Consider the following 72089-nt stretch of genomic DNA (forward strand, 5'->3'; position numbering starts at 1 on the left):
CTAAAACAATTTAGAACTTTTTCTGTATTTCCTTGCTACTCACTACACTAAAAGCTCCTTGAATAACCCATATAATAAATTATTTTGAAATTCCCGCAGCCTCACTATATAATTTTAACAAATATGTTAACATGAAATAGTTAAGAGATTAGTGATATTTGCTAATTTTCCAAAAGAATAAAATAAAATCAATGTCTAAGATCTGAGATGAGAGGTCTATTTGTATTGAAAGTAGATGATATGACATGTCTTATGAATCGCAAAAAAATTTTTTTAACACTAATGGGTTATAAACACAAAATACAGTGTACAGATGATGTGTTCTAGAGTCATGCACCTGAAACCTGTATAATTTTGTTACTAAGTGTCACCCCAATAAATTCAATAAAAAAAAACTAATGAGTTCGAAGTGTTAGCTCTCTCCAATATTTAAGGAAATGTGTGTGAAAGGATAGCAAGTGACAGATTGTGATAGGCTTTGAATGTTAAACTAAGGATTTAGATTTTATCTCACAAGCAATAGGGGACCATGGAAGGTTTTTGAACCATTGGGAAAGCGCGAGCAGAGTGAGAGAGAGAGCACTCTCAGCAGCATGCAGTATCCGTCTAACTGGGGGAAAGGCGTAATTGGGGGGCTAACTAAAAGGCTGCAGAAAAAGCACCTGCATTAGCACAAGCCTGCAGGAGGAACCATTTTTGTTGTTGTTTTAACTATTTGTGAGGCGCTTGAATATAAAACTGGCAGGACTCAGTGACAGTGTTTAAGTAATGAAAGAGAAAAGAGCCTCAAAGACAATAGGTATAAGGTTTCAGAGGTTTCAAACTGGTGTCATTTTAGACAAAAGGTCCTTGAAAAGAGGAGAGGACAATATTGAATTGAAGAATGAGGTCCTATAAAACACACACACACACACATACATTAACAGAAATAACTACCAAAATGTTGTTGTAGTCAATAACTATTATATCATGATATCATTAACTATTTCAGACATCAGTGAATGAAATTCCTGAAGTCCTACAAATAGTAAGCTAAAGAATATAAAAGGTTAATTATTGGTACTTAAATTTCGGTGACAGAACTAAAATTGAATTGGAAATTTAAGACCCAAGGTGCTTTTTCAATATACCATCAGCTGAATGGGATTTTCCAGAAAGTTTGTGGGTTGATTTTAGTTAGTTTTGAAGACTGAATCAGAGTCAATAAAGTCTGACCATTATAGCCTCCACTGTTATTTTCATAGCCATAAAGATTGGCCACAACAAACGGGACAGAAAAAAATCTATCAGCTAGGTTACTGTAAAAAATGAATTCACTCCCCATCTCTGGTCAGAATTTTGGAATCTGAAGATGATTCACCTTTTACCTGTAGTTAAATCAAAAAGTTATACTGAAAAAGATAAATAAGGGTTGAAGTTACCTACTACCCAAATTTAATTTTGAAGACTAGTTTAAAATGTGGAACTTAGATCCTCAGAATGAAAAATATATCATTTATGAATCGTTTACTTGAGCAAGTTTTTATTAACAAAGTCAGTATGGCCTTTGTATATTAATGTCTTCATTATTATATTCTCTTAAATATACACTATACTTTCTACCTTATCTACCTTAGAAATTATAGATAAAACAGATTTCAGAGACAGGTGTTTTGAGGATACAACCAGGATGAGATACCTATGTTATTAAAAGTGCAGCCTATATTACCTGAAACAGAAGAACTTTCTATTTCAATATACTTTTTTTAACAGACTATTTTTTAGATCGCTTGTAGGCTCACAGCAAAACTGAGCAGAAGGTACAGAAATTTCCCATATACTTCCTGCTTCCACAAATGCATAGCCTCCCACACTACCAACATCCCCCACCAGACTGATCCAGTTGCTACAACTGATGAACATACATCGATACAACATTATCACCCAAATTCCATAGTTTACATTAGGGTTCACTTGATACTGTACCACATTTGGGTTTGAAAAAGTGTATAATGGCATGTATCCACAATTACAGTATCATACAGAGTAGTTTCACGGCCCTAAACATCCTCTGTGTTCCACTTACTCTAATATGCTTTTGTTCCCCTAGGAATTTTTGTGGGAACTAGAGGATTATGTTATGTGAGCCCACCATTACTTTTTTTTTTTTAATACTGTTAAAAGGCTTTCTAGTGTGCTGGATACTAAAGGATCTCATGGAAAACAGTCAGCTTCCCTGTCCCCACCCCTCGTCTCTGAAGCCGTCTAAAAATAAAATGGCTTCTCAGGACGCAAATTAGTAAACAAAGCACTTGAAAATATATATCATGTGCTAAAAATCTATGGGACCTGAAGTGGTTATCACATTAAAGGCCCAAAGTGAACTATGAAATTTGAATAAATAATGCTAAAGCTTATAAAATTGATACATAAACCTGTTAAAACCAAGGGAAAACAGATTTTCAATTTGAGATTACTTAATATTTCTGCATGAGTACATGTTGGAATCCGGTCATCTGGGAAACAGTAATTGCTTTGATTTGTATATTGCTTTAAATATAATGGTGTCAGATTAACAAGATTTTAGTGTACTGACATGAAAATTAAGATATGCCCCTGATTATGGCCTTCATGGATAAATCTGTGTAGCTAAAATAAATCCCTGCTTTAATTCCATACATTTAGAGGTAAGTTTATGGCAAAATAACCAACACTACTTCTTCATATGTGCCATTGAGCACATAAGAAAAATCTCACATAAATAATGCAGTTTTTTCATTTGTGCAGTTCAATTGCTTTGGATCACTTTGTTTCGGCACATACAAGATGAGTTTCAGAGTTGAAGCCACAGGAATGTGCTTGCAACGGATTTGTGACTTCATGACAAGTCTAGCAATCAGTGGAAGTCAGCAAAACTTAATGTCTGGGGACATGTGTGGTTGTCACAGGGTTGAGGAAGAGGGAAAGGAAGGGTTATCTAGTTGATAGACACCAGAAATGCTGATAAACATCTTATAATACACAGAATCTGCCAGAACAAAAAAGAATCATCCAATCCCCAAAATCCATAACGCCGAGGTTCAGGAACCACAGGCCCCCCGGATTCTTTTCCAGGTCAGCAGCCAGTGCTCCACAGAGCAGGGAGCACAGCGGGCTTCTCTGTCCCATGGAAAAGGCTTGCCCACCACTGCTCAGATAAACAGGACACTTGGAGTAGTGGTTTCCTTTTCTAAATTTAGGGTGAACTATAAATCACATTAAAGATATTGCAGCCTCATCCAATAAAATTTTCCTTTACAAAAAGTTAAAGCAGAGCTTCTTATTTGCTACTTTCTTTACTGAAGAAAAATCCATATAAGAGTATGGTTTATAAAGACCCAAGAACTTTCATTTCTACCTCACTGGATAGCCAGATGAAGGCTTATTCTCATTATCTATCACGTTTCTTCGTTATGATAACCAATGTCACGTTCTTCACAGGCACTGAGTGGAAGGTCCATCCTTCTTCAGGGTGATTTCCATGAGATAATAATTTCAACTCATGTTTTTGTCTTAAACAAAACAGCACATTTTTTTGTTTTGTTTTTTTAGAGATTTTATTTATTTACTTAACTAGAAAGAGGCGAAGGTATGGAGAAAGAGAGGGAGAGAAACATCCATCTGTTGCCTCTTGCATGTGCTCCAACTGCAACCCAGGCCTGCACCCCAGGCATGTATGTGCCTTAAGCAGGAATCAAACTGGTAACCTTCTGCTTTGCAGGACAATGCCCAACCAACTGAGCCACACCAGCCAGGGAGCCTATTTCGTTTTGAATGATCACCATAATATAAACAATATTAAAACAATATTTTAATAAGTGTAGATGCAAATTATCATTTCTTTTTCTATCTTCCTAATCTTCATTTGCTGTTACGCGTTGGTTTAAAGTCAGGATTTAAAATATAAAAACCTGGGGTAAAAATTATCCTCTGGCACCTTCTATGCCCCATTAGTCAAGATACTTCCTGAAACTCAGCTTCTCTTATGTGAAAGGGTAATAATAACAGCACCTTCCTTATGAACGACTATGAGTGTGCAATGAGATAATGCATATAAAGGTCTTAGTATAATGCTGGTGGTGAAAAAGCTATAAATAAATGCTAACTGATACTGTTATGACTGCTGCTATTTTTGTCATCATTATTTTATCATCAAAGTTTAACAATGAATAGAAATCTAAGGACTATTTGTAGCTATGTCCATATTGGATACCAGGCTCCTGAAGTCCAGAATTAACTCTTTTATCTCAACTTCCAGCAAAATGCCTGGCACATAACCAGATCTGTCCAAATTCAAATGAATAATCAAAAGGCAGAATGAATAAGCACCTGTAAGCTAAGAGCAGGAGAAGTTTAAAAAGCCTCACCTGTACTATAAGAAACATTTTAAGATTTCTTTCATTAGCATACAAGGTATTCTAATAAAGTCTCATTTCTAGAAAATTTCTGGGAAAGAGAAAATGTCTACATAATTGGATGTCCCATGAATACCGTACTCTTTAGACATTCAATCTACAACATGCCTATTTGTGTGTGTGTATACACACATGTAATCCATTTAGTATATACTCATACAGTATAATAATTCCTGATGTTTAAATTTCCCTTACAATCTTTATTTGTAGGTGTTCTGAGAAGCCATTTTACTGTTTCATGCAGGTAGTACCACCACAAGAATAAGTTTCACAAAGATCCCTTTGGCTACGCGGAAGAAGAGGCAGTGAGAGCAACAAGAAGAGACATGAGGAGACCAGTCACAAGGTGTTTTTGGCAGCCAGAGAAAAAGAGATGGTGGTTAGGACTCGAGAATTTAGTTAAAACAGAAAGATGGGTCTAAAGACAAGCGGTAACAAATGCTAGTAAGGATGTGGAGAAAAGGAAGCCCTTGTGCACTGTTGGTGGGAACTTACATTGGGGTGGCCACTATGGAAAACAGTGTGGAAGTTCCTTAAAAATTAAAAATAGAACTACTTTGTGATCCAGCAATTCCACTTCTGGGAATATATCCAAAGGAAACAAAACACTAACTTGATAAGATATCTGCACCCCCGTGCTTATTGCAGCATTATTTACAATAGCCAAGACATAAAAACAACCTAAGTGTTCATTGATAGATGAATGGATATGGAAGTTGTGTACAGACACACACAATGGAATATGATTCAACCGTAATATATGAGGAAACCCTGCCATTTAGAATAACACGGATGAGCCTTCAAGGCATTATGCTAAAAGTGAAATAAGTCAGACAGAGAAAGACAAATACGGTAATCTGTAATCTGAAAAACAAAAAAAAACATAAAAACACCCCACCAAGCCCATAGAAAAAGAGATCAGACTTTTGGTTACCAGAGGCGAGAGGCGCAGGAAGGGGGATTTGCAGGAAGGTGGTCTAGAGGTACAAACTTCCAGTTACTGGATAAATAAGTATGAGGGATGTAGTGCGCAGCACGCTGGCATGCTGAATACGGTTAACACTGCTGAATGATACATAGAAAACTTGTTAAGAAAGTAGATCCTAACCATTCCCAAAAGAAGGAGAAATTCTTCTTTCTTTTTTCCTCTTTATTGCATCTACATGAGACGACTAATATTAACTAAACCTACTGTGGTAATGATTTCACAATATACGTAAATCAAACCATCATGCTGTATACTATAAACTTATACATTGATGTGTGTCAATTATTTCACAACAAAATTGGTGGGGGTGGGGGGGGGAACATAGGTGAAATATAGTTTGAAAGTCAATGGACTGGAAATGCCCGGCAGCATGGATGGGAGAGGAAGAGAAAGGGTAGGAGCAGGTGGGAGGGTGGAAGGAAAGATCATAGCCACGGCGGAGACCAGGGTTTGGGCCAAGGCAACCGTGCTCATGGGGGCATCATGCACTGTGGCGCAGTGGGGTATGGAGGGACAATCGGGATTCTTGTGATACCTAAAAAATTCTGATTCTAATTTCCCCCCAAAAGAGAAAAGCCATCTTCTAGAGACATTCACTTGGTAAAAGCATTCTTGATTCTCTCTCTCCTCCGCTCCTCCTCCTCCTCCTCTCTCCGTCCCTTATTCCTCACTCCCTCTCTCCCTGCCCTCCCTGCTCCCTTTCTCCTTTTTTTTTCCTTGTTTTACTCCCTCTTGTCTCCTCTGCTCCTAGTTAGTGAGCGGAAGGTTTGGAAGAATATAAAAGAGACATGTAGATTTCCCATAAATATCTCTCTCTCGGGGAAAAGGTCATTGAGCCCACAAAGAAGAAGGAGGAACAAACTACCTTGTAAAACTCATCATTAAAGTCAGCTTACTTAGTCCCACTGCACTATTTATGGCAAGTCACTAAAATGTCAGCCTATTCCTCAGTGAAATGAGTCATTCTGTTTTACAGTCAAGCTTTTCCTTAAAATGTTTTGGTGAATAATGTATACAGGATACATAACTTTATTTTCTCAGTACCCAAAGCATTTACAAAAAACCACAGATTATGCAAATGACAGGTAAACAAAGATACTTTCTAAACACTCTCTCAGGGCTTCACTTCAAAGCATGTCGCTGTGAAGGCAACAGGGCAGGGAGCACGGAGTTCACCTCGTGAGCAGTCACTCCAGGGCGCCCATTGGTGGGCGACAGCAGTGCCGAGGTAACGAGCCTCCGAGTCGCCTCTGGAACCAGACTGGCTAACTTAACCAGATGATTTCTCAGCATCACTTCCAAAAAACACCTTCACACCACACATCAATAATAACGTCAAGAAAAAAATAATGGAAACGCCTTATAATAAATCGTCGAAGACACATCTGCTAGGCAAATGTTCTCAGCTAATCTATGACAAAAATAAATAAATAAATAAAAGGAAACACAGCCAAATAAAATAAAAAGAGAGGAAAGGAGAAACCCTCAGTGCTGTGTTTCTAGAATACGTGTTCACTTAGAATATGCCGAAGTGTCCTGCCGCCGCGCTGGCTTGTCTGGCCGGGTTAGCAGGAGTTTTAGGTACCAGATGCTTCGAAAAGTCACGATCTATGAAATGCTAAGCAAGTGAAGTCTCTAGCCCAGAAAACTGCTCTAGGGCGAGACAGGTGACAGCGCACAGTGGGGCAAAAAGGTGAAAATCAATTTCCCATTTCAGCTGAAATAAGCAGCCATAGAAACCCAGTCTCATTTTAACATGTACCTTTGGGACTCCCTGTTACCCTGATGTAAGCGTGGATGGAACCCTTTTACTGCATTCGCTCCCTGGTGACGACATACCAATTTTCATCTTACCTGGAAGATGAGGTTTTCACAGCCCCTGGAAACTCATTATAGGGCAAACATTTTTTTCAGTTAAAGTTGTTAAATTAACTACAGGCACAAATTCTAACTCAGAGGGAAAACATAAGTTTGGGAATCAGATAACGTGACAACACTGAGCTTTTCACACCCGAACCCATATATCATCCAAATTATTAACACAATGGAGGCCCTGAGATGTGGCAGCCTAAAACGGCACCCCGGGAAGCACCAAATGCACCTCAGCTGTGCCGAATCAAGTGGAGGCTAAGTCTATCTCTTGTGAATCTCTGTTTCCCAAAATCTAAATAAAGCTTTGCTCAAGAGACAAATCAGAGAGTAAATGTGCGTGTCAGCAGAGTGATTTTGTTCTAGCTTCGTGTCTACTGACTCATTAACTTTATGGTATTTCATAGATTTTTTTTACTCTCCCTCAAAACTTTGAAGTCACAATGTTGCACTACTACATCTCATTAAAATTCAACGTGAAATATAAGAAAGTTCTTCAGTCAAAGTTTTATCCTTCTTCCTTGCGAATCCCGCACTGCTCTACAGCACTTACTAGTAACATTTTCTGTCTTACTTGAGTTCAGGGATTCCGCTGGTATCCTCGCTCTTCTTCGCCCTTCTCTTTTCTTTGTCAGCATCCTGAGACTTTACCCAGACATGCCAACTTTGGAGATGGTCCAAAGGTGAGCAATAAATATGATTAAGTGCTTAGGAAATAGGATATATAAAGATGAAAAGTAATATTTTAGATAAAACAGAAAGCTGCTACAACAGAATATATTCAGTAGCAGTTTTCCAGAGCAAGGTCTTGAATTTCAATGAGGCTTACTTAGGTTTAATTCAAAAGAAGATGTAAGTAAAAATTCTAAAAGCCAATCCTCTAACATTCACTTGCCTGCCGTGTCAACTTTGCTCACAGCCTCTATCACACCTCTTGTGTCTTCCCTTCCTCAGGCTGCCCATCTTTCACACAGATGGCTGGGTGCTTCTGTTTCCTATGCTACAGTCCAGGAGACACCGGTATAATAAGGAACATATATTCTAGAAAGTGTTGCTCTACCGAAGGTGATTTTGCCATGTCTGGAGACCATTTTAGTTGTCACAGCTAGGGGTGGGTATGCTGGTGACATAGAGGCCAGGGATGCTGCTAAACATCTAATAAAGTACAGAACAGTTCCCAACAACAGACTCATTCAGTCGAAAATGCCAACAGTGTTCTGTTCCACAGGAATTGGCACAAAATATAAGTGCTGGCTGTGCTTTATGTCACCCAAGCAAGCTACAACTCTCAAGGCAGGAAATTTTAAATGCCCCCTGATGAGGATAAAAACGGGAATGCTTTGGTGGAGGCTAACCGGTCACAGTTTAACTGTCCACCCAGGCTCTTCTTGCCGGTTCTTCTCACACCCTTCTCTGTACAACTCCTCTCCTCCAAGGTGGGAACTGACTTCATGAATGACTACATGAGGGAGGAAGAGATTTTCATCTACCCTCAAGGTTGTTTCAGCTGGTCTAATAGTTAACTCTACATGAGACAGATTAGCAACACAAAATAACCAAATGTAACACATACCTGTGCATGGGAACCCCACTTACATGAATCAGAGACCCCACATATGTGAGGTACAGGAAAGGATACATGAGGTGCATATGACATTCAGAGCTAAGGATCACTCTGGGCTTCAGGGAAAGTAAGATCATTGCAAGAAGATCATGAGAGCAGATGTTCACTAATCAGAAGTCTGCCCTGCCCTATAAACAGGTCATAAAAAGTTATTTCTTGCGATAACTCGTACTACAGGCAAGGCCCCTGATTTAAATTCTTTAAGGGAGGAGTAAAAGTTTCTCATGAGCCTGCGGGGTCTTGCTTGCCCTCAGCTCAAAATAATTCTCACACCATAGTGGCCCGTTTCCTGGAGGCCCATTCTGCACACCTACAAACACATCCCTGTTTTTGTTGTCTGCAATGTAGTGCATGTGCACAAATGTGTGTTTTTCTGTGTGTGCACGTGTGTTCTCAATCCACAAAGCTCAGATGTGTGAATCTGCAATTTGATTTTTTATAACTAAATTGTAGTTTCAATTTCAAGGTGCTATTATCGCTAGTTGCAGAATGCTTTGTCTTGCTAAGAAAAGGAAAATTCATTCAATACAGGGTTGTTTCAGTCAGTCTACTTAAACACATACATGGTTCGTTTCCTCACCTCTTTACTCTGAGGCTTACAGAGAAGCACACTGGCATCAGGGGAGGCAAATGGCCCTTGGACAGCTTCAGCCATGACTCGTGTTAACTGATCCATCTTTCCTCTCAGCTCAAGTTGATCATAGAGTCCATTCCCCAGAGCCTGGGATCCCTTCTCCTTCCATTCACCAGATTCCCTCAGGTCTACTTGTGTGCTCTCCCCCACGCTCTGCCCTACCCCTTCTCTCCGGCTTTCTCATTCTCTTTCTCACCTTACTGCCATCCCTTTCTCGGGAGCACAGAGTTCAGCGACACAGCTGTAGGAATTCTGGTGAAGGTGTCTCAAGACAAGACTTCCATGATATCCCTCTGGGTCATCCTGAGTTAACTGCCAACAGACAGTAGAAGCAGAGACCCCTCCTTACCTTCCCACACACTTCCTCTCTGGGCCCATGTGCCTGGACCCCTCTGCAGCAATGGAGACATTTATGAACCCTCCAACTTCCTTCCTACCTCCTCAACAGCAGTTTTGCAAGCATATTGTTTAGGCCAGGCCCTTGGCCACTGAAAGTAGAAAGGCTTTTGTTCCTCCTTGCATTACTGTCATGCTTTCTCCTTCCAGTGATAGTGGAAGCTAAGTTCCCATCTTCGTGTGTGTGTGTGTGTGTGTGTGTGTGTGTGTGTGTGTGTGTGTGTCTGTAAAGGTGATAATGTAAACAAAGAGATGCTAGAGACCAAACACTTTGTTGATATTTTATAATGTCATCTTGCTACTGGTAGCTAGAAGTAGAGTTATAACACATAATTAAGTTACTAATATTATTTCTAGCTCTTTTCAACTTATATTTTCCCAATATATAATTTTTCAAAGATTAACATGGAAATTTAAACTATAATTTCTCTCATATACTTAAAATCATTTATTTTTTTCTACTACTTAACATAATATTAGTAAATGTGTCTCTAAGTTATGTGAGCCAGTCTAGTAAATTAATCAAACCTGAGAGGGGAGGGTCATAGGAAACTCCAATGTATAGCTGGTAAATCACAAGCACAGTGGACAACCTGGACTTGTGACTGGAGTCTGAAGTAGCAGCAGTCTTATAGGACTGAGCTCTTAACCTGAGGGGTCTGATATCTCTCCAGGGTGACAGGGTTAGAATTGAAGTACGTTTGTAGACTACACAGTCAATATCTTCATAGAATTGAAGAATTGCTTGGTAGAATTGGGAAAAAAAAACATACATCAGAACTATAAGCTCACCACATGTCTAAAAGTTCTCTAAAAGCAGGTGTTTTAGTTCTTGGCACCTCCTGGCACTTCCTGCAGGCACTTCCCAAGCAGTCACTAAATTCTTGCCAGTTCCAGAAACCCTGTAGATCCTGGGTAGGTGTGGCGCGGAGGCAAAGCAGCCCTGAGCCAGAGCCCTCGCACCTGGAGAGAGCCTCTCACCTTCCTCCTTCCTGTAGTCAGGACATAAGAAGCTGTCTTAAGTGTTCATAGATATGTCGACTGGGTGAGTTTCCTCTCTTCCCGATAGAATGTCTTGACAGAAAATACAGTCAAAAATTTAAGTTTATCTACTGAACAGAATGGACTCCATAAATCCTATTTTGTTATATTGGCAACAAAGCCCACTTTCCTGGAACAATAAACACTACAGACTTCTTTTGTGCCTTTTTAAAATTGGAAGCACAATAAAAATTTCACATTCGGGGTACCCATTGCCTTCCTCAGTCAAAGGCTTTGAGTTTAATAAAAATTCTTCCACTATCTGTATTTCATTCATTTCTTTTCTTTTTTTTCCTAGGCCCCATAAACTTAAGAGAGAACACTTTTGCCTGGTATTTATATTCTTTGTCTTTCTGTGAGAATCTCTACTGATTGCCAAATATACGGGCTCCCCTCTGATGCCTTTCGTAAGGGACAAGCACTTATAGCAGCAAGAAGGCAAACAACAGTAGCAGCTTCTCGGGCACTGCAGCAGCAGACAGCAGGTGGAAGAATATGACTTGATTTGGACTGAACAGCACAGCAAAACTTCTGTGCCAAAAGCGGAGCCTGCGGTCACTGAAATAGATTTTTCATAGAAACAGATATAAAACTTCAAGTAAAAAATGCACTAAAGATTCTTTATGTGAAAAGTGACATCATGTTAAGGCTATAAAATCTGGGAACATAAGGACTGAAATTAATTTACCTGATTTTACAAAAACAACTGTCCCCTCTAGGGGACTCCTCTACGATCGTTATTGGTTTTATACACCCCACAGAGGCCCAAGTCTTAGTCGGAAGAAAAATATTCTGGCATTTTATTTAGAATAAAGAACATGGAGCTTCCAAAGTAACTCTACCAGGAGCCAGAACATTGTGGCACACTCCATAATGCAGTTTCTTAAAAGATTTTGCTCTGTTTGGCCAGGTAATTTCCAGAGCTCACTGTTGTCCTCATTAGTGTTATATTTATAATTTCCATATGAACTATACCTATGTGCATACACCATTGTCTGGAAGGAAAGCTGCTGTAAACTGAGTGTTTGGGTCCTCCCAAAGTTCTTATGTTTAAATCTAATCCCTAAATGTAATGGTGTCTGGAAGTGGAGCCTTTGGCAGGTGATTATGAGAGTAGGGGTTAGTGCCCTTATGAAAAAGGCCCCAGAGAGCTCCCTCACCCCTCCTTCCAGGTGAGGACATGGTGAGAAGACGGCTCTAGAACCAGGAAGCTGGCTCTCAGCCGACTCCAAATTTGCCTGCCCCTTGATCTTGGACTTCCCACCCTCCAGATCTGTGAGAAATAAATGTTTGTCGTTTAAGCCACCCAGTCTATGGCGGAGTGTTACAGCAGCCTGAATGGACTAAGAGGCACTGGAGAAAGGCCGGCACTACTTCAGAACAACCTGCCCTCAACAGGGAACTGCACACTCCTTTCTTTGCATTGAGAAACCCATGCAAACTACCGTTTGTTATACTAGTTCTGTTGCAGGGTTAACAAGGACACTGTTAGGCAGTATGTGGCAAAGTTTCATTAGAATCGTCCTTTGTTCCTCAACTACTGGACCTGTTAACCCATTATGTGCAATTTCTGACTTGCTAATTTATACAGTTGCTTCAGGAAATTTATTAAGTCACAAGTTCCTTCTCTGTAACAGAAGAAAAGCCAATATATATCCTCAGCAACCCGGGAATGGGGATATAAAGGAAAATAAATGGGAAGAAGGAGGTAGGAGACTTGAGTCCCTCTAAAAGATACAACTAAAGAATAAAGAACAATTTCAGGCATACTCTACTAGGAAATGGTCAACACTCACAATGATCTAGCTAAATATAAGCCCCCCGAATCTGTCACTGTGTAAAATCTCTAGCACTGAGTAGATCAAGCTAAATTCTGCTAAGTACAGCTTTATCCTCTGACATAGCCTTCATCTATTGACAACACAGTCATCCCCAAATATCAATATCTATGATATATGCTTCACAGAGTTCTGGGACATTTTTTAAATTCCTTCCATCCTTGGACAAGCCTTATCAAATCGTCCTTGCTATCTTTTGAGCCACTGTGACCTCACCACAGCCATCTTCAGGGACATGCTCAATTCCAGAATATTTCTTACTGAAATGAGTATTATTGTTGTGAGCTCTCAAAAGAAAACAGCAGCTTGACAAAGATAAATACCTATTAATAAAAATTAAAATAAATTAAACATTATCCCCAGCTCTCAGTCGATGCTATATGTAAAACCATGAAACATGGTGAGAATCAGGATGAAGGTATTATAATCGCAATAAAGGCAGCAAAGTCCACACAGTTTATAATAGCCTGATGCCCGGTTCTGCCTAATAATCCTCATTCACCTTCAAAACACAATGAAGGAGCCACACTTTCCACTTGAAAAAAACAAAAAACAAAAGATGTATACTTAGGTTTTGAATTAATTTGTCATATTTATGCTGCTATTTTCAAATTTGTATTGTCACATGGTCTAGCAAAGGCTTTTCTCTTAGAGTTTGATTTTAAAATAGCAGGATATTTGAAAGCTGACTTAGTAATATATTACAAAACCACCTTTCCTGATAAGTTCCTAGTGTGGGGGTTCAGAACAAGTCATCCCAAGATGTGCCTCTCTGGTATGCAGATTGATTTAAGCTAAAGGCAACCAAGACCCTTCAGGCTCAAGAGAAACTTAGGCCCACCACCCCCATTTTAACTATCTAGAGAAATTTAAAATAGGGGCCTTGCCCATAATACAAGGAGATTGTGGAAGATAACCTCTTTTGACTTACCTATAGGTCAGGGTAAACTTTTTTATATACTCACTAAAGGATATTTTTTTCATTGCTTTTAGAGAGAAAGGAAGGCAAGGAAAGAGAGGGAATGAAACATTGATGTGAGAGAAAAACATCAATCATTTGCCTTCAATACATTCCCTGACAGGGGATCGAACCCACAACCTGGGTATGTCCTGGCCAGAGATTGAACCCATGATATTTCAGTTTACAGGATGATCCTCCAACCAACTGAGCCACACTGGCCAGGGCTGGACCAACTATTAATTACTAAACAGATGCTCTCCCTGCAATGACATTCTGAAGCCCCAAGGTACCTTACTTCATTGTTAGCTCCAAATCTTATATGCACACTTTCCCTTTCTGTCTTTGAACATCTCATGTATGTGGGATCTCTGACTCTCTCAGGCATGCAGGGTACCCATACATATGTAGGTAAATTAGGTTTTTTTTCTCTTGTTAATTTGTCTCATGTCTGTTTGATTATTAGACCAGCAGGAAAAAACCTTGAAAATAGAGAAAAGTTTCTTCCTCTGCCACACTAGACAGCAACTAAAGAATACAGAACAATACTAAAATACCATTTGAGAAGGTATTTGAAGGACAGAAGAATTAGAAAGATTGGTGTTGTCCATTATTTCTTTCTTGCAATGATATCCAACACTCCTCTCCACGTGAAAGTATTTCTGCCTTTCTTCGGAGATCTATGAAGACATTCTTCTAATAAGTTTTCTCTCACTGACTTCCAAGACAACAATGGCTTCTTTTCTTAAAGCCACAATTCAGTATTTTGGCACAATACATAAATCTTTATAATTCTATTAATTTAGTTTTATATTAACAGTTTTTCAATTTTATGTCATTTTTAAATCTTAAATTCCAACTTAAACTTCCAGCTACCTACAATTTTAAAGTCATCTGTATCCATAGAACACTTGAACATTTGCTGAGACATGAGTCCCAATCTCCACTGGGAAAATTAAAGGCAAATATAAATACAAAGAAACATGTTCTGATTTAATCATATTTCTCCCCTTCCTTAACTCCAGAGAAGGAAACATCAGAAGGCATGGGAAAAGCTTGTGGTTGTTTGAAGATCATGTGACATGCCCTGGCTGGGTGGCTCAGCTGGTTGGAATGTCTTCCCATATACCAAGAGGTTGCCAGTTCAACCTCCAATCAGGGTGCACATAGGAGGCAACTGATCAATGTTTCTCTCTCACACCTCTCTCTCTCTCTCTCTCTCTCCCTCCCTTCCTTATTTCTCTTTAAAATCAATAAACATATCCCAGGTAAGGGGGGAAAAAAGATCACATGACCATAGTGTAGAAAAGTGTGGAATAACTTGTAGAAAGAGCAATAATCAGTTGATGCATGTAATTGATCCTACCATCAACAAAATAAAATTTTTATCCTAGTTAGGCTTCTAACTATGACCCTGGAAGGAAATGAAGATGTACTCTGAACAGTAAGAAAAACAGTGATTCCAAATTTAGTCAATTCACATCAATTTATAGGAGAGGTCAGAAGCTCCCTCCATCTATTATTAAAAAAGTGTGTCCTAAGTAGGAGAAATGGATTGGGATCATCAGTCTTGAGTAGAAGGCAAAGTCAGATAGATGTGATCAAGATGATGTACACCTCAGAGAGGGCTTAAGTCAGAACATGGTGATATTTCCATTAGGATTGAGGTAGATGGCCTCATAAATAGGAGTCAGTGTAAGACCAACAGACAAGGCAGAAGGAAAGTTAGTCCACTGGCATAAGTTAGAAGATAAAGAGCATTTAAGAAAGACTCTAGGGCCTGGGCCTAAGATAAATGACAGAGATTTCTCCCACCAAGAGAGGCTGACCCATGAGAATTAAAGTAACTACTCTCCTCTCACTTTGGATTGCTAAGGAATTCCTGGTCAGACCAGGTGTAGACACATATCATACAAATGATTTCTATTGGCCTATAAAGGCATGTTGTAGCCACTGAAGATGTATGTTGCTCTGTCTACTAAGGAGTCTTTTGTGACAGAGCTGAAATCTGCATGTCTATGTGTATGGAGGTGTGTGTACGGTGTGCATGGCAGAAGGTAATCCAATGGGATAAACTTTTGGAGTTGGGCAATACCTTTTCCAATAATTCCTACTGACTCTCGTTTTTTGTGCTATCAAATTTGCTGCTGTTTTTTCATTTTTTAATCAGGGATATCTTGTCTTCCAAATTTGATTAAGAAATTCTACTTTATTCACTAGCTCTGACCCTCCGTGACAGAACTTCATCCTTAAAATACATCAGGTATTACCCTCTCCCTCTCTTCCCTTCCCTCCCGTTGACTTGGTTCCCAGACTCTCCTGTCTGGATGCCGCCACTGCTGCCCACCTAGGAAGACCGAGAGAGGAATGGGCCTCAGATATATAAGGATGTGAGACCTAAACATAGCAAATCGATGGCTGATAGCAAAGGAAAGGCTACAGTAGCCATGTGACACCAACGGTCACCAAGCAGCCTGGGGCACCTGAGTGCCAGGGGAAGCAGCCTGAAAAACCGAAATGTCCCGTGTGAGCCTCATTATATTATAAATATGTTCTGTTTTAAAAGTCCTGTTAAAAAGTACTTTAACAGCTTCTCAGGGAAATAGGTCAAAAGTAAGTTTTGTGCTTCATCCCCCACAATCCCTGACACATGTAAAAACTCAACAATGAATTTTGATCAAATGAACAATATACTAATTAATTAATGCCAGATAAGCTAGGTGTTAAACATAATAAATAATTCTTACTTCAAGTGTCTACACAAAAACATCAGTATACTCATTAAAAATCTTATCTATTTGAATGTTTCCAAATATTACTTTCTGTAAAGAGGTATAATCACATTAAAAGAAGACTATCTTTATCCAATGCAGAATAATCTCGTGTGTGCTCTTTGTAAAGGAGGCTATTTAAATAAATGGAAGAAGGAAACTTCAAGAATATTAATGACAGCTATAAAAGTCCTTTGTGTGTTTTAAGGTAAGTCAGTGTATCTTGCCATGCTGTATTTTTTTTCCCCTTTGTTTGCTAGACCATGTCAAGAAAGAATCCAAAGGCAGAGAGTAAAGAAATGGGAAGATAAAATGGACATATTTCTCCAAGATGTAGTAAGTAGTCATTACTTTCTTGCTAATATAAATGAAACCTCATAATGAAAGAAAAGCACAATGTAGAGATGAATTGAGAACAAGAATGACCTTAAACAAGACTGGAATTTTTGTCCTAAGAGTCCAGTTAAAGAAATATCTCAAAGGGCAGTGAAGAAATGGGGAGATAGTGGCCAAAGTGTACAGTTTCCATTCTGCGGGATGCATGAGCTCTGGAGATCTCTGTACAGCATGGTGGCTAAGCTAACAATGCTGTATTATACACTTGGAATGAGCTACGGGGGTGATCCTACATGTTTTCATCACACACACACAAAAAAAACAGTAACTATGTGAAATGACAGCTATATTAATTAGCTTGATTGTGGTCACCATTTCACAATGTATATGTATATCAAATCATCACATTGTACAACCTAAAGATATACAAGTTTTATTTGTCAACTGTACCTAAATAATGCTGAAAAAACTAAACAAAAACAAACAAAATAAAAGGAGGAAAAACACAAAGAAATAGAAACCCTGAGATCCAGGAAAACAAATGTGCAGATAACAGGAGTTTCAGACGACTGATTTCAGCCCTACACCCACCACACCCACACATTTCTCAACTCATTTAATGGCAATTTTCTCCTTCCTGTTATTCAGAACAAAACATTAGAATCTTACCTGACTCTTCTATTTATCACATGCCACAGGCATTCCTCAGCAAGTCCCATCTACCTTCAAAATTATTTAAGTTCATACCCTGACCACTTGTCAGCAGCTCTACCACTGCCATTATCTACTCACTATTATCTCTTACCTGGGTATCCACGATAGCCGGCCATCTCTCTCCTTGCACCTTGACTGTTGGCAGCCTACAGTCTATTCTCAATCCATCAGCCAGTGTTATCTTCTTAAAATCAGTTCATGGCAACTGGTCGTTCAAAACATTGAATCACTCAGAGTAAAAGCCTAAGATGTTACAGTGACCCGTAAGACCCTAAATAAACTGGCAGCTGTTATTTCTCTGACCTCATCCCCTACCACTCTCTGCACCACATCCCATTTGTTGTGTTCCAGAACCACTAGCCTCTTAGATATTGTTACAGATTAAATTGTGCCTTCAGAAGTTCACGTGTTGAAGTCCTAATTTTCAGATTGTAACCTAACTTGGCAATCGGGTCAGTGCAGAAGTTAAGACAAGGTCATACCGGGAGTAGGATGGAACCCTAATCCAGTACAACTGGTGTCCTTATAATATAAAGAAATTTGGACAAAGACATAGCACACAGGGAGAATGCCATGGGACCATAAAGGCAGGGATCAGATGACATATCTCCAAGCCAAGGAATGCCAAAGATTGCCAGCAAACCATAGGAAGCTAGGAGGGAGGCCTGACATAGAGCTATAGACCCACAGGCAAGGCACCTCTACCACACAGACCTGGAGTCCAAGGGCTTGCAGGACGAGAGGTGTGTTTAAATATTTTTTTAATTGTGTCTCCCATTTGTACTTAAGCACTATCTTCTTTTGCACAGGCAACTATTTGCAATTATGTTCTATGTGGGGCATCTGCTGTGAAACTTAATAAAACAGGACACAGGGAGGAAAAAAAGCTCATAGCTTCAGAAGGAATCAACCCTGCTGATACCTTCATCTAGATTTCTAGGCTCTGAACTGTGAGACAATCAGTTTCCGTTGTTACAGCAGCCTTAGGACACCTGTACACAAACACTCTAGGCACACTCCAGCTCTGGACTGTTGCCCAGGTCGTTTCTTCTGGCCAGACCCTCCTCCGAGGCCAGAAACGTACACAGAACTGCTGAGATTCAGACGCCTGACCTCCCTGCCGATATCGGAATCATTCACCCACTCAGGTGTTATCATAGATGGCTGAGGTTTCCTGCAGCATCGTGCGGGCCAGGGAACCCCTTCCCTCCAGGAGAAGCTGGCTGTGAGGCCTCCTACGTGTCTAAATTGCCATGTCAGCTTCAGTATTACCGGTCAGCAAAGGAACTTTGCATCCTTGAACTGTGTTGGCAAACTGTGAGACATGTCACTGTCCTGTTACGACACATTTCCATTAGCTTAGTCAAAGATAGTCTTTATTACCCCAGAGTTGACATAAGATTATGGCACATTACAGACTTGATTAAAGTCTGGAGAGAAATATTTAAAGGTATAGTCTCCAAAGACAGAGGAAGAAATAGGAAAATCAGAAGGAAAAAATGAACAATGAGTCCAAATTTGGAAATAGAAAACTATATATATATATACACACACATATATATACACATGTGTGTAAATATACATATATACATATATATATATTTGAAACTGAAATGATGTCACTTTATAATCATTTCATTAAGCTTTTAATCATTAAAAGTCTTTATATATTAACATTTAAGAGTCAGTATTTTGGAAATTGCATTGCCTACTGTGCTATTTGGGAGGAGTGTTTGTTATGTCTTCTGAGTTTCTTTTTAATACCAGATAATCTTAAGTATCTAAAGCCTTCTCAATCTTTTGAAACCTTCTCATTCTGTTTTTTTTTTTAAAAAAGGTTACAGTTGAATTTTATATTATAGTTTAGAGAGGACCTTCTTACAAATTAAACCAGTTAAGAATATTGTCCAGCCATAGGAGAGCTATTTCTTATTTAATACAAATTAAAATTCCTTTAACATTATATACATTATTTTTGAAATAAATGTTAAATATTTAGTACAATATTAACAAAGCTATAATACAGGTAACTAATTTCAATATAATATACAATTTTTAAGAATAGAGTTCTAAAATAATCACTTTTATTATATTAATCATCCTCAACTCTTTTAATTGTGTATATTTTTATTTTTAATATGATTGAGAGAAGTCTGGCAGATAAAAGTATATTTAATCCCTTAAAACATAATGCTTATTTAGCCATGAAAAATATTTTCATCTAGTATAAACTATAGATTCTTTTACATTTATTACTTACATTTCTTTGCATTAGAAGCAGTCATTTTTATCTGCTCCAAACAATGGGGTTGAAATAATGGACTGGATAAATAGGCTGATGTTTTCCAATAATTTCCTCCCTTAAATGTCCCAGGTACAGTACATACATCATGAGCCAAGGACCATTTCTTTTATACTCCCCCAGCGTGTTTATATATCCTTGTCAGCACCTGACAGTTCCACAAACTGAGTACAGAGCAGCATTTTTCCTGGATGCCTGCAAGCTGCATCATCATCACCCAGGCACCACCCACCCGCGTTGACCTGCTGATTGATTCAAAAAAATTTTCAGCAGGTAGGATGTTTATATTTTCTCTTCCTTTCCCTTAAGCAGCTTTTTTGCAAAGTCTTGTCTCGAACGTGTACACCAGAAAGATGGAAATGAACAGCAGGCCTCCTAACGATGGCCATGTGTGTAAGGAGAAGGGCTAAATATCATATTGATTTTTGCTTCTGGAACTGAACACACTTTCAGTTTCTGGAACCAAGTTTTGTTCCTAGAATGGAAGAAAAGACATCTGTGTCATCACCTAAGCCAGCCTGGGGCTATCCGCCACAGGGCTCTTTCCTACCGGAGGTATGACGGGTTTTGCAATTATAGTTTTTTGTCTATTTGGTTTGGTTCATGGATGGAAAGGCACTACAGTGAACTGGAAAGGAAGACGATGGTACTTGTGACAGCCCTCGTTTGTATCCATGCCTGAGTCATAAACATCCATAAATCATCAAAATACCAAAACCACCAAGCTGATGAATTTAACCTTAAAGCAGCAATCTCCCCATAGCTGACTGTGGATGATTAACTAGTAAGAATATGTCATCTAGGAAAGAAAAGAAAAATAGAGGCCAAATGGAGACGCAGTACCACGTAGGAAAGGAAACAAGGTGAGACAGAGAAGGAGACGAAGTCTCAAAGTTCTGTTTTCTCCTATAATTTAGAAAATATTAGAGACCAAATGATGTTCAGAGTAAATTGCTTTTGAAAACTTCCACTATTAATAACAAAATGGTGTAAATGAACTGTGCCTGACAGCTTACAAAGGGCCTGTCACATTCTGTGTCACTTAATACTTTGTGGTACATTAGGCTATTTTATAACATGAAAAAACTATAATAAGCAAATTTAGAAAAAAATTTAAAAGTAGTTTAATAAAATGTTAATGAGACTACCTTACAGATTTTAAGGTTTTCCTTAAAGGTTTTTTGTAAAGGTTTTTTGTAAAGGTATTTGTAAAGGTTTTCCTTTTTCTTATATAAAAAATGATTTAAATTATTGTACAAATTATTTAACACAAACTTAAACACACAGATAGAAACATAGGAGAGCATCAATGTCCATGATGGGACACGAAACATATAAAGTCAGAAAATATGTACATATAATTCAACTTTAAAGCGCCTAGAACTACAATTTTCGAGTGCCTACGAATTCTACATACCAGATTTAGATCGATGTACCCAGCCAGTCTCAGGGAGCGCTGACTATTACATGACACAAAGCACAAACAAGAATGTGTTTTCAATAAACAGAAAGCACCCAAAAATAAGGCGAGCAGAAGTACATGTGCTCACCTGTTTCCGAAACTACCCATCAGGACACATCCCTTCATCTCTCACTAGGACTTAGCAGGAGCAGAGCCCAGGAGGGTCGGACTAAAGAAAAACCTTTCATTTCAAAAGAAACCTTAGAAGTTGCTACAAAAAAAAAAGTTCCCCCACGCTCACACAAGACACACATAGGAAAACGGTGCGAGGATAGAATGGGCACCTTCACTGTCTGGGCTCCACCATGTAAAAACTGGACAGTCATTGTTTTGAGTCTAGAGCCTGTTGTTCTTACATTAGTTCATTACCTTTGATCAAACACATATACAATGTACTGTGCCATGTTCTCAGAATACCTACTGTATAAAAATATATTTTATACTGAAAATGTATAAAAAATAAATAGCATACCACATAAGAAACACCATCTGGGTTTTATGTGTGTACACAATCGTAGCAGCGCACAAATTGTCCAAACCCTGCTGCCACATCAACAGAGCTCCAATGTCAGCAGTCAGGTCGGACACGGGGCGCGGGGACCCAACCTGCCTGGAGAGATCCGAGAGGTTGCCGAGGTGGAGGTGAGCTAAAGCATGAGTATGATATCACCAGCTGCAACTGAGGCAAGGAAACATAATGCACGGAGAGGAATAATACAGGTATACACACAAATGGGGAGTGACAGGCTGGTGTGCACCGGGGACCAGAGGAGAAAGATGTGGACGCAGGCAGGAACACGGACAGAGAGTGATTAAGGTAGTTCAAGCCCGGAGGTTGTAAGGGTTTGCATTAGGATGTAGGAGCACCATGGTGGCAATAATCGAAAAACACATTATGAAGAAAGGATTAACAAGTGGATTTGGAGGAAGGAGTTTAAGAGACAAGAGGAATGAAAATAAGATTTCAAGTGTGGATAACGATGACAGCAAGAGGGAAACATCCTTTATCTACATAGTATGTAGGCTTTCTAGGTAAAATTTATTGTATATACATAGCTGGAGGGAAATGTCTTGAAAATAAAAAAGGGTAAGTCATTCTTTGGTGTAACGACTTGTAAAGAAGATACAGATGAAAAGGTTTTCATCCATATCAGAGGAGTTAAATAGCTTGTCAGCAACTAGAATAAACAAATCAGGTTCAAAACGTGCTTACACTTAATAGGAATTCAATAGCAGGTCATTCTCATGAATCCCATAGGTTCCCTATGTATTAGGTCATAAGATCTCGTTTGTCAAGCTGGGGCTGGCCGACAAGGTCACCCCACTCCCGTCTTTGATGGCTGTCAGGGTTACTTTCCCCTGGTATCAACCAGAGGAGGGAGGCTTTTTAAAAATCATGTCTAGAATCCACACTTTCTCCATTTCCCTCATTTTCCCTGCTCTGGCAACAGAAGTCTTGCCACAGTCAGTTCAATATCAGCATAATTCAAAGAAATTATCAAATACATATTATATTCTCTTAAAGTAAATCTCAAATGCATTCTTATACTCCTCAGCTGGTTTGGCAGATGTACAAGGTCTTTAACATTTCCTTCATAATCATGCACATTATTATTTCATTTTGACACAAACTCTGATCCTCAGATTATCTTTTTCTTCCTAATCTATTTATACTACATCTTCCGCCTAGCTGTTGATACCGTTATCATTATTTTTTGGAACACATTGTGTTTTTTGGAACACAGAGGTCTTTTGACTTCTAGACATAGTTTTTGCCTTTAGGGTCATTTTTCCCTCAACGACTAAGAGGGTGACCTAATAGTATCTCCTAGAACTGTTCTTTGCTCGGTTGCATTTTGTGTTTTTCATGGGTCCTGGGCAAGACTGTCAGTTTTGTTCCCTTAGATCGGGCTGTGTAAAACTGGGCTTTCCCTAACCTGGGTTTCTCTGACCTTGCCCACAAGTCTTCCTAAAGGCTATCTTTAACCTCAGTATTTAGGGTCAGAATAGCAAGGACCCTTCTTTCTATCTGATCTGGAAGGACACATAAGCAACCGCAAACAGCGGTCCCCTCTGAGAGGGGGCCTGGAGGTCAGGGGAGAACAATGGAAGGTAGATTTAATGAATATGATGTGTCTGGTTTCTTTCTAATTTTTTTACCATGCAAACAAATAAGCTAGTAAATTACAGTCTTTATAGCTGTTATGCTCCCCTCTGCCATTTTCTTTTTTCTTATTAAAAAACAGTCTTCACATATACCAAGTCAATTTCCAAACTTCATCATGAGAAAGAACTTTACGTTGATTGATCCTATATGATGTTCTAGATACTCAATCACCTCATTAATTCTAATAGAAACCCCAAGCTCACAATCTTGTAAGGCAGATGTTATCTACACTTTACAGAAGGGACCAAGGCTCAGAGAGGTTTAGTCTCCCCCCCGAGGTCAGATGGATGCCAAGTGCTGGAAATGGGAATGGGACCCACAGTGTGTGGCTTCTAAGTTCCTGTTTTGTTGTGTTGTGCTTTATTTTTCCCATTCATAACAATATCGGCAATACAAATTCAGCTTCCCTTCATATAAGCACCTTTCAAAATACTACTTTGAATAAATCTGTGATGTATTCTTACATGTGAACAATCCTCATCTTGCTCAAACAGTTTAAATACTTAAAACCCAATATTTATATATATAACAGTATTCTCTTGTTCCTCACCATCTGTTAAGAAGAGACATATTTTGCCACAGACATCAATATGTTTTTTCTTTATGTAAGACTTCTAGTGGAAACATTATTCATTCTATTCCTCTAAACCAGGGTTTCTCTAGCTCATTCCTACTGACAGTTGGGGCCAGATAAATCTTTGCTGGGGGGAGTGGAAGGAGCCATCCTGTGCAATGTAGGATGTGTTATAGCATCCTTGGCCTCTACCCATAAGATGCCGGAAGAGTACAGTTGCACTCCCCCCTCAATGACAACCAAAAATGTCTCCAGGTATTGCCAATTATACCCTCAGGCACCCCAAATTAAAAACCACTGCTCTAAACATATATTAAACTTAAAAATTTGTCCATGTTCAACAGCTGAGGAAAGTGATTTAGAGGAGGTAATTATCTTGCTCAACGTCTGAAATTATGATATACTGGTATAGAATTCTAACTCAGATGTGACCAACTTGCTCTCCCTGCTAATATAATATGAGGCAGTACATGCTACCACAGAAAGCTTCTTACCCTCATTAGAAAGAAAAAACATTTTTAGCAGTAACATGGTGAAACAAATTGTTAGAAGATACTGTCATGTGACAGACATATCAATCAATATAAAACCAAAATACTTGTGTGAGAAATTTCACTCTATTCTTTATTTTCTGAATTTTTATCTTATAATTGCTGAAATATTTTAAATAAATTCTGGAGTTTTTTGAAATTTTTTTAATTAGGATTTTTATTTATAAACCATGCTTATTCTATTACAGTTGTTTCAGTTTTTCCTCCTTTACCCCCCTCCACCCATCCCACCCCCACCCCCCACTCCCACAGTCAATTCCCACTCTGTTGTCTGTGTCCATGGGTCATTCATACATGTTCTTTCTCTAGTCCTTTCCCCTTATTTCCACCATTGTCCTCTTTCCCCATCCTCTCTGTTCACTTCCAGTCTGCTCCATGTTTCCGTGCCTGTGGTTAATTTTGTTCATTAGTTTACTTTGTTGAATAGAGTCCACTTATAGGTGAGATCATACGGTATTTGTCTTTCATCAACTGGCTTATTTCACTTAGCTTAATATTCTCCACTTCCATCCATGTTGTCACAAAAGGGAGTTCCATCTCTCTCTGTCTTTCTTTCTTAAATGCAGATTGATTTTATTTATTTTTTTAAATGTCAAAGTTAATTATAAAATATTTAAAAAATTTAAAACCATTTAAACCAACAATTAAACCAACATTACACCAGCACAGAAATAATCAATTAGATCAATGAAATAAAATGCGCATTCTAGAGGCAAATGTACATATCTGTTTAACAATGGAATATATGATTAAGTTGATATTTCAAATCAATGGGGAAAATAAGGCTTACTCAACAAATAAGGTGCATGGACCACTATTATTTGAAATAAAACAAATATAAAGCCCTATTTCACACATTATACAAGAAATATTCAGGTGAGTTAAAAATCAATATGTAGAATCTAAGGAGTTTTAGAAGAAAATAGAACTAATATTTTTCATGACCTTTGAAGTATTCAAAGCCAGAAGCTATAAAGTAAATATTGACAATATAACTATATTAAACATTTAACTATATAGTAATATACATATAAAAAAAGTTCAAACACAAGGAATAGGATAGGAAAGTATTTGCAACACACCTAAAACATGGTTAATAGGTTTTTTGTTTTTTTGTTTTTTAGGGGGAAAAGTTCTATAAACCTTTAATCAATAAATGGACAAAGAATACCAAAAAGTCATTTAAAGCTTTTTTTTTTAAATAATAGAAATAGGCAAGAAATATACTAAAACAGGTTTAGTTTCAACAAATAGTAAAGGAACAATGAAAATAACACCATTGTCACAATCAGATTAATGAGTATTAAAAATATTGGTAATATCAAGTATTGGCAATTCTGAAAGTAACTGAGTATTCATAGAAACTTTTTCTTCATCTTAAAACAGTCCCTTTAGCATATTTCGCAGTGCTGGTTTGGTGGAGGTGTATTCTTTTAGCCTTCTTTTGTCTGGGAAGCCCCTATATTTCGCCTTCCATTTTAATTGAGAGCTTTGCAGGGTAGAGGAGTCTTGGTTGCAAGCCTTTGCTTTTCATGACTTGGAGTATTTCTTGCCATTCCCTTCTGGCTTTCAGGGTTTCTGTTGAGAAGTCAGATGCTAGCTGTATTGGGGCTCCCTAATATGTTACTACCTCTTTCTCCCTTGCTTACTTTAGGATTCTCTGTTTGTCTTTGATATTTGCCATTTTAATGATGATGTGTCTTGGAGTGGGCCTCATTGGGTTCCGCTTGAATGGGACCCTCTGTGCTTCCTGGACTTGTGTGACTTTTTCTCTCCTCCAATTAGGGAAATTTTTCCATCATTACCTTTTCAAACAGGTTCTCTATCCCTTCTTCATCCTCTTCTCCTTCTGGTAACCCTATTATGCAGATATGATTACGTTTCAGGTTGTCCTGCATTTCCCTAAATGCCTCTTCATTCTTTTGAGTCTTTTTTCATTTTCTTGCCCTTTCTGGGAGCTTTTTTCTACCTTGTCCCCCAGCTCACTGATTTGGTCCTCAGCTTCATCTAGCCTGCTTTTGATTCCTTCTACTGTGTTCTTCAATTCAGAAATTGTATTCTTCGTTTCCTCTTGTCTTTTATTGATAGTTTCTATGTCCTTTTTCATGCTGATATAGTTTGCAGTAAGTTCCTCGTAGTTTCCCTGTAGTTTCTGGTAATTCTTTCTGAGCTCACTGAGCTCATTGAGCTTCCTTATAACTGTTGTTTGGAACTCAATACTTGATAGTTTCCTTGCCTCTATTTTCATTTAGTTCTCTTTGTGAGGATTCCTCCTTTCCCTTCAAGTGGGGCGTATTTCTTTGTCTTCCTATTATTTGTGAGACTCTTCTCTTTTGCTTCTGCTTCTTAAGTTGATCTGTCTTGATTTCGTGACTTTGTGGTGTGAACTTCTATGGTTAGAGACTGCTGTTTTTACTTTCTGGATCTGCCTCTGATGATGTCATATGTTGACCCTGTGTGACCTTAGACAGTCTGTTTGAGACTTCCAGTAATCTACTGTTTGTGGCTGTCTCCTTAAACTGTTAATCTAGTCACTCTGCACTCAGCAGGCAGCTTAGACAGCACAGGGCAGGGTGGAATCCCCTAAATTATGGAGTTTTAATATATAAACTGGATTTTTTTATGTGGTCATTTCCCTGTGAACTACATTTACCAACAGAAATCTGAGAGCTGGGTAATGAAACCAGGTGCCTCAGAGAGAAGCAGCATCCACCCATGCTTCTCGGAAAGAAATTATTCTTTCTTCTCAGTATGTAATACAAGAAAGCATTAAGTTGGCATTTGCCATGAGTGGTCCACATTTTCCCTTCAATGGTTCAGGCTGAGTTGGCAGAGGCTGGGAGATATCCTTGAAAACTGAGTCCTCTCCAAATTAACACTTAATATGCTCATCCCGGTGAAAGATACCGAGGGCAACGACCCCGGTGCAGGTTCTGAAGACAGCTGTTCCCCTCAGCTGCTCCTCATATTGGCAGCCACCCCACATGGCTGTTACCTGACACTTGAGGCAGCAGTGTCTGGGTCTCTAGTCCCTCACATCCTTCAGAGAAATCCTCCCCTGTGACTGACTAGTAAAGAGTCTCTCATACTTCCCCCAAGACAGCACCTAAAGACCTCTGCTGGGACCTCCAGCAACCAGTGTGCTATATCAAGAAAAAGGGTGTAAAATGTTTCAGGGTGCTTTAGATTTCATAAAGCAGTTAGTCTCTGTAACACATATAGTGGCCCCTCAGCTCCCTTCATGTCTGCCCAGATTCCATTCAGTTGTGGGAAAGCTCTCATGCAGCCTTTCACTGCTCAGAATGCAGCCTTCTGGAGCGCATCAGCTGACCCAGCTCCAGCTTCGCCTGATCTCAGGTCTCTAACAGACTTTGCAGTAACTCCATTTTCTTTAGATATCCTCTCATAAAGCACAAGAGCATACGTGCCAGTCAAGCCATAAGAACTTCCCGGATAACCCACACTTCCTTCAAGGAATAAAATTCAACTGTTAGATTTACAGGGAAGAATCAAAAGTTGCCATCAACTAATTCCATCTTTTCAGCCTTAAATCCAAGCTTACATAAAGCAAACACTTGAGGGCCACTGAACATAATAGAGAAGCTCTGGCAAGATCTCAAGTTAACTAAAGCACCACCTTGCAGTAAAAGTCAATAAAGTCAAATTTTGGCACATAACCCTAAGATAAAACAAAACCTCTAAGTATTCTAATCATTTGTTTTTGCAGAACATATAACATAAGAGTGTGGTGGAGAAGTATCTATGTGTATTGAAAATATCAGGTGAACACTATGTAAAGTACCAGTATATGATTGTCTAACTACTATGCTGTACACCCAAAACTAACACATAATAAAATTTAAAGAATAAAGTGGATGTAACATAAATTCTTAAATAAATAAAATTTGGAAAAACAGTTTGGCAATTCCTCAAAATGCTAAACAGAGACTATCCATATAACCCCAAAATTCCATTCCTAAGTATATATTCAAGAAAGAGGAAAACATATGTGCATGTAAAAACTCATATAAGTGTTCACAGCAGCTAATTCATAATAATCAAAAAACGGAAACCCCAAATCAGCTAGTGAATGAATAAACAGAAAGTGGACTTGCCATATAATGGGATATTATTCAACCCTAAAAATAAATGTAGTACCAATAAATACTACAACATGGATGAACCATGAAAATATTATGCTAAGTGATAAAAGCAAGTCACAAATGATTATGTACTGTATGATTGTATTTATTTGAAATATCTCAAATAGGAAAATCTATAAAGAAAGGAAGTAAATTAGTGGTTGCCTAGGCCCGAGGAGTGGGCAAAGGTTGGGGGAAGTGGAAGAGTGACTGCTAGTAGGTACAGGTTTCTTTTTAAGGGTGACGGAAATGATCTAAAAATTTATTGTAGTGACAGTTACATAACTCTGTGAATATCCTTTTAAAACTGAATTATGCAATTTAAATTAGTGAATTATATCTTAATAAACTGTTAAAAAAATAAATAAGCAAAACCAGAGCAAATGAATAGAAAGGCACAGAACTCTTTTGGGTCCAGAGGCAAAAAGACAGTAGTAAACTGACACATTAGTCCCATTGGCCATTTTAGAGTAAATGTCAAGAGCAACCTGGGACATACAAAAGAAAAAAAGCTCTGAATTCCTTTACCTTTGTCTGTTTTACAGCTTTTGAAAGTATAAAAAATAATAAAGAGAAATTTTTTTTTAATTAATTTATTTACTTTTTAAATACATTTGTCTCTGCCTTCCCCCCCCTCTTTCCCTTGCCCCCTCCCACCTTCCCTCCCTCAGCTCTTCCCCTTTGGTTTTGTCCATGAGTCCTTGCTATATGTTCCTTGACTTTCCCCTTCCCTTCCCTTTCCCTGCCCCCCCCTTCCCTCTTGTCTCTGTTGATTTCTTTTCCTTTCAGTGTTGCTGGTCATATTTGCCTTGCTTCTTTGCATTGTTGGTTAGGTTCCGCTTATAGGTGAGATCATATGGTATTTGTCTTTCGCCCCCTGGCTTATTTCGCTTAGCATGATGCTCTCCAGTTCCATCCATGCTGTTGCGAAGTTTAGTACTTCTTTTTTCTTTCTGCTGCATAGTATTCCATTGTGTATATGTACCATAATTTTTTGATCCAATCATCTACTGATGGGCATTTAGGTTGCTTCCAGCACTTGGCTATTGTAAATTGTGCTGCTATGAACATGGGGGTGCATAGGTTCTTTTGTATTGGCGTTTTGGTGTTCTCAGGGTATAGTCCCAGCAGGGGAATCGCTGGATCAAAAGGCAGTTCCATTTTCAGCTTTCTGAGGAAATTCCACACTGCTTTCCATAGTGGCTGCACCAGTCTGCATTCCCACCAACAGTGGACTAGAGTTCCCTTTTCTCCACAGCCTCGCCAGCACCTGTTGTTTGTGGATCTGTTTATGATGGCCATTCTGACCGGTGTGAGGTGGTACCTCATGGTGGTTTTGATCTGCATTTCTCTAATGGCTAGTGATGCAGAGCATCCTTTCAAATGCCTCTGGGCCCTCTGTATCTCCTCCTTAGAAAAGCATCTGCCCAGGTCCTTTGCCCATTTTTTGATTGGATCGTTTGTCTTCTTGGAGTCAAGTCGAGTGAGTTCTTTGTATATCTTGGAGATCAAACCTCTATCTGATGTATCATTAGCAAATATATTTTCCCAAATGGTTCGCTCCCTTTTCATTTTGCTGATGTTTTCTTTAGCCGTGCAGAAGCTTCTTATTTTGATGAGGTCCCACTTGTTTATTCTTTCCTTTATGTCCCTTGCTTTAGGAGACATATCAGTGAAAAAAATTGCTGCGTGGGATATCTGAGAGTTTCCTGCCAATGTTCTCCTCTAGGACTTTGATGGTGTTGCGACTTATATTTAAGTCTTTTATCCATCTTGAGTTTATTTTTGTGTATGGTGTCAGCTGATGATCCAATTTCAATTTTTTGCATGTAGCCATCCAGCTCTCCCAACACCATTTGTTGAAGAGGCTGTTATTGCTCCATTTTATGCTTCTGCCCCCTTTGTCAAATATTAGAGGTCCATAGAGACCTGGGCTTATTTCTGGGCTTTCTATTCTGTTCCACTGGTCTATGGGTCTGTTCTTGTGCCAGTACCAGATTGTTTTGAGTATAGTGGCTTTGTAGTAGAGTTTGATGTCCGGTATTGTGATCCCTCCTACTTTGTGTTTCTTTCTCAAAATTGCTGCAGCTATTCGAGGTCGTTTATGGTTCCATATAAATTTTTGAAATGTCTGTTCTATTTCTGTGAAATACGTCATTGGTATCTTAATAGGGATTGCGTTGAATCTATAAATTGCTTTTGGTAGTATGGACATTTTAAGGATATTAATTCTTCCAATCCATGAGCACGGTATATGCTTCCATTTATTTGTGTCTTCCTTAATTTCTTTTTTCAATGTTGTATAGTTTTCTGCATACAGGTCTTTTGTGTCTTTGGTTAAATTTATCCCTAGGTACTTTATCTTTTTTCGTGCTATATCGAATGGTATATTTTTCCTGATTTCTTCTTCTTCTATTGCATTGCTGGTGTACAAAAACGCCTTTGATTTCTGAGTGTTGACTTTGTATCCTGCTGTTTTGCCAAATTCACTTATTAGGTTGAGGAGTTTTTTGGTAGAGTCTACAGGGTTCTCTATGTACACTATCATGTCATCTGCAAACAATGATAGTTTTACTTCCTCCTTTCCTATTTGGATGCCTTTTATCTCTTTCTCTTGTCTGACCGCTGTGGCTAGGCCTTCCAATACGATGTTGAAAAGAAGCGGTGAGAGCGGACATCCTTGTCGTGTTCCCGATCTTAGTGGGAAAGCTTTCAGTTTTTGCCCGTTGAGTATGATATTGGCTGTAGGTTTTTCATATATGGCCTTTATTACGTTGAGGAATGCCCCATTGATTCCCATTTTGCTGAGTGTTTTGATCATAAATGGGTGCTGTACCTTGTCAAATGCTTTTTCTGCATCTATCGAGATGATCATGTGGTTTTTGTCTTTTCTTTGATTTATGTGGTGTATCACGTTTACTGATTTGCGTATATTGAACCATCCCTGCATCCCTGGGATGAATCCCACTTGATCGTGATGGATAATCTTTTGAATGTATTGCTGGATGCGGTTTGCCAATATTTTGTTGAGGATTTTAGCATCTATGTTCATCAGCGAAATTGGCCTGTAGTTTTCTTTCTTTGTAGGGTCTTTATCTGGTTTTGGGATCAGGGTGATGCTGGCCTCATAGAAGGAGTCTGGCAGTCTTCCCTCCTCTTGGATTTTTTGGAATAGTCTGAGAAGGACAGGGGTTAGCTCTTCCTTAAATGTTTTGTAAAATTCTCCTGGGAAACCGTCTGGCCCTGGACTTTTGTGTGCTGGGAGTTTCTTGATTACTGCTTCAATTTCCCCAACTGTTATCGGTCTGTTCAAGCTTTCTGTTTCTTCCTCCTTCAGTGTTGGAAGATTATACTTTTCTAAAAATTTGTCCATTTCATCCAGATTTTCAAATTTCTTGGCATATAATTGTTCATAATAGTTTCTGATGATCATTTGTATTTCTGTGGTATCAGTTGTTATTTCTCCTCTTTCATTTCTGATATTATTAATTTGGGTCCTCTCCCTTTTTTTCTTGATGAGTCTGCTTAAAGGTTTGTCAATTTTATTTATCTTTTCAAAGAACCAGCTTCTGGATTGGTTGATCCTCTGAATTGTTCTTTTTGTCTCTATGTCATTCAGTTCTGCTCTAATCTTGACTATTTCCTTCCTTCTACTTGCTCTGGGATTTATTTGTTGTTGTTTCTCCAGTTCTTCAAGTTGTAGTGTTAGGTCTTTTATTTGAAATGTTTCTATCTTTTTAAGGTAAGCCTGTATTGCTATGAACTTCCCTCTCAGGACCGCCTTTGCTGTGTCCCATAGGTTTTGGACAGTTGTCTGTTCATTTTCATTTGTTTCCAGAAATTTTTTTATTTCTTCTCTTATCTCATTATTGACCCATTCATTGTTTAAAAGTGTACTGTTCAGTCTCCATGAGTTTCCAAGTTTTTGAAGTTTCTCTTTGAGTTTGATTTCGAGTTTCAAGGCCTTGTGGTCTGAGAAAAAGTTTGGTATTATTTCAATTTTCCTGAATTTACTGAGGCTTGCTTTGTGTCCTATCATGTGGTCTATCTTTGAAAAACTGCCGTGAGCATTTGAAAAGAATGTGTATTTTTCTTCTTTGGGATGTAAGATTCTATATATGTCAGTTAAGTCTCTTTGATTCAGTGTTTCATTCAGTGCCACGATATGTTTATTAATGTTTTGTTTGGAAGATCTGTCCATTTTTGACAGTGGGGTGTTGAAATCCCCTACTATCAGTGTGTTGCTATCTATATCTTTTTTGAAGTCATCCAACAATTTCCTTATAAACTTGGGGGCTCCTATATTGGGAGCATATAAGTTTACAATGTTGATGTCTTCTTGATAGATTCTTCCTTTAAGTATGATAAAGTGCCCCTCTGGGTCTCTTAAAGAGAAATTTTTTTATGATCCCTGTTGTAAGTTCACCACATTGGAAATACGTTTGATCTAAACAAGACGCAAGTAGTGTTCACATAATGTTATAAATTAATGAAATGTTTATTTTTATCTAAATTCCTTCCCAGTAACTATGCCAATAACAATTAGCAAACATGCTCACAACATCTGCAGAAGTTAAAATATAGAAGTTCATGTCTCATATGACTTACATTCTGCAGAAAAGCATGAAATGATGAGGGCAAAAAGGAAGTGTTCCTTTTAAGTACCCTTGGAAAGGATGGAAATTTTGTGAAATTGGTAGTACATCCATTATTTGTGTAGTTTAAAAAAGAATATAAAATTATAATGTATAATATCACATTCTCTCATTCTGAAGTACACAGCTTACTGATGTATTATTGAAATCAATTTTAAATGGATCCAGTTATAATCAACCCCCTATAGTACATGCAAATATAAAAAAGTTATTTCCAATAAATATAGTAAATCTCTATTAAAATCCACTTGTGCATCTATGACAAACATAATTATGAGCTTGTAAGAGTTCCTTTCTAGAAGACATAAGAAAATATCCTTGCAATCTTAGATCACATATTAAAGGAATAGTTATAAACTAAAAGCTGAGAAATTGGACTTTATGGAAAATAGAAATTCAAGGAATACCCTTAATAACATGACTATACAAGTGACAGACTATGAGAAAACATCTATAGTACACATATGACATAATTTCAATGAAGAATACATAAGTAGTTCCTACAACTTGAAAAAGAAGAAAAACAAACAACCTAAGTTTTTAGAAATGAGACACTTCAAAAAGAAGAGACCCACAGGCCCAACATGAAATTGTTGCTCAATAGCACCAGTTATCAGACAAATTCACATTGAAATCACCATTGATGCCAATTCACACACACTAATACCCTTAAAATCAAAATGACTGATGATACCAAATGTTAACATTGAGGTGGAGCAACCAGAATTCCCACACATTGCTGATGAGTATAAAATGATGCAACCTCCTGGGAAAATTTTTGACACTTTGTTATAAACATAAATCTATCCTCTAATCTAGCAACTCTAAGGGATTGCTGCTATGTATTAGGAGGTCACTATTGGCCTTTGCTATTACAGTTTAAGTAGATAACCCATTTGGCAATCTGTCAACACAGGAATCCTTTCTTATTAAGCTTCCTGCCCCGAGTGCCTACTATAATGTCTGGCTTAAATTAGATGCTTTTAAAACATTTCATGAAAGAATAAATAAATGAGCAAATGAACAGATTTTTTTATGGTTAGAGCCAGGTTTTGAGATGAATGGTTGACCTGTGAGCCATTTTAAAAAAGAATCATCACCATCAAAGCTATTTAGTACATATTAGATGAGCTAAATTAGTACGGGTCCTTGCTTACTTCCCCTAGGAAAATCCAAGCATACCACAATATATATAAGACCCATCACAGTAAAGGTCTGCTTCCTTCCGCATCACCTTCCCACAACCCATCGTCCATATGCTTCACTTCCAAACCAGAGTCCCTCAATCACCTGGCCCTCTGTAAAAGTCATTTCTTCTGCCTATGGAATCATTCCCTTGTGAACCTGGAAAATTCTTCAACATCCTTCATCAAAGAATTTCTGTTAAGTCATCTCTCACCATTCTTTTCCTTCCAATCTGCAACCCCCAGCACCATTTAATACTCTTCCCTCTGCACACCCATGGCATTGCACATGTTTTCCATCATGGCTGACTCTATAATCATTTACGTGGGTCTTTTCCCTATTGGTAGAGAGCTGTTGAGTTCAGAGATCATATGTCACTCATTTTTGCCTTTGTAGGACCTGGTGAAGAGCTGGAAATACAATAGATGCTTAATAAATATCAGATGACAATTCAATAAACAAAGCAATGGTACTTTGATCGGGATATCCAGTGTTGGAGTAGATGCTTAAATCTACTTTACTTTTTTTTTTAATTTGAAGTAAATTTTATACAACTCTTTTTTTCCAGTGCCTCAAATTGGTAAAACTTGGTTCCTTGGGGAAGCTTTTTACTCTGCTATTTCGCAAATGCTTTTTGAATGTCAGCCAGTTGGAAGTCTTGTGGTGGGTGAAGGATAGAATATCATGAAAAATCTTCCCAAGTTTCCAAATAATTGTATAGGTACAAACTCTGAATGACAAATGAGGTTGCAGTATGTCATTCTAATACATTTATTACCTGGGAACAGAGAACTGCAGAGTGTAGAGGCCAGCACACGTGCAGAAGTCTTTAAATCCTTACTTCTTGTACATAGTTTTACAGAGGGAAGGCTAAAGCACAAACGGTATGACTGTTGAATCAATTTCCATTGTTTTAAGTTTTTGATCAATAAATAAGGACACTGAGGACAGAAATGCCTTCAAAACTTCTATAAATTCATCAAATATCATCACATTAGATAAAGCAAAAACATCATAAGATCTGACATGATAAATTTCAGGTGCCAATAGGCAGTCAAGAACATACCTGGAGAGCCTCAAAATATGTTGAAGCCCCTTCTTACTTTCCAGCATCAACCTAACTGCTTCAATGAAACTTTCCCCAGAAGCATTCTTAAAGCAGCGTTCCACGTGCAGTTGCTCATCAAGTGTTCTTGGGTGTCTTTACACAGACTAAACTCATCTGATTCGCTATACTCGGGAAAATACGTAAGAATTCAACAGTTGAAAAATTCAGAGGAGAAAGACTAAAACATTACAAAAAGAAGAATTAGAAAAATGTAGACATCTGTCATTTTCAAAATCTGGAGAAAATCAAAACCCGGATTTTCTTCATTCAGCTTCATCCTGTTCATTTATATATCATCCGGGAACACACGGAGCCACAGAGGTCCTGGAAGGCCTGACACTGGAAGCATCAGAAAGAAACAACTTTTGCACAGTGGGTACATTTTCTCAGGTATTACTTATCTGAGAGCTGCTCTTTTCCTGCCAAAAAAGCCAAGGCTATCTAACAACCTCTTACTGCCAGTGCAAGGAGAGGAGCCACAAAGCTAAGAGAGGACTTTCAAGAGACAGCACAGTCATATCCGGTAACTGGGACTGGGGGTGGCAGTTCCAGAGCCTGCTCTGAAGGAGAATAAACCTTCTGTAACAAATTAGGAACACAGGTAGTTAAAGCTATAAACTGTGAGTGATAAAGTCTTTACAATAATTAACAGCAGAGTAGTACATATGGGGACAATAAAAATACTCTTCTGCCGGGGTAAATGTCCTAATACAAAAACATCAAACAAAGAAGAGTAAATAATGTCAGATTCTCATCCTGGAATTACACAGCAAAGTCCAGGCTTAGTGAGGTCACTGTGCCCCACCAGGTGTGGCTAGAGTGAAACTGCCCACCTTAGGAATTTTTGAGCACAGCTCGAATGAGTGACAATTACAGGCCTTCTCCCATTTCCCAGTAAACCCATAACTTCCTGGATACATACACAATTGGTATAAAAGAGATAACAAACACTAAAAATGGATCACACCAAATTTCTCATTAATTTGAAGGTCACAGGAAGGAGGATGCTGGATATTTAGTTTATATATATGTGTGACTGTGATTTTTTTCCCCAATTAAGTTTGTGAAGTACAATTCGTAGCAAATGTGTATGTAGCTAATTATTTAGTAAATTATTTAGTAAACTAGACTGTCTACAGTATTTTTCTGATGGTATGAGCTTAACTCTTTATAAATATCTTTATAAATAACATAACCTCCTTTGAAATCATTTTAGAGGACTAACTCAACCAGGAAGACAACCCAACAGGCACCGCTAAGAGCAGACAAGCAGACCACCATTAAGAAAGGTACCCATGCGCACCCCATTCCTATGTGATTCATTCCACAAGAGGAGGGACCCAAAATAGGTCCTTGCAGAGTCTTTGGTCCCTTTGTTTTCCACCTGAACATGGCCCAGTGCCCACCACATCCTGACTTCCTTCAATTAATGCCTACTAAGGTCTGAAATATTTTAGACAATTATATTTGCTTTGTGCTTTATAATTATTTACTATGAGCAGGAACTTAAAATAGTTACTTACTATTGTTATAAAAAATAACATCCACATAATGTTTGCCACGTATCCGGCTTACCATGGGGTTTTTTTGTAACTTCTTTGAGACAACAAGGAATAGAACTCAGTGTGAACTCATGCTTAAAACAGAAATCCAGTTCTCGTTGCCATTTCAATGAATCCCAAGTATCTGTGCTCACAACAGTAGGTAATAATAAAAACCTGCTGCCTACCTTTTTTCTTTTTTATCTAAACCACAAAAATATTATATTGCTGCAGTTAGATAGTACTTCAGGTTATGGCCAAATTTCTCTATGTGTTTCTAGCACTGCATAAAAACAAGGTAAGCATACTCAGAGGACTTGAGTGACTGTTAGTTAAATCTTTGTGTTTCTCCTTGCTTTGGGCCTCACTTTGTGTTTCTCCTTGCGTTTGTGCAACACCGGTCCTGGCGTGGTCCTTCTCTGGCCCTCAGATACATTTGCTCAGGCTCCTTTGGCTTAGATTTCCTAGCCAGACACTTCTAATTAACTAAATGAAAGGGGCTTAGTAAATATTTGTCATATCTGGGATTACATTAAGACAGGGTATAGGGCTGGTGGTTGTGCTTACTATGTGAAGATAGAGTTTCAAATTCCTCTCTAATAGTGTTTGAGGACAGAACCAACATTTCTTTATGGGCCAACATTTTTTTTTCTTTTTGTCTCTGTCTACCCCCCACCACTTTCCCTTGCCCCCTCCCTCCCTCCTTCCCTCCCTCAACTCTTCCCCTTTGGTTTTGTCCATGAGTCCTTGCTATATGTTCCTTGACTTTCCCCTTCCCTTCCTTTTCCCCCACCCCACCTCCCTCCTTCCCACTTGTCTCTGTTGGTTTCTTTTCCTTTCAGTGTTGCTGGTATTATTTTCCTTGCATCTTTGTATTGTTGGTTAGGTTCCACTTATAGGTGAGATCATTTGGTATTTGTCTTTCGCCCTCTGGCTTATTTTGCTTAGCATAATGCTCTTGAGTTCCATCCATGCTGTCGCAAAGTTTAGTAGTCCTTTTTTTCTTTCTGCTGCATAGTATTCCATTGTGTAAATGTACCATAATTTTTTGATCCAATTATATACTGATGGGCATTTAGGTTGCTTCCAGCACTTGGCTATTGTAAATTGTGCTGCTATGAACATTGGGGTGCATAGGGCCAACATTTTTTTAATCTTCATCCAAGGATATGTTTATTAACTTTTAGAGAAAGAAAGGAGGGGAGAGAGAAAGAGATAGAGAGAATCATTGATGTGAGAGAGAAACATGGATCAGTTGCCTCCCGTATCTGCACTCTAGGTATGTGCCCTGACCAGGAATTAAACCCTCAACACTTTGGTGTTTGGGATGACACTCCAACCAACTGAGCCACCCAGCCAGAGCATATGGACCAAACTTAGAAAACTGAAAGTCATTACTTTTCTATGCTTTTAGAGCCCTGGTTTCACTTTAGGTATATCAAGCTTCATTTGTAATGTTCTTTGATATAATGGTAACATTAAATCAGTAATTGTCAAAAAGCTTGTGAAACAGACATAGCTTAATTATGTTACTGAGGTTACAGACTACAAAATTCCCAAGTTTATGCATCCATTTCTTTCTAGCAAAACACCTTATTTTTTTCTCCTTTTACATTTATTCAACACTGCAATGTACTAAGTACTGTTCTGAGAACTGTGTGTGTATCTCATTTAAATCTCACAACAATTCCTTAAATAGACTCTATCATTATCCCTCTATTATTGGTAGAAATCTGAGGCATAAGAAAGGTAAGAGACTTGCCAAGATTACCCAGCCTGGCATTAGAAAGCTGGGCTTACAACTTAGGTAGTCCAGGCCTAAAATCCATGCCGTGATCACTGGACTCCCACACACCCTCTATACTGTTTTTTAAATTGGCCATTAAATGAGTAACTCTCAAAATAAGGTAGCCTCTGTTAGTCCATTTTCTGTTGTGAGAACATCCTCCTTTTCTTCAGAGGAAACATGAAACCACAGGAGAAATTTGTGAGCACAAAAGACATTCCAAGGTAGGCTGAAAAGATACTATAGAAGCCACTTTATTTTAGCCCAGCCCACTAAAGTCACATCACCTGTAATCCCTGAAGCTTGGTGTCTCTCTCCCCAGTCTTTTCTAAGACCAGGATTTGTAATAGTGGCTTTGAGCAGTGGTTCTCAACCATCCCCCTACCCACTGGGAATATTTGGCAATATCCGGAAACCTTTCGATTCTCACAACTGGGTCAATCTAATGCATAGAGGTCAGGGATGCTGCTAAACATCCTGCAATATTCAGATAGCTCTCCAAAACAAAGAAGTATCCAGTCTTAAATGACCACAAATATCCATGGCAGGGGCAGTGTCTATTTTTGGTGTAATGGCTTCTCTGGATCAGATGTAGTGCACAGTACTAATGAAGTATACCTCACCTCTTCCTCACTGCCCCAGCCAGCTCATGTGCAATACCTTTATACGGCGCTGATGAGCGACCTGACTGTGGAGTCTAAGGAACTGTGGAACCTAGTCAGCGGGAACACATGCTGTAATTGTCACGTAACTATTGAATTATATAAGAAGGAAAACTTCGACAAGGAGAGGCTGTCAAATTAAGAGAAAAACAAATTTCATTTGCTCATCAGAAAAAAAAAAAAAACAGCACAGAAATTTAGCAGCCATCAAAGATGTACTATTGTCACTTTTGCCCAGCAGATCCTAAGGGGGAAAAAAAAGTCACAGGAAACACGTTTGACTCATGCTGTGATATTGGAGCAGTTACCTACAGGGAAGGAATGAAAACAAACTATATCCACCTACTCAAAGAAAGTTTCATAAAGAATTTTGACTCTGTGGAAATAAAATTATCATGTAAAAAACCCTTTCTGTAGAATATAACATGTAGAAATGTCCTTGATGACAAAAAAATTTTCTTTGGGATTTCCCATTTTTGGTACTATTTTCAACTACAAAAGGAGTCAGAAAAATGGTAGTAAATCAAAACAAAGTCCATGAAATGCTACACTTCATGCACAAAACGCTGCTACTTAAACCTTAGTATCACGATGGTTTAATACTAAAAACTGATGGTTGCATCAGTTTTCTGTACTGAAACTACCTAACAGCTAATATGTCACCGACTCAAATTTTTGTACAAAGGTATGAGTTCTCTGAGGCTGGAGTTGCAAATGAAGAAAAGTGACACCCACAGGAGAAGCTCATTTATTACCTCCTTAGTTTTATGATCTAACCAATGGTGCTGTAAGCACCATCCTCAACACAGAGCTCTAAATTCTGTTTTCCTTGTAATGTGCTAACTTCAAAAAGAAGGTAGACATTTCTGAGCTAGTGGACCAAAGGTCAATGTGACACTTAAAATCTACATAAAAATTTGTGCTTATCAACTGCTGATTACGTACAGTATAGGTAGAGTCTCTACTATGCTCTGTATAGAATATAATATTTGCAGAAAAAACAGTGCTGTCCAGAATCCTAACCAACATGTCACTAGGCCATTTTTCATACTTCAGAAAGGGAAAAGAATACAGGAAAATTAATAAAATAGACCATACTGAAGATATGTCTCTAAAACATATCAAGTCTTTTCCCTACATAAGAATAAGAAACGACACAGTCTTCTACAAAGAGGGATTTCATTACTAAAATTAACATAAGTAAAATGTTCAGGAATGTTGTCTTTAAAAAACAAATTCTGCCCTGGTAGGTGTGGCGCATTTGGTCGGGAGTTGTCCTGCAAACCAAAAAGTCTCTGGTTGATTCCCAGTCAGGGCACATGCCTGGGTTGCAGGTTTGGTCCGCAGTTGGGGGCTGTGAGACAGGCAACCAATGGATGTTTCTCTCTCATGTTGATGTTTCTCTCCCTCCCTTTCTCCCTCCCTTCCCCTCTCTATAGAATCAATAAAAGAAAAATAAACAAGTAACAGACAAATGCTTTTGGAGCTTGAAGAATAATTTTAGAAATGCAAAAAGTTACAGAATGAGAAATATTGTGATGGCTAATTTTATGTGTCAACTTGGCTGGGCCATGGTACCCAGATGTTTTGTTAGGTATTGGTCTGGATGTTGCTGTCTGGTATCTTTTAGATGAGATTAACATTTAAATTCAGTAGACTCTGAATAAAGCAGATTAGTTTTCATAATGTGGGTGAGCCTCATTACTCATCTCATCAGCTAAAGGCCTTAAGAAAAGAATGGACTCCCCTGAAGAGACAGGAAATTCTGCTGCAGTTTGTCTTTGACTTGAGCGGCACCATCAGCTTTACCCCGGTCTCCAGTTCTGCCAACCTACCCTACTGATTTTGGACTTGGTAGCCTCCAATCACATGAGACACTTCCTTAAAATAAATCCATCTCTCAATATCTCTCTCTCTCACTCACACACACTCCCCACACGTACACTTTATTGATTCTATTTCTCTTGAGAACCCTGACTAATACAATAATGACCTCAGTTCAACATTGTTAAAAGAAAAATAAAGAGCACAACTCCATAAAAATTAAGAAATTCAAAGCATTTATGGGTTATCTATTCAGTTCTTTTTCAAATCTGTTGGGTCTTTTTCACAATTCCCTGTTCCCTGAAGAGGTTTTCAATCTTGTCTGTTATTTAAACATAGTTGTCAAAAATTTTGTTCCTGCTTTAGTAATCATTCAATTTCTAATAATCTAATTAATTTAAAGAATGTTTCTTCTTTGTTTTTTCTGCAGGTCCTCACATGTGGTGTGCTTTGTGACTTGCATGATTAGTCATTTTTACAATGAGCTGCTCATTTTGTGAAAAACTATTTGTGGGAATCCTTTGGAACTAGGATGGCTCCAGAGAGAACTGCTATGGCTTCTGGAGCAGCTCAGCTTCGACCCCGCTAAGAATAAAGAGCTGACCAACCAGTTCCCAAAGCGGCAGGCCACAGTGGAGCGGACCAGGCTTATGAAGGCCAACCACATCTTCTTCCTGCCGCACCTGCTGCACATCTTGCTGCTAAATGTGGTTTCCTGGGTCACTCTTTGGGTTTTTGGGACATCCTTCGTGCCCTTCTTCCTCTGGGCAGTGCTGCTCAGAACAGTTCAGGCCTGGGTCCAAGCAGACTGCACCATGATGTTGGTCTTCAGCGTCTCTTTGTGAACCACCTGCCACTTCACTTTGTGATTATCACCCACAGGGGGCCTTTGCCAGTAAACCACGTGAAATTCCAGCACCTTGCTAAGTCCACTGTTTCCACAAAGATACACACACCGACATGTACCCCTTCCTCGCTGCCTTGAAGAAGATTCTCTCTATGGAGCTTGGAGAAAGAAAAAGAACATTCCATACAACCAGCAGCCCAAATATTTCTTCCTGATTTGACCCCGTGCCTTGCCTCTTCTCTCCTTCCAGTGGTATATTTTCTGTTTTGTTATCTGGCAGAAGTAGAGGGACTTGGAGTGGATGATCACCTTCTGCACCGGCCTCTTCCTCACTTTGTGCCATGTTGGGACTGAAAGGCTGCCTGGGCTTTTTCTTCGTGGTCAAGTTCTTGAAAAAGAGACTGGTTTGTGTGGGTGACACAGATGAACCACATCCCATGTACACTGATCATGGTGGGAACACTTTACTTGCGAAGTGACCCTAAAAATAATGATCACAATGTGGTTCTGTAAAATATGAATGAAAAAGCTAAAATTGGGCCTTTAAAAGTCACCATTAATTAAAATGCTTTGACTAAGCTTTAATATATCTTTTGTCATATGATTTCACTTTTAATATTCTTTTTCCTTTTACTTCAGATCTTCTGTTTTTTTCTTGAAATAAGAAAAGTAATTTAAAAATAAATTACATTAGGTTAAAAGGTAATCACAAAATAATTGAGTATTTCCAATGTAAAAACCCATAGTAACCTTGCTGCTGTTAGAAATCTGAGTATTTCCTCTATATTACACAGGTAGATGCCAGAAATTACGGCTTAATGTACATTTTAAACACATGTCATGGTAGTTTCGAAAACATGGTCAATGATAATGCCACAGTTGACAGTTATTGGAAAACTTGTTTCCCTACCGGATCAGCCCTGGGTGTCCAAACGACCCCAGGACTAACCTGAATCTAGTTTACAAGTGGTGTTGAAAGGGGAAGGGAGTTCTTAAAAATATTAAGAGTCTGGATGGGATGTTAAGTAGTACAGAGAAAGATGTGAACAATAGACGTTCATCAGGGGAAGAGAATCCAAGAGAGACATCAGGACTCTGAATCTAATTTAATAGATCAGAAAGGGGGATAGGAGAGGAATTCTTACAGATATCCAAAGTCTGGAAGTATAACCCAAATGGGAAGCAAGGGCTAGTGGGCTCCCAATTAGTTGCAGGGTTTTGGGACCCAGAGAAGTATAAAAACGTTAACCAACCATGGGGTTCCAGCATTAAGAAACTGGCATTAGAACCCAAGTGAAAATCTGGGCACCTGATGAAAGAGACCACGGCAAAAAAAGAGCATACTTATGCTCTGAGGCAAAGGCTCTTGGTTCCCTCCCTGGGCAACAGAGGCCACACCCTAGGCAGACTGATGCCACAGGTAGGGACAGATAGGTCTGCCTCACTAAAGTAGGTGGGCACACAGCAGCAAATGCAAGAAAATGCTGTCAGCCTATATTTCTCATGGGTTTTGATAAACCATTCATTCTAAATAAAAATCAGAATATAATTTCATATTCTACAAACTGACATATGCATTAGTAGAAGTTAAAACAATAAGTATTTTAATATATCAGGAACCTAAACAACTTGAGAGAAAAGAATATTGAAGATAGCCAAATTCAAACATTCCTTATTTGGATGATTTTATAGATTAAACGGACATGCTGAGCTATGAAACTGCTATAAAGAAGATCTTTAATACTTTGACCAAGAAATGTAGCTTCACTTCTTTCTGTTATAAGGTTTTAAACAAGATTTAGCTTAAGTTAAGGTAATAACCAACTTACTTCATTTTATTAATTTTTTTAATCTAATCTTGCCTAGAAAAATGATAGACTCTCACACTAACGTCTGATTCACTGGAATTTCTGTGCAATGAGCACACCTGGGCTAGTAAGTAAAATCAAACAACATAGTTTTTATTATCTGATGTTCTACCTGTGCTATTTGCTGACAGGCTCTTCCTAAGGCTTAGGCTGCAAGTGGGGATAAGGCAGAAGGAATGACTGCAGCTCCCTCCATTCTTACTGAAGCTATGGCAAGGAGAAGCAGTGGAGGACTATGATTCCTATACGCTCTGTCACTAAACTTGAGGAAACCAAAGGTATTGATTAACCTGTATTTTAACCCTGGCTGCACATTGGAATCAGCGGCCTCATCAAATTTAATGGATAATTTCAAGGAGTGTTACCTGCACAAGGGAATTTTCCTGAAGTGCCCCACAGGCTGCTCCTGTGCTTCCAGGTATAAAACCGCTGAGTTAAGAAAGTACTCTTAAGATTCAGAGTTTGGGATTCAATTCTGTGTTCATCTTACATTTTATCTGACTTAAAGCATGTCACTTCACCTATCTAAGTCTATTGCTTCACCTGTTTAAAAAAATCTACCTCTCAGGGTTGATATAGGGGTTAAATGAGGTCATCTATTTAGGTTCTAGAACTTGGAGCACCATAAGCTCTTAATAAATGACATTTGTGGTTTTTGCTATAGTATTATTAGTTTATTTGTTGATGACACTGAGCAGTAGTATATAGTGATTATGAAAGCAACATTGACATGCGTCCCATTCTAGAGGAGAAAAAATATCTTTTTCTTCTATCCTAGAAGAATAGAGTTCCTAACTGGGACTCCTGTAACAAAAGGTATTTGGACAGGAGAAAAGCATACATTTTTTAAATATAAGTTTAACATAACACAAGAGCCTTCATAAAGAAATGAAGAACCACAAAAGCAATTAAACCTGAGTGTTTTTATGCTAGGTTTGATGAAGATTGGAAAGGTGTGAAAAGGCAAGTTAGGACAAAGAGTATGATGAGCCAAGTGCAGTAAACTGGGAGAAACTTAACAAATCCTTTCTTTCCTATTTCTCTCTCTGTCCTTTTAGCTTATAAATAAGGATGCTTCTTTCTTCTGCATACAGTGGGTCTTAAATTTTGCTTCATGAAAGGTTGGAAAGTCCTTCCTGTACCTGCCATTTCTCAAAATCTTCCAGGTTCAAATATTCAATATAATACCAAGGTGCCATATTTTGGGATAGTGTGTCCTGAACCTTATCACCCCCTAAATAAATTTATATTCTCATTTCAATTGATCTTTTGGGTGAGAATAAGTTTACATGCTAAGGAAGTGGACAATAGTGCCTGAAAAGGAGAAAGGCATATTAAAATATATATATTTATTTATATCAGAATTTCACTGTTTATCAAAGATGAAACAAACAAATAAAACTAAGAGTCCTAAATAATAATAAAATGCCCGCCTTTGGGAAAATAAAAAAAAAAAGTACTTATAGCATCAGGTAACATGTTTTATCTTTTCAAAGGAAACTTTATCACCCATCCAGTTATAATTGATAACTTTATATATCTTAGAATACAACTGATACCGCTTTACATAGTTTTGACAATACCATCAATACATTAGAAGAGAAGAACTCTTAGCTTTCAATTGGCAAAATAAAAATTTACACAGAGATAACAGACAACAGATTTCCTTGTGCAGCACTGATACTCAGAGTCTATTTTTCTTCCTTTTGGCTATATAGCGAGATCACTGCTGTCCATAAAGGAGTCAATAATCAAGGAGATGATTGTGTTCAGGGAGAATCACCCACCATCAAAGTGTCTCCTTTTCAAACTTGAAAGACTCAACATTCCTGTGGAACAGACAATTGTTTTCCTATGAACTGTTAAAGATATCCTTCTGTGTTCCTCATTAGATCATTATTATTCAAAGACTTTGAAAAACACAAACTTAACAGTAACTGATTGCTGTTAAGTAATAAGCCTTAACAGTAACTTATTGCCAGCCCAATTAATAGGAATTTAATCCCAAAGACTTTTTTCCATGCTTCTGTCTTATTTCATGGCTTTAGCAATTTCTGAACCAAAATAATTATCCTCAGTTTGCTTTTGTTACTTATCCTTGTAAAAGTCCTCTAAGCAGATATGGCCAAAGCTAACAGTTGCTATGTTAGTTTTATAAGTTAGTTTTAAGAGAGAACCAAATTCCTTTACTATATCTTAAAACATAAACATGTGTCAATATATTGGTATAGAACAAGGCCTTTAAGAATGAATCTGCTGATTGAAATCCTAATATATCTTTCTTGCAGTAACACATGAGTCCCAGGATGCACTTTATTGAAATGGAGTGAAAACCTAAAGACACCAATAATAATCAATTTGAGTACAAAATGTTTTGGAAATTTAAGATCTCTCCAATCATTTATAGTTGTCTTGCCCATACACATTTCAAAAGGACTGTTTTTATTTACCATCTGTCCAAAATATTCAACTGAGTCTTTATAGAAACAATACCTTTTCTTAATCCATATTCAATGTCATTAGTTTCTATAATATTTACTTATAAAAATATATACAATTATCATAAGTCAGTTTGGAAACCAATAACTCATTCTTGGCATGAAAATGACTACTGGTATAGAAGAGGCATACAGGCTTGGTAAGGAATAATCTACTAGTTCTCAACACTTAGCATGTCCTAGCCATAAATTAGTATATGTTTCCAAGGAAATGGAGAATATAGAAGATTTCATTGAGTCAGTCTAACAGAGATGAATTTAAAAAACAGCAATTCCATTTTATGAGATCTTAAATTAAGTGATCACCTGCCTCTCTTGATTATGAATTCCCTGGGGACTGCGCTTCCTAAGAAACATCTAGACTCAATTATATCTCACAAATCAAACCAAACATCTAGACTAATTTTAGTAAAATTTATTTAAAAAGTGAAATAATCATTAAGTCATTCATTTAGTGAGTCTACATGCCTGCAAAGCTGCAGGTTCCTATTTTCAAAATCATTTTATATCTTTTTAAACCACAAATGATGCTATGCTTAAATATGCATTAAAATTTATGTAATAATAAGATTGGACTGTAATGAAAGGCAAGATGCAGGTTTGTAAATGATCTGGAAACCTTTTAGGACCATTACAAAGGGAGCCAGCAGAGCAACATTTAATGAGTAAGACATATCTTTATTTTTAAATTAGCAATAATACACTAACTAAGGTAAAAAAAAAAAAACATTTAAATGAAACTGCAGGGAAGCTGGTAATTGTGGTGATAAAAACTGTAAGAGAATTCACACAGAGGAACAATCTAGGCAACTGTTTCTTCCTCTTTCTACTGTATGAAAGAGAAAAGACAATGGATAAGAGCTCTCAGGAAGGTAACAGAGAGCTTCCAGGAGCTGACAGTCAGGAAGTCACTTGTGACCATAAATGGAAAGCTGCTGCTAGCTGGAAAGTTAGGACCTAAAATCTAAACAGTTTCAGAATGAGTTTGTTCTACTCAAGTCTGGATAGTGGTGGCATGAGACAGAGGACAGAGACATAAAAGGCAGAATTTGATCATTTTTCACTAATTTTTTAAAAATCCTCACTGGAGGACATATTTCCATGATTTTTAGAGAGAGAGGAAGGGAGGGAGGGATAGAGGGAGCAAGCAGGGGAGAGGGTGGAAAGCAGGACCAGTAAAATGACATTGGTCAGGATAGCATAAAACAAAGTGGAGTCACTCATGTCAACAAAGATGGCTGCCAATCAGCCATGACACTTTGGTTCAAGAGGGAAGCTACCTAAGTCATGCTAGACACATCTGGCAAGGAGATACACCTAAGATATCTGCACACCTGATCAAAACAGCCATGTTTACAGAGAGGGACCACCAATAGGTAAATTCCCCACTTGCCATCTGGGGTGCCAAGACATTTATCAAGAGACTCAGAGTGATGGAGAACACCACTTTCAAAGCATAACTGAGGCAGGCTCTAGACCACTGCTGAGAAACAGCTGAGCTTCACACACCAGAGTGCTGCTCCATGCCATGCTGACCTCCCTTGGCATCGGCTGCAGGAGGCTCTGCCCTGCTGGACTGAGGACTTCACCTGCCCCACTGCCCACCTCGCTCCAGAGATCTTCTTTGCAAGACTCTGATGACTCCCTTGTACACTCTGCTGTTCCCTGGACCTGCAGACTGAAACACCGGGACTCAGGTTAGTGTTCCCCACTGATTGCTGTGTGTGTGTTATATTTCTCTTAGATTGTTAGTGAGTAGCATATTAACATATGTTGATGTTTTACTCTGATGAACCTGAATTCAATAAAAGCTGAGTGAATAGCATAGTTACCTTGTGTGACTCTTGTTTATTCCTTGGTGCTGGGTTGCTCAGTAGACAGCTAGCTGAGCAGCTGACCAGCTGACATAGGAAAGACTATATCGAACCTATGCTCATGACAGAGAGAGAGAGAGGAGAGAGAGAAACATCAATGTGAGAGAGAAATTGCCTCCCATATATGCTCCGAGAGGGGATCAAACCTGCAACCTAGCCTTGTGCCCTGACTAGGAATTGAACTAGCAACCTTTCAGTGCGTAGAATGATGTTCCAACCAACTAAGCCATGCGGCTAGGGCTCATTAATTTTTTAAATAATGTTCACATTCCCTTAAGTCTTGAATTTTATTGTATATCAAATTTTTAAACTTTATGTTGGTATTATTGATCATTTTAATTATCCCTATTTTCATGGCAAAAATCTGAGTAAAAATGTGGGCTTTTTTCTGTATTACAGTTGAAGGTGGAAGCCTGATACTTCAAAGTCACAACTGAGCCAAGACAATTATCCAATCAAAAAATTATCCTAATTGTAGATGAGATTATGAATGTGAACAGCTTCTGGACTTGCAAGTCAAGACACAAACATGAAAGAACCATCATACACATTTTTTCATGTTTAAATTTTTACTTTCTATACACACATTTGGAATTATCTGGATACTCATATGATATCAATAACAACCATAATCTCAGAGGTTAAATGAAGCTATTAAACAAAAGACAAATGGAACTCGTAATTAAATACCTAATACTAAATATAGCCAGACAATTTTTGCAACTTTTACATAAGACATAGAGTCGACATCTCTATTTATAAAATACCATTCTTGAAACAAACTTTTGTCATCAGCTTTCTTTTTTATAGAGGCACAGAGGAGCATTTAAGAAAAGAAGCTTAAAGTAAAAAACAACATTGAATTCTTACAAAAAGAAAAAACAAAAACAAAAACATACCAACCCTAACTGGAAAGGTAAAATAGGTATCATGAGGAGGTGTGTAGATATCTCTGGTATGAGGAACTGCATTCCATCCTAAGGAAGCTCTTCAGAAACATCTTCTAGTTTTGTTTTGTTCTTTTTAATTCTCATTGGGAATTAAAATTTTTTAATCTAAATGGAATATGCAGATATTCCAATATATCCTTTTCATATTCACCCACCCCACCCCACCCCCAGCCCCACAGACAGACATAAGCACACACTTCATTTCATCAAATTATATGTCTCCAATGCCCCCTAAAGTTCTTCTCCGGGATGGAACCATTTTTCTAGTCATTCCCTTTAAATGTCCTCAACTTGTGCCCCTGTCTCCTAAACTGTGGCCCTTGGGCTAAAAGCAACCAGAAAAGTGTGGCCTGACACTCAGGAAAAAAAGAAAAGAAAAGAAAAATGCCTCTTCTTCTCTGAACTACATTTCTATTAGTTTACCCAGTGTTGTTGTAGTCTCTGTGATAACCACATCAGACAGTGGATTCGTATCAAATGTATTCCCAGGTCAAATCTCAGTTCCTTGCAAAAGCCAGCTCTCTGCCATGTCCACCCCCACCCTTACATGGTTTAAGAACACAGGTGGAGAATCTTACTTTCATTCTCAGTAAAAGATATCTTATTGGATCTAACACAATATATTGCAGTTTGATCATTTTTATATGGATCCTAATGCCACTGTTACTTTCCTTCCAGGTTGCACATCACATTTTTTAAAAAGCTTTACTATATATGCATTAAATGTGTTAATTTTTAAATAATTTAAAGGAATGAGGATACAGCTACACCTTACATAGCTAGAATTTTTTTTCTTGTTGACAATAGTTCATTAATAGGCATACTACAGATCCAGATATGTGATTACTAATCTATCTAAGAATACTGGCATGTAGCTTATATTTCAGAGATAATTTGCAAGACGTCTTAATGAAGTAAAAGACCTAAGTGTACATACTTTCTTCTGATCTACTCGTGTAGTTGTCACATCAAACAAAATAATGAGATAAGTGCATCAATTGGTATCACAAACACAAGTAATTACCATGTTCTCTCCAGGGGAGGTTGGATTACAATTAGCAGGATACTGAATACCTGAAATGAAATAGGGATGTGGTCCTTAGGAGTGGAAAAAAAAGAAAAAGAAGTAAAAGCAAATAGAAGAAATAAAAGGTAACCTCGTCTATTTTACTCTGTCATTTCATTTCAGTTAGCCCTGTTTACCTACCCACTTCCATATGGACAAACAGAATCCTGTGCATAAAGGGTGTTTTATCCTGAGATGTTAATTACATCCAAAACTTAGTAAGAATACTAAAATTTTTCATGAATTGATCATTTGTATGAATTGTAAAGATAATTTTTAACAAGGATAACGTCAACACAAAGTTTTCTTAGCTTTACCATTACACATGCAACATACATACACATTCAGAGAGTCCTCTTATCTCTAAATGCAAATACTGAAAAAAAATTGCTGCTAATCTTCCCAGAATGTTAATCAAATAACATGATATCTTTTAGTAATAGAACAACTTTCATGTAGTAAAAGTAATGAAGCCTTCCATTGGGGAGTTTATCTTTCCCTTTTTAAAACCTCCACCAATAAAAATGAAATAATAAAGAAACAAACTTTTAATGGCCTATAGATAATGACACCCCTGCTAAGATACCAGTTTGCATCCTGCAGTTTAAACAGCTGCCATTTGTCAGAGAATTGCTTATGTTATTTCCCATCTTTGCATTAAAGTAGAATGCTATATTGGCATTTTTGACCCACTTTGTTTTTGCAAGCAAAGTTGGCATATAAGAATCATTGAAACACCCTATTCAATTATCTTCACGAGTTGGAAGGCTGGGGAAAAAAGTCCAATGAAAAATCAACATCATAAAAAGAGATTTGTTGCCTACATAAGCTAGTTCTCCATCTTATCTCTGAAAAAAAATAACTCTTCTCCTTCAATGTGCAGGGGGATAATTACCTCCATCCTCATTTCAAGATTTCATATGCACTTTCCAGTTTGCCCAGCTAATCAATCATTCTGCCCCCAATAATTAATTTTCACTTTTACACCTTGTAAACATCCTTTTTTAAAGATTTTATTTATTTATCTTTAGAGAGAGGGGAAGGGAGGGAGAAAGAAAGAGACAGAAACATCAATGTGTGGTTGCCTCTCACACGCCCTGTACTGGAGGCCTGGCCGGCAAGCCAGGCACGTGCCCTTGAAACTGGAAAAGCCAGCATTTGGACTGTCACCTACCAGACCCAATACGCAGAGACAGGGATTGAATCTCTATGTGCGCTTTATTCAGACAGCCGGCAATGTGAGAGGACAGTTGCTTTGTACCCTATCAGACCGTTCTGCATTTCCTTGCAAGCCAGCCTTTTTATAACAGAGAACAACAATGTGGCGAGGGGTTTGGAATTCAGGGAAAATTAGATTAAAAAAAAACAAAACTGCTGCATTCTCACCCTGGGAGGTCTTCCCGCCCCCACTACTGAGTCATGGATATCTCCAGCTGTGCCCTAGGAGGCTGGTCTTCTTCAGTTGCCTTAGCTTTACCCCAGGTGGCCATCTTTCTCTCTCTGGAGCACAATGGCTGAGCCTCACTTGGATTGCATATGGTCTCTTGAGGAGCACAAAGATCAATCTCTGTGATTTCCTGGGTCAGGGTGGGCCATATCTGCAGCTCCTGAAACAACAGCTTTTTCACATCCATTTGCTAATTAGGTTTAACAATTTTCTGAAACTAAAATTTTCCAGTTTTTGTGTTCCCCACATCACCCTGCCTGGGAATCGAACCAGCGACCCTTCGGTTTGCAGTCCAACACTCAATCCACTGAACCACACCAGCCAGGACTGTAAACATCTTTTGACCTAGACTTCAGCTCAGTGAAAAAGTCCTCAGACTCATTCTATTCATGTAGAACTCAAGGAGAGAGAATATACTTTCTGCCTATATTTTCAAAATCTCTTATCACTGAGCGTAAACACAGAGAACTGTGGTCTATTCTGCCTTCTCCTGGACCTTCTGTTGGCTATAGTTCCATGTGGTTATCTTTTGGTGTGATTCTAAACCCACCATATATCAAAGTGTCCCAGACAAGTTAAGAGAGAAGAGTTTATTAAAGACTATTACAATGGGGGTCAGGATTATTGCAACAAGGAAGAGAGACTAAACTCCAATCCACAGAAACAAAACGGAGGAGAGATTTGCAGCCTGGGGTGACTTAGTGAAGAAGTACAGAACACTGAGGGTGGGGTCGACGCCATTAGGTCTTATGTGTTGGCGATTGGCACTTACTGAAGTTAGGCTCCTACTCTCCGCAGAACCTGAGATGGTGGGGCTAGGAGCTCTTAGTGATGACTGCATTTCAAAAGAATGATTCTCAGGTGCCTGAGAAAGACATCCTGGATTGTAACACTGGCCAGAGGACTTTTAAATAATTCACATCTCAAAGGGGCAGAGAAAGAATTTACAATTAAAGTTTTCTAAAGGAAAAAGAAATCAGAGACCTAGAGTCAGGAAGGAAGCTATCTACCTTTAGTTAAACTGAGGAAAAAACAAGCCTTTGAGTCACCTATCACAATGAGCTGTAGAGAGCTGATCTGCTCTGGAGTCAATCTAAAAATCAGGGCACAATGGGGCAACAAGATAATTATCCAAGGGCAGAAAGCCCCCATCCGCTCTCAACCATCTGCCTGGCCGTCTTTATGAAATCATGGCTAATGTCACCGCTCCATGAAAATTTAGGGTTTTTTTCTTTTTAATGACTATTACATGCAATCGTTAAATAACAAAAAATGACAACATAAAATAGAGTATGTTATTTCTCTCATGATAGAATCGTATCCTCCTCTCTGGCATAAAAATTTGAATAAAAAGTTCTATTTCCCCAGCAATTACTATAGTTTTATAAAACTCATGCAAAAAGCAAACAGGTCAAAATTTGGTTTTCCAGCAGGACACAGTCAGGGCTGATAGAAGCTGCCACCTGGGTGTCTAATGCTACACTTAAGACACATCGTGACCCAGAAAGTCACCAAGCCACACACCAGAGAAAGCTATATTAAAAAGGTAAAATTCAGAAGATTAGTTCTCAGTTCTGCTTTCCACTCACTCATATATCAAATTTACCTCTAATCACCCTATTTCAACCCTTGTTTTGTGCCCTGTCCTTCCAGCGAGGCAAATCATTTTATTGAACACTCAGCTCTCCACTTGTCTGCTTCGCTCTCCATTTTATTACTGTCCCAGCATTTCCCTGGGGCAGCAATTTCCTGGAGGGTCAGGCTGTTTGATAACTGAGCCATTCTACTACTGGAATCCTTTCATTCCTCTTCATCTAGCCAACGTGAACTCGTTCTTCCAAAATTGGAGCTCAAATCTCACATTTTTCACAGGGCATTTCCTGACCTTCCTTTCTCAATAAGTGCTCCTCCTCTCTGATCCTCCAGCAATTGGACATGCTTCTATTATAGCACCTACCTTTCTGTACTGTAATTATAGGTTCATGTCACTGGATTATGGCTCCTTATGGAATATAACAGAGTTCATTCATCTATCTTTGACCCCTTCGAGTCACTCAAACATCTATTGGAAACATATTTTTAAATACCCCCATAATATGCATGGCTTCATAAACAGTCCTACGTGCTACTCAATACCCTGGGACCTACCTATCTCCCTCCTGGCTCTGGACACAGTAGGTTAAATCTGTTTTTAGAGCTTATTACATTTTTCTTTTTTCAAGAGGTATACAATTAGTGCCCTCTTAAATATAAAAAGAGAAAATAGTGCTGTAGGTGTTTTCTATAGAATTAATAAGTCCTGCATTGTTTAACTTATCTTTCCTTTCAGAACAAATATTTTTAAATATATATACATATTTTTGGACCTATTAGGACTTATAACTAATAATCATGATAACAAATTATAAAAACCCAGGAAATCAGCAAGATAACAAATACAATAGTTTACTTTTCATGAATAGCCAATCTGGATATTTTCCTTTCTCAATTGATTTAGGCATTTGAGGCTAGTATTTATTCTGTTGGGAGCAGTATAGACTTCATCAACTCAGGAGATGTTTCCAAACACACTCTGTTTTCATTCCAAGATATATTTTTATCGACTTTATTTGGTCTCCTAGAGGGAAAGGAAAGAACAAAGAAATAGGAAGTATTTTCCCACATCTTTGTAATAGAACACATTTTATGGAATCTAAAAATTAGAAGTTTTCTCAGATGGCTTCTCCAAGTGTAGCTTATCCAGTGCCCTGGAAGGTAACCATCCAGGTCCTGTTTGAACATTCCCAGTAACACCTGCGCCTTCCTTCCGCAGGCCCTGCTGCTGCAGCTCAGATCGTTTTGTAAAGGGGCACAGCCAGGTCCCCCCTAAAAGGGTATTTGTAATGGGGTCCATGCATTGCAGTGTCCAAGAAAAATATGAGACATTCTTCACGCCCCAAGATGGCCACCATGGGGGATGGGAGACCCGGAGCAGGGCCACAGAGAGTTACTTTGTGTGACAGTAACAGGCCAGCTTCCTACCTGAAGTGGAGCAGGGCCTTTGAGGGCCATTTCGCATGTGAATAACAGGATAGCTTCAGACCTCACACGCAAAGAGAGTTATTTTGCATCTCAACAAGGCTAACCAGGAAGGTCTGAAAAACTTTTCATATGGAATGTAACTGGGAGAGGAAAGACAGGGCCTGTGGGAGCGATGAAGGGACACAGACTCGGGAACAAGAGGAAGAGCACTCGGGGAGAAAAGGGGAGAAAGGACTCTTGCTTGTGGGCCATGAGAAGGTGCCACATGGTTTTGGATTAAGAGCTGGAGATCGCGGCGACACAGGCGATGGTGCTGGGAACCGCGAGAGGCCTGCCCAGCTGGGCCCCAGGCTTCTGTTCTTTTTCTTCTGAAGGACGGTACCCTGACTGGCCTGACGGGGCAAAGCGGGGGAGGCAGGACTATGTGTGTTGGTGGGTGTTTTAAAGGGATTTTGAGATTTAAGGGCGACATTTAGCCATTAATCAGACCTGTATAACTTTTGAATAAATAGTTCCTTTCCTTTTCATCAAACTCTGCCACTGAGAGCCATAATTTCAAGGGCAGCGGGCAAAGCACCTACAACCGAGGGGCCCGGGGGAAGGGGGGGCGTTGTTTCGCTAATAGCATCTGGGCGCCCCCGCACACATACACACACCAATCCATTATTCGGTAACAGTTTGAAAGGGGCAAATTGGATCGAAGCCAGCCTGCACGGACTTCCAGGTTGAACAGACTATGTGAAGCCTGTGACATTGCAGTTCGGTCCTTTCTTTCCAGCCCCGTTTCCTACACAACGTGGATTCCAGATGCCTCTCCATTTTGTCCATCTCTTCCTGGACATTTTATATCTTTGTTTTGTTTATGTGTTTGGGTTGGTTGGTTAAAATTTGTTTTTAATCTATTACTAAGAACTAAACATTTTCTTACACAACTGGCAATTAAAAGTTTTGAATCCTCGCTTATAAATTTATAGAAAGATTTTCAGAGTAAGGGGGAAAATTAAGCAGCTTAGTCTTAACAAAACCAAAAAAAAAAAAAAAAATGAAAAACAAATATTTTAGTTTCAGAATGAAATTAGCCCATTGGTCAATAGGAAGCTACCTATTTTGTCAGGCACACAAGGAATCTGCTTTTAGAAACCTGTCAACCCTGCTAAGCCTAAGTTGCCCTTTTCCTCCCTTCCCTTTCTCACTTTCTTTTTTTATTTCTTCTTTAGTTTACTTAATTAAAATAATTAATTAGCATGGTTTTTTTAGCATGTCTCCTGCAACTAGAGACAGCTTCTGATCATTAGCAAGCAGGTATATAGTTTCCCCTCTGAGAGCTAATAGCCCCCACTGACAGCTGTTTCACTCAGCCAACATGTATTCACTGAGGACAAGAAAACCAATCTATGCAATCTTTTTGTTTATAAAGTGTTTTGCAAGAGATATGACCAGGCATCACAGAAATACAGGGCAGGAGTCTCAGAATGAGCCAGGCGATCTTGAAGACATCCTGGAACAGGTGGGTACTGATGAGCAGCGTGGAGGAAGAAGTAGGAGACAAAGACGTGGGAAGGGGGTGCTCCGGGCCTGGCACAGCTCCTTCATGGCCCACCTCCCTGAGGACGGGCTTGACTTTCAGCTGAAGCAAGCCTTCCTCTGTGTGGTTTTTGTATTTCCCAAAGCAAACAGTGACTCCACCTACTGTTGGTCAGGAATTTAAAACATGGGAATTTATCAGCCCTTCTTCATTACAACAGAGGATTTTAAGCTCATCAGAGAAATCAACCATAACATTTACAACACTGACAATTAGCTTCTACGATAACTGACATTTTGAAAATAGATAATAATGAATGTGTTTACTACTTACTGTCCTACATATCATGGTGTCTATGCTTTATATTGCTAAATCAACAGACAGAAATATACTTAGGCTTTAATATCTTCCTGCAACATAGTGTCAAATGAGTTAATATTTAATGATATAACCTTACTTTTATAGTGGGTCAAATAAGGGAAATGCAAATTGAACAATGTGTATTTAAAACAATCACTGAAGACTTGCCTGTTACACTATATATTTATTCATACAAAAATACATATTTCAAAAAGGCAAACCTCCACACACAAGGTTGAGTATTTTAAGTAAAAAGTATACAGCCCGTTATGTTTTCTTTCCCCATACCTATCATAAGCTAACAGCAATAGCCAACTGCAAGAACATACAGGATAAAATTCAACCCTTTGCTAATTTCAATAGATTTGGTGCTCCTTTTATTTTTGTTATATTATCATTTGCATTGTGGAAAGAGCACTGAACATTAGATATACCCTTTCAGCCAATTTTTACGTGTAAAATAAATTATTGTTGTCTATAGACACATTGTTGTATGCAGATCTAAAGCTTATTTATCTTTGACTGAAATTTTATGCCCATTGATTAGTAACTTCCCATTCCATTCCCTTTTACAGTACCTGTCAACCACCTTCCCGCTCTTTAAAATTTATGAATTTGACTATTTTTAGATACCTTGTATAAGTGAAATCATGAAGTATATATTTATCTTTCTATGACTGGTTTATTTCACTTAGCACATTATCTTCAAGGTTCATCCATGTTGTAACATATTGCAGAATTAGTTTTATATAAACAATTGAAGTATAGTATATGTTTAAAAGTGCACAAATTATTTTTGTAGAGCTTGATTAATTATATAATCATAAAATGAACAAAGTAATAACCACATAAACCAAAAAGCAGAATCTGACCACAACTCAGAAGTCCTCTATAAGACCTTTCCAGTCACAAACACCATCCTCTACCACAATAAAGTTGGTTACAGCTAAAAGAATTAAAATATTGCACCCCTCCTGTCTCTTCCCAATGATCACTTGCTGTAGTAAAATTCTAGGATGCTTTAATGCATAGGATGACTTCAAATGAAATTTCCAATGCTTTGAGGAAGTAATTTAAAATCTCGTTTGAATTCTTTAATTTCTTTCTACAATTTATTCTAACCTTAAATGTTGTGTCTAGGTTTCTTTATTTCATTTTTGCATTTATTTTTGCCCTTTTTGGGGATGATACACAGAAATTGAAAGCAATATTCACAGCAACATGAAAGGAGTATGAGGTTGAAAAAAAGACAAATATACTTTTAAGTGTGAAATATACTTCATGTCCTTCAACAATGGGAACTTTTCACGGAACAGGTTAATTGGATGTCCTGTGGCGCTGAGTCACTGCAGTTCACAAAAACTGCTTCACCATGAAAAGGATATAACTTGTTACCTTGATATTTCCTATCTACCTTCATCCAGCACTTCTGGGTGACTTTTCAACAACAACAGTTTTCTTTGTTATAAAATATATATACACATATATGTCAGTGACGGGACCGACATATTGCTGCAATAGATATAACAATAGCTGCATTTTGTTCTTTCTTTGCATCGCAGATATGGATTTAAATCTTCAAAGAATAAAATGATGCTTACATTGCAATATAGATCAGTACAAGAACAAAAATACTTAGCATCTATTTTAATATAGTGCTATGCTTGATTAAAGAAGTTAATGTTTGTGACCTCTATTTTCTTTTCCTTTCTTCTCTCTTTTTGCTTTGGCCAATAGATACTGAGCACTTACTATGTACCAGGCTCTGATCTGAGTATAATCATCCTTTGGTATTCAGGACCAGTAACCCCTGGTCTGTGTTCGAGCACCCTCTGTGGGCACCAAAAATTCAGATATTCAAGTCCCTTATGCAAAATAGTGTAGTATTTGCATATAACCTATGCAGTATTGTCTTATACTTTAAATAATCTCTAGATCTAGATTTTTTTATATTACGTAATACAATGTAAATGTTACTCAAAGTTCCTGTTGTGCTGTATTGTTTAAGGAATAATGACAAGAAATAAAAGTCTGTACACATTCAGTACAGATGCAGCCATCATAGGCCTAACTACACAGCACACATTAACAAGATAACTTTTTAATATTTCTGATCTGTGGTTGGTTGAATCTGCAGATGTGAAACCCACAGTTATGGAGGGCCAACAGTACTGCACAAAGATTAATTTTTTTACAACAACCCCGTAGGATATGTACTGTTACCATCATGTCTTTACAACATTATCACTAAAGACTTGCCTACTATACAATTCATTGGCTTACACAAGAATTTAATTATCCAAAAATATAAAAATCTACACATAAGCTTAGGTATACTGTTTTGCAGATTCTAATAAGTACACAATAAGTATACAAAAATAAGTATATGTTTCTTTTTCCCATAGCTATCATAAGCTTACTGCAGTATCCAACTGCAGGAACATACTGTTTCTACAGAAACAAAGAGAAGTTCAGTAACTTATCCAAGGTCACATGTTAGGAAGCAGAATAACCAAGATAAACTGAGACCCAAGAACATGTGGTTTTAAGTTCTAAACTACCTTGTCTTGTGGAAGCTTTTACTAAAAGTCACATACTCCCACCCAGTAATTTCTTAAAACACTTCCTTATGTGCATATAAATATGTTTAAAACATATGTTTTATCTCTCCAAACATGTTAAAAGTTTTACAGTTATATATAGACCCAGAAATTAATTTTGAAGCCTCAGAAATGCCTATTGGACAAATTTCAGACACGTAAACTATATAATACAAGGAGTGGTAGGAAATCCTCAAAATATCACCCAGAAGTCTGCCACAGTACATGGCATATAGTAGTTGCCTAATAAATAATTGTACATTAATTAGGAGAAATAGTGTATGTGGGAATAATTTTAAAAGTCATGTGCAAGACAACAACTAGTACATATGACTGAAGGGAAACAGTATTTAAAACACACACACACAAAAGTTTGTTGATTATTAACTTAATTTTTGTTTATATTTCTATTGTCAAGTAAAATTCTAAATATTCTGTTAAAGCCATTGGTATCTGAGAACTTATTATGTTTGACATCAGCACTAGATTTGATTAAAATATATTTTTCAAGTTGATAGCAGAGGACTCACTCAATACCTTTAAATGCTAACTTATACAAACCAAGCATAAATGAACAAATCACTTTCCTTCCAGTAAAAATATAAACTGAACACTGAACTACTATTTCTGTTTTTCATTACCAAGGCTAGTATTCAAACAATAACAAATGTAACAAGAGACTTATTATTGAAAGTGATTACAAAACAGAGAAAATAAACTATAAAACAAATATGGTTACATCACAGGTATGAAAATAATTTCTGCAAAATGGTGCATAAAAGAAGAGGGTCACATGCCCACCTAAAGAGATGTTACCACAGTCTTGAACCTGGCCCCAATTCTCCAATGTAGTCCTAGCTTTTTGGTTCACCAAATCAATGAAGGGTACAATGGGTGAGGAAAAACTTTTAGTACAAAAATCATCATATAAAACACAGAAATTATCAGTCCAGGCAAGAAGGCTGTTATTCCAGAAAGTTCCATGTGAAGTTACAGAACTAGAAGGAATTCTGCTGTTTCCCATGACAAGGAACGGGCTGCACCTGCAGTTACAACAATAATTCGAGATCTCATAATCAAGTCTTCATGGGATTACTCTAGCAGTCCCTCCGAAAATCTAAATGGCTCCCTTTTAATTAAAACTAATATTTATTAGAGAATCTTTGAAGAAAAGTGTTCCCAAGTAAACTACTAATTTTCTTCCATGACCTTCCATATATACCAACATGAGATATGCAAAATGACAGGTAGTCAGTAAATGTTTGTTGACTGCCTTACTAAATTAACTCATTTATACCCATAATAAGCAAACTGGTATAAATTTAGGAAGAGTGGCTATATTAAAAGACACAGGTTCACTAAACGAAAGAATTTAATAGGTGCAGTTATAACTCTAAGGGAATTCTAAAGAGAAGCATAAACAAAAATGACATTTTTGTTCTAGAAGTATGTTAGCAATAGTTAAATTGTACTCATTTCTTCTGATTTATATGTTAATATATAGTAATTTCATAAATCAATTAACTGAATATTCCTGTTTCCTAAATCTTAAGACAATAATTAATAGTGTCAATCTAAATTATTCACTTATAAGATCTTCTATTACTTTGGTTTTTTTGTATTATCTTTGAGTCAAATAAATGTTATAAAAATATTACCTTTTCTACTCCTGTATAAACCTATAATCCTTGCAAAAGAGGTGTCCTGTGTTTAATACTGAATTTATATAATATATTTATGCATTTAAGAAATTTCTAAACGTATTTATGTTAAAAGTTTCTGTAAACATAAAAAATTTTATTAAAAAAGACATGTTGATTTTTAAACAAAGACTCAAAACCTCAAAAATAAGTGTAGTGCATTTTATTCAGCAAAAATATATTGCATAATCACTGTGAGCTAGATCTATGCTAGGCTCAGAGGATGCAAAGTCAGAGTAAAGACCGGAGGTTCCCAAACTTTCTCAGTCCATGGCAGCCTTACTGTCTAGTCCATTTTTTTTTCATAGAGCTGCCAACAGTACTTTAACAGTTTCTTTCACTAAGTAGCTAGGTTCAAAAAAAAAACCTGAAAAATTATGTATGTCTCACAACAGAGGCTGCATTTTAAAATTTAATATATATAAATTGAAAGAAAATAATACTTTTATATCATTTTTAAATAAAATAATTAGTTACTAACAGAGTGGGCAAGCCTGTTGGGCCCCTCTCTACTTCTCAAACTTCCACAAATTTCTCAACTACTCAAGCCTTGGAATCAAACCTTAGAGACCACCCCTCCCTGATTTCCTGTTCCACAATGATTTTCACATGTACTCTCTTTCTTCATTCCAAGTGCAGAAAACAAGGTTCACAAAGACACAACATCATCAAAAGAAATGTAGTGCAATCAAATACTGAAATTGTGAACTACTTTGAGCCAATAGTTTACACAGGGTCTAACAAATGTCCTTGTGTTTTCCTCAAAAGTTTAAAATTCCCTAGAATGCTCCTATGAATTCACTGTGGCCACAGTTTCCAAACCATGGGTTAATAAGTAGTTCAGTGTTAAGGGACAAGATAAAACACAAAAAGAAATAATTACAATCCAATAAGGGAAAAGTGCATTATAACAAGACACTAATAAGAGCAATGTAGAAAATTGAACCATATTCAATAAAATATTGGATTAAATAGCACATTAAAGCCTTCTGCCTTTTCTTTATCAGTTCAAGAGATTTTTAGGCAAGGGGAATAGATAAAAATCTGTTGGAGATAAGAATGGAATTGGTTCCTAAGTGAGGGCATATACATGGACAACTATTTGGTCTTTCAACATTATTAGAGCACCCTCTGAATGGCAGCAGACATTACATGCCACCGCAAGATAAACAAGAAGCATCTGACTGTAAATGTCCTCCCACTCTTCCCATGTCCAACATGTCCCTTAGGCACAGTGATCCTATGGTAGCATTACAACGAGAATGGTGCCTGGCTTGTAGTAGGTGCCTAATAAATAATTGTATGTTAATTAGAAGAGATAGCATATACGGGAATAATTTAAGAAGTCACATGTGCAAGACGTCAACTAGTGCATATACATTCATTAATTATTTATATGCAGCATGCTTCCAATAAAGGTAGCATATAGTAAGATGCCTCACTTATCTAACTGAGGGCAGAAGATCAAAAATGATGCAGTTGGAAGAAATAAAAGAAATTTACTCAATCGAAACTTAACACAAGTATCTTGAAGGGAAGTTGAGACTGTACATTTGTGAGATTTCTTTTAAGCACAGTAAAATCCTTAATGGATCAGAATCATATCTACACTGGCCATGGGGACAACAATTTCACGGGCCACGTCACCCGTGGTATGCAGTGAGGTGAATGTGTAGCTCAAAGAAGGTAACATTGTTTTCCTCAGCTAACCCAGCCTGAATCACAGTTCTCATGGGTCAGCAGGCATGCCTGGCACTGATTTGTCAAGTTGTACTTCTCCACCCATTCATACAACTTGAGATAATTTGCTTAGCGATAGCTTTATCAGGAGGAAAAACTCTGCTCTTTCAGAGTCAGTAACAGGGGAGAGGCATTGGAATTAAACTATCAAGAGACATTATTAAGAGAAAAGATAAATCAATCATGTGCACAGGGAATTCACATAAAGATGTAACTCAAAAGCATGATTAGAATTTGGGGCTTATATACCACTTTAATACGGGGGTGGGGGGCTGGGAGGAAGAAAGGCACTTACAGGAAAAACAAATGCTGTTTTGGAAATACAAAGGGGCCCTTAGGAGAAAAGATGGGAAGTATGACAAGAGTCTCCTAAGTTAGCTGCTTTTATTTATTTTTTTAACATTTATTTTTTAGAGAGGGGAAGGGAGAGTGAAAGAAAGGGAGAGAAACACAGATGTGAGAGAGAACAATCGATTGATTGCCTCTTGCATATGCCCCATGGGGGACCATACCCACAACCCAGGCATGTGCCCTGACTGACCGGAAGTCAAACCAGGGACCCTTGGCTTTGCAGGAGGACACCCAACCAACTGAGCCACACCAGCCAGGGCATTAGTTGCTTTTATGAATCTTCTTCTTATCCTATGAATTTGAACCCTGAGCTGTATCAACTCAAAATTGAAACACCCTCCCCTATACAACACACAGACCATTTGTATGCTTAGCCGACTTTATGAAGGTCAGAGAGCTAGAGAGAATGAATAGTGGAGAAATGCAAATAATCATTAGACTTCCCTACTGAAAAAGTCCTTCTGACACCCTCACCATTGGAGATTTTTCATCTGTTAAGTCCCCTCTCAGGCATTGATTTTCTGTCTTGCTGCCCTTTCCTATCTCCATTCATCTCTATTCTCCCAGATTCCCCTGGAATTACCATTCTTTTTTATGTGTATATAATACAGATGAATCCAACATCTCTAGCCCCTAATCCCAAACTCAGATCCAAGCTCACATTTGACAACAAAGTCCACTAGCAAAATCAACTGAACCAAAAGTGACATTAAATAACTAGCAACACAAAAGATTGGCAAAAGGCCCCTTGAAAGACAGTTCATATTTTAATATTAATTTCCTCTCTCCCAATCCCACTGGATGTCAGCATACTAGATTTTTCTCAAGACCTGGTTCAGTCCAACGTGAATGTCCTCCCGCCTTTGTCTGAGAATGGTTCTTCAGACTGCCTTGTTTCCCAGACCCTACCCAACCTCCCGAGGGAGCCTCAGGAAGCCACGCTCAACGCTCAGCTTTTCTCTGCCTCATCACTCATCAAATTCTATTCCTGCCTTTGTAAAGGAAGAAGAAAAGTGAAGCATGATGAGCGAAGGAAAATAATCATGGGTTGCTAAAAACACTAACTTGTAATCTACTTTCTTTTTCATTAGTAGAGAAAGTGTTGGGTTGCCTGAGATAACATAATCAGAACTGCAATTGAAAAGATTCCATGTCAGCGTAAGAATTATTTTAACGAGAAACTGTCAGTCTCTAAAATATCCTATATGCAATTTAATTGCCTCTTTAGTTTATTTTTTAATCAGGATGCAAAAACAATTCCCATACTTCTAAATTGTAAAAAGATGCTTTTCATCTCCTAGAAAGGTCCCACAAGACAAGGTAAGTAGTAAGTGTGTGTGAGCTGATACCTGTGAACCTGACGGAAGAAAGCTGGGTCTTTTAAGTGAGAAAGGAAGGAGACTGCCATAAGACAGGAGTCCCTGAAATCCCCAGTTTGTAGACTGGTGAATTAATGGCTACTTTTGATCTCAGCAGGAACCAGGTAGTACTACTGTACTTGCAATTCATTATGCAGGCAATTACCAGTAATAAGAAGTTTCACCAAAAACACAGCAACTGTGTTCAAGACTATTTTAACTTATAGCAGCAATAGTTACCTGTCAGGAAATTACTAATAGGTGAGTGGCAACAGGAATATATTAACAAGCAGAGTTTAAAGACAAAAGAAATTTATAAAGTTCTTTCTTTGTTACATCCTTGGAAAAAATCAATACATGGTGCAGAGAGAGACAAATGGACCAGGAGTAGTGATTTTTGGGACATGCTGTTTGGACTCACATGTTATTAATCCATAGATTTATTAGTGTGATCTGAAATTCCATCCATTCCTTTTGCAAGAAATGGTTTAATTATAAAGCCAGCACAGGAAATAGTACCTCCAAGTTCTCGTGTTTTCTTTCCAATACAATGCTGCCCTCCTATGGAAACACACTCAAGCCCCCTAGTTTAGATTCTAAGTTTCTTTTCACTTCTTTTAGGTTCATCACCAGATATTTTAGGGAAACAGAGAGTTTTAAAAAGTTAGGAGAGCCCTGACCAATGTGGCTCAATTGGTTGGGCATCGTCCCACAAACCAGGAGGTTGCCAGTCCAGTTCCTGGTCGGGGCACATGCCTGGGTAGCAGGCTCTGTCCCTGGAAGGGACACTTGGGATAAGTAGCTCATCAATGTTTCTCTCTCACATCAATGTTTCTCTCCCTCCCTTCCACTCTCTCTAAAAATAAATTTAAAAAAAATTTTTTTAGAAAAAGGAAGTTATGAGAAAACAAATACCATATACTATATAGTATCATCCCTGAGATCTCTCTTGGTTTTGAACTTAGCAGAGAATGCCATTTACCCTCATTTAAAAATGTATGGTCACCTGGACAATGAAACATGCCAAGGCTATTACTGCTAGGGAGTGAGTCTATCATTAACATAAAAAAGGCTTTTTAATATGCTTCTAATGCTTACATTGTAATAAGGTGGTTTGAAATATTATGCTATTTCTGCCTGATCAATTTCAGAAAGTGTGAAGTAGAAAGCCCATGCCAGTTGACTTCTGAAACAGCAACATTTGCAGTTTGAAATATAGAAGATTGCAGGCAAGGTAGTCAGGTACATAGATCATGTGCAGTTTATGTGGATAAAAAATCATAATGAAAATCGAGTTAGATGAGTGCATTACAGGACATATCTGTTGGAGTTCTTGTTGTATGATATATGTACTTATTATCATAAGCCAAAAGATGCAATGGACAATCCCCTGAGCAGCTCAGATATCACACACAAAGTGCTGCTTATGCTATAAAGTAAAATAAAGCTATTAATTTCTTTGCCTCGGCCAATGAGCCAAAACCATGAAAATGAATTGTCATTGTAAACACTTGCTAATATCACTCCTCGAATATGTATTAAAATATGTGAGCATGGCAAGTCTAAACATATGAACTCTTGATTTTCCCTACACAGCCGTTGGCTTCAGCTGATTCCCCTTCACTGAGTTTTTTTTTCTACCTCGTAAATTCTAGCAGGAGAAGTTTAACTCCAGGAGAAAAAAAGGACAGCCAAAGTCCAGTACTGCTGCTATTTATGATGTATATAAATCTGAGCCATTTTAGCATCACTTGTTCATATAAGATGAAAAACAAGTTCTATTGATTCCCACAAGTCTAACCCAGTGCTAGTTCCACTGGGACCTAATAAAGCCCAGGCATTCTCCTGCATTATAACAAACTCTGTTGCTTCAACAGCAACACATTCATTGCTGCTTCTAAGAAGTCTACTAAAATTTATGGCTTTTAGTAATACTGCAATATTTGGTACTGCATAATAAAGTAATAATAAAATAACCTGCAAATTATCATTTTACTTCCTGATTTGCATAAATATAATCACTTCTTTTAGGAATACAGGCTAGCTTTTTGTCAATGTGCTAGTCATTATTTTCAAATGAAGCAATAAACTGATCTGAGATGAAGGATTTAAGATTTTTTAAATAACCAACATGAACTAGGTAAAAATAGCAGCAGTAACACTTAAAATATAGAAAAATACAAATGGATACTCAGATATCTGTGGTTAGAGCACTTTTTAAGAAGGTGAGTTTAGAGTATATAGATTTGTATCAAAGAGTTATTAAAAATTTCAACAACAGTAAAATCAGCTAATAGCTATTGAATTGGTCTCTTTCAGGTTATTAGGGACTCAATAACATTACCATATTTAATCCTCAAAAACTCCATGAGGCAAATACTGTTATTGTCCCCATGTCTAGAAAGAAAACTAAAACTTAGCAAGTTTGTTTTGATAACAGATTATTATTATTATAAGGGAAGGGCAACTGTAATTATCATTCTTGTTCAGTTTCCAGGGATTCACGTCTAGCCCTTAGAAAAAGAGAACCACAAAAGAATAGAAACTAACATTGAAAATATCATTTGGCCACATCTCTTTGAAGCCTCTAAAGGAAAATTACAGTCCAGTATGGGTGGGGGGCACTGTCGCAGTCTGAAAACTAAGGGATTGGACTGTACTCCAAATATCCAAAGTCTAGACTGGAGAAGAGACTGGGATAACATATGCATACATGAGCACCTCTCAAATGTACCTGCCAACTACCCCAAGCTCAGCCAGCTCCGCAGAGTCAGAATAAGAGAGGAAGAAAACGGCAGCCACCACAGGACAACCAGTAGGTCTGTTTAGGAATACATGTGACATAATTCATAGAAGGACTTCCAGAATTCAGGGGAAGAAGTTGAGAGAGTTGATTTCTTGTAAAATGGCTGGACATAAAGACAAAAAATATGAATATCCTTTCTTTTATTAAGACCTGCTCCAGCGACCACTGCTGAAAAAACAAATCACCCTAAACCTTTGGCCAAAAATCACCATCTCCTGGTAATTTGTCAAAATGACAAACAAGGAGGAAAGAGAAGAGGCACCACTACATATTCTCTAGGTCTTTTAGAAAACATGGATTTTTCCTTTGGCTTGCCTATGGATTTTTCATACATGTGAATCTCCAAGAAAGGTGATACTGTAGACATCTGGGAACGGGCGCTGCTCAAGAAGGAACAGCCCGCAACTATCAGTATGGCAAACTGAAAGAATACAATTCTACCCATACCCAGTATGCTGCTGGCATTGTTTTAGACCAATAATCTAAAGACAAGACTGTCACCAAGAGAATGTACATATTGAAAATATTACTCAGTTAATGGGTTCAGCTAAAGAGTCAGTCTGTTCCACTCAAAGAATCCCATTTTGTGAGAACCACTGAAAAGAAACTTAAGCTCCCGGAACCTGTTCCCTAGAATTCATAGCATTATAGGTGTAAATAAGTAAATAAAATACTCTGAATTTTTAAAAAATAATTCCAAAATTTACTGACTTAAAACTACAGCAATCATTTTATTACCTTTTGTGGTTCCTTCCCATGGGTCAGTAATTTGGGAATGACTGGACGGTGTGGTCCTGGCTTTGGGTCCATCAGGGAGGAGCAGTCAGACTGTGGCTAAGCTAGACGTCGGGGAGGGGCGGGAGCAGCTGGAGACAGGCTGCGCAGCTCTTTCTCTTCCATAGCCTCAGGCCTTCTCCACATTCCCCCCTCCCCGTGCCCCACCCCATCCCCCCACCCCCCCGCCTCGAACTAGTTTGGATATCCTTATTGCACGGCAGCCTCAAGCAGACATTGTTTACATGGCTGGTGAAGACTTTAAGAGCAAATACTCCAGGAAAAAAAAGTGGAAGCTGTTTCATCTTTTATGACCAAGCCTCAGAAGTCATGCAATGACATTTGTTTCACATTCGCTTGGTACAAGCCAGTTACCATCCCAACCAGATTAAAAAGAAGGGGATTCAGACTCCCTCCTGATGGGAGAGTGGCAAGGTTCTGGAAGAACCTGAAGCATAGGGTCTTTTTTTGCCACCATCTTTGGAAAATACAGGCTGCCACAGGTCATTACTATTGCCATCAAAATTATGATGACCAGAGATATGTAAGTTATGAACAAATGAATAAACCATGGCTACGTTCCTGTGATTTTTTTTCTCAATAACTCCCCTTCTTCCTGTTACCTCTCCCTTTTTCTACCATATTTTATAGTCTGCGCTTTGCAGGACATAGCTGAAAATGTATTTTCCTGATTCATCTTTAACCCAACTTTTATATCTTCCTTTATTCCGCTCATATTCTAAGTCTGGGTGTCCCCACAATCCCAGGCTTTGTCTTTGTTCTCTCCACTTCCTGCTCTATACCCTCTTATTGAAATTCTCAGACACATTTTCTCTCCCATGACTTTAAATACCATTTTTATACAGCTGACACTGAAATCCATATTACTAGTTTCAACCTTTCTCCTAAGTCCAAGATCCATATTTCAAATTCAATACTGAAAATGACTAGCCAAATGTCTCAGCAATATTTAACATTCAATACATCCCCCCAATAAGGTCCTTCTTCTGACTTTCCTTTCTTATTGATGTCACTGTCACTATAATAATTCAGAAATAGATACTCCAAAAGTTATATAAAACATCTAATCAACTTTGCTACCAAAGTCTCATATAGTCCACTTGTAAGCCCTATCATTTCTGCCACTCCAACCATTCACAGATATACCCTCCACTGGTCATTTCTATGGCTACCAGAATAATTTTCCTCCTTTCCAATATCCAAACAATTACAATTTGCTTCCCAATGATTTCCCATTATCAAGGTTTCCCATCTAATCTATCCTACATATTGCAATTAGTTTAAAATATTTAAAAGCACTAAATTTAATGTGTGATACTAAGCCTCAAAATTCTTCCATGGTCCACCTTGTCTCTAGAGTAAATTATACTTTTTAGCGTAACCTTCATCCTATAGTTTCACCTTTGTGCATCTATGTTCAACACAAGCTGTTAATTTTGTGTTCCCTGCTTCTTCCAAATTCTCCATCCATTATACTTTTCCTAAAATCCTTTCTCCCACATTTTTATGCTACCCCCAAACTTCTATGGAAATCCAACTAATACTGCTATTCGCATTTCAACTGCCATCTTCTCTGTGACTTCTTCCCTGAAATCCAACTAGAAGTAATTTTGAACTCATTATCCGTTTACTCATGTCTTTATTCACAGGTATCAGTTGAGGGCCTACTCTGTGCTAGGCGCTATTCTAATACTGGAAATAAGCCCAGAAAAAGAGTCAAAGTTTTGCTTTCTTGGAACTGACATTCTAGCTTGGGGTAGACAGAAGAAAGAAACTGACCAGTGACAAATAAACAAATTAATAAACAACATAATTCCCAATACTGAAGGCTATAATAAATAAAAGTGGGTACTGCTAGAGTAACTAAGTTTGGTTGAGGAACCATGTTAAAGAAGGAGATGAGGAAAGATGTTTCAGCTGAGACATCTCTAAAGAGACAAGAAGGAGCCAGCTGATTAAAGATCATGATGCCAATGATTCCAGACAGAGGGAACAATAAATGTGATGACTGCCCTTGGCCTGGGTTAACTGGACGATATTGGATGGAGAGAAAGCCTCTCTCCTTGTAGATGGCCATCTTCGCTCTGTATTTTCACATGGTCTTCCCTCTTTGAATTTGAGTTCTAATCGCCTCTTCTTATAAGTGAGGCAGGAGATAGTCAGGAAGGAGGAAACTCCAGAGGTGGCCCAGGGCTTAGATAAAGAACATGGATAAAGGGTGGAGACCCTGTTCTAAGGCTGGTAGTTTCTGCATCTGGAAAAGTATTGAATACTAGTGAATCAGGAATGCACCTGTGCAGAAGATGCCACCTGACCCCTGCTTCATTATAATATCATTATAATAAATTAGCATTGTGGGACCCCCTTGCCAGTAGCCAGTTAAGGAAATCATGGAAGACCCACCATAAAGGAATAAAAGTCCTCTAGTCCCTGAGTTCAGGGCTGCTGTTAGGCTCTGCTCTGCTCTTCTCTGCTCCGCTCTGCTCAGAGCTGGCCTGCTCCCATGTTCTGTGTGGCTTAATAAATCTGCTTTCTCTCACTTTCTGCTATAAACTCTGTGTATTCAGTTCAATTTTTTATCTGCAATCATCAAGAACCTGGTTACTGTGCCCACCTGTGACATAAGGACATCAGTCATATTAAATTAGGGTCCACTCTAATGACTTCATGTTAAATTAGTTATTTAAAGGCCCTGTCTCCAAATACAGTCACATTCTGAGGTACTGGAGATTAGGACTTCAGCATATGAATTTGGGGGAGGACACAATTTAGCCTGTAACAGCATGGTACATGAACATGTAGGCCTCCATAAGAAGTGTGGATTGTATTCTAAATGCAAAAAATCTACATGATCTGATTTGCTTCCTTTTTTTTTTTTCAAAGGAAGACACTGGACTCTGTGTAGGAAATAAGAGTCCAGAGAGGCAAGAAATAAGGTATAAAGACTAGTCAGTAGTCTATTGCTGGTATCCTCTTTAGAGCTAACACAGGCTGATTTCCCTAAACCCTTACCTTTGCTGGCACAATCACATAATGCTGGCAAAAACTCCAGAGGTACAATCCAAGCAGCATTTCTTTATAAAGGATTTTTTTCCTTTAACAATTTTCAAAAACTTGCTCCTTTATCAAACAGGTAAGGACAAATTTCAAGATTATGTAAACAGTTACTACTCTAATAAGCATGTGATTTTATCGTTTTCCTAAATACCATTTTTCTACATCTTTAAAAGGAGAACTTTAAATTAAATGATCCAAAGTGTTTTTTTCCAGTTCTAAAATCATAGATTTGAATCAGTTTTCTTTTTTTTTAAGAAAAGATAATTCTTGAAATGTCAAGTCCAAATGTATTTGAGGTGTAGTCTATGAATATTTTAATCAGCTCCATATCAAATCTAAAATTATTGGACCAGGAGTTCAGGGCTAACCTTGAATTAAAATGAATACCTTTCAAGAAATCTGTGGAGAATCATTATAAACCATTGTTTCAGTCTCACTGAAAAGAGGCTTTTTATAGCTTTTTAGTTTATCATTATTCAGCTACTGAATCTGAAATGGACCCATCAACCTCATCTCAACATATCAAAGGCTGTGCCTGCTTTTAGACTTATTTCTTGGTCAGACCATTAAAATCATATTCACAATCACCACCTTAAAATCCCAACTAGTCACACATCTTTTAAAACACTCTCACAAAGACAAACGGCTTCCTTCTTTCTAGCTTG

At 38.0% G+C, this 72089-nt stretch overlaps 1 pseudogene; it reads left to right on the top strand.

Annotated features, from left to right (window-relative positions):
- Positions 1-20732: 20732 nt before the first annotated feature.
- On the top strand, positions 20733-45054 carry LOC129072505 (acyl-CoA (8-3)-desaturase-like; annotated as a pseudogene).
- Positions 45055-72089: the final 27035 nt, after the last annotated feature.

The sequence above is a fragment of the Pteronotus mesoamericanus genome, unplaced genomic scaffold, assembly GCF_021234165.1.
Source record: "Pteronotus mesoamericanus isolate MK-2021 breed Mesoamerican mustached bat unplaced genomic scaffold, CSHL_Meso_final contig_32, whole genome shotgun sequence".
NCBI lineage: Eukaryota > Metazoa > Chordata > Mammalia > Chiroptera > Mormoopidae > Pteronotus > Pteronotus mesoamericanus.